The following is a 72,089-nucleotide window of genomic DNA, read 5'->3' as shown; positions in this document are numbered from 1 at the left end:
TCGGAGTTTGTTGGTAACTGCTTACAGTTCGCATTCCTATTGTTGATTCAAGTTGCTGCAAACCAAGCATCTACACATGTTTATTACAGAAATTCAAGTTCTGTTGTCAGGTTTCAGCCATGTTGGTAAATACTAACAGTCGGTGCATATCATGGTCTATGCAGTTTTTTTAGAATTACTACCCTGATTTTACGAGCAATTTAGATCTATTCTTCACTTAGAAGCATTTGCCTAATTTGTTGCGCGTTCACTTATAGTGACGCTCTCCGATTGCAAGATGATTTGTCTTATTTTCTTTCATAGATGCCAAACTAACTACTGACTAAATTTGCCAAGAGCAAAAGTTTGGGTCACTATCATGTAATGAATTGTCCATTTTTATTTACCTTATCATACAATTCATTTTTTGCTGACACATATTACTAAACAAATAATCTTACGCCTCCTTCTTTCTTATGGTGCTTTCAGATTCACCATCCATTTGGCGTATTTTTTTTAACAAACCTACAACCTGAAAGATCATGCTGGCGATGAGCATTCGAGTTCAAGACTGATAAGAAGCAACCGATCTGAGGGGCTTCACATATGTCATGCTAGCCCCAGCAAGATGCATTCGAGTTCGAGATTGATGAGAAGCAACTGATCCGAGCGGCTTCACATATGTCATGCTAGCCCCAACAAGGTGCCGATGAGGTGACCTTCAGCACCGTGTTGCCTAGTAGGATGGAAATGAGTAATCAAAACCCCAGTGGTATTATTATACCAAAAAATATTTACGGCGAGTCATGTACTTCACTAAATGTTTGATGAATAATTCCTTCATTTTATTTACAGTCTTGTTAGGCCTTGCTCACATTTATTCTATGGGAACATGAGGCTATGCCAGTCTCCCTCAAAAAACATGAGGCTATGCCAGTCAATCTTACGTCGTGTAGTCAGGCAATGTGATAATCATGCAAAGTCTTATGCTGTGTAATCAGCAGATTTTTTAATCAAGAATATTCTTGCGTATGTGTGGTAAAGTAGGTATCATCAGCGAAAATAGCTAATGGAACCCGTCTACGCGCGAGGATGAAACTGCACCCAATCAGAGAGCAGCACATGTCTGACAACTTGCGTATTTCCATCAGGTATATTGTGTGTATTTCCGTTAATTTAGACTTGAAGCATTAACTTCCTTGTCTGCCCATGCTCCGAAGTACAGACTCCGACTGACAACATCTTTAACCCCTGCCGCATTAACTCTATCCCCCGGTAGGGCCGCACCACGCTCAACCGCACTGAGCGGACGAGCCAGACGGCCACCGTCGCCGCCATCGAGGTCTGGCGCTGCCGCCCCGGCATCCGCACGCCGGCAACCCGACCTCCGCCCCCGAACCGAGTTGGACGGGCACCAGCCCGACAGCAAGCTCGGCGACAATTCAAGCAGCTGGAGATGGAGCAGGAGTACGCGGGCACAAGGTTGCGCGCGTCAGCGGCTGGGCATCGTGCTCAAACACACTTAGCGCAGCTCCTCCACCTGTCCACCACCACCCGCAACCGCCGTGCTCCTCAGCGCAAGCTCCATGACGTTTGGCCCGCCGAGTGTTGTGGCTTGGTGTACGCATGCCGGCGCTCAGTTGGAACTGACGCAGCTCGTCGGCAGCGTTTGGCCCTCCTACGAGGACGAGCTCCTCGAGCGAGTAGTTCGTGATGTTCATGGACTTGCTCTGGTAATTCGCTGCCTTATATGTGAAGTGGACGCAGGCAGTATAGGAATTTCTTTTTTGCATGTAGATTCGGGTCGCTACATCATTTTGTGTGTAAGACCTGGATCGATTCTCTTGACACGAGTTGACATTTTGATTTTCTCTCAGTCATCTCGTGTGTTGTATTTGTACAGATTTTCCATTCTCATTCTCATGAATTTATCAAGAACTCGATGACTAATTGGTGAATTAAATATATTCATCGTATGGAAAAAATCGTAAACAGGATTACTCAATATGCATGAAATCGATTTATTAACTTATTAATAGGTTTCTATTTATGATTTAGTTAACTGTCATAGTTGCATCGTATGTCCACCATTTGTTAACTGTCATAGTTGCAACTTCCATTTTCTGCATACTATAAAATCCATTTTCTTTTGGACTCTTTTCTTCAGTTGTTACCATTTTGATAATTTAGATTCCCAAATAGTTTAGTAGGCATTTTCTTTACTTTTGTTGAATGGTTCAATCTAAAATGATGTTAGTTAAGATAATTCTTTGCAATGTACATGTGCAACTGTGTTTGCTAATTATATGTTTGTTTAGAAATAACCGGTATTAATGAAGGAGGGGGGAAAGCTGGCCAGCATGCATGCATGCTCATTAAAATTACTGGCCGGCATACATGCATGCGGAGAGTACGGATCTTCCTGGCATTTAATCGCATGCCACTTGCGTACGACGCTGCGGCGTATAAACACGCGTATCTGCTAATCAAAACGACAAAAAAGATTTGTATTCAATAATGGCTATATTACGTCCTAATCTCGCGGCAGCATTCAACGCGTGAGATGTCGACCTCGCCCGTTGCCAGGTTCCAAACGTGCGCGTCGGTATCATCAGTTCGTAATGAAATTATTACATAGATAGTGTGCAAAAGTGTTTGGCGGTACTGAGAAGAGAAGCTAGCAGTGCATAATACTTATAGCGGTGTCCGAGGAAAAAATACCAACAGTCCTTTTACGTTAGCTAGCAGGTTCTTACGTCAGCCATTTACGTGGCTGTTGTTTTCTCCCGACGCGGGGGACAAGAAGCCTGCGCGCTGGGTGGTTGAGCCGGGTGAGCCAGACGAGGATGGATGCAGCGGCTCACACTAGATCGGCCCTTCTGCTCCCTGGGTGTCAAATAGCGCGTCTCTCTCTATATATATATATGATAAATACTTCCTACCCCTGGGTGTAGTTCTCCCATATCTATATACTTCCGTACGGAAGTATATACGATACTTTATCAGTTTGAGTATGTTCGTATACTATATCTAAGATACTCCAAACCAAATTTGGTGAAAAAAATGCAAGTGAACCCATAGTTTGCACTATATATCCGAAATACATGCATATGTATACGTAAAAAATGAGTCTACGTAAAAAAATGTACATACTACCTACAAAGTAGTATATATACTTCCAAAATAGTTTTATATACTTCATACTACATGTACATACTATTCGGTATGATAGATACTCTCTAGATTATAAGAAACACGCGTGGGTGTAACTACACCTAGGTGTAGTATGAATATGTCATATATATATATATATATATATATATAGGACAAGCATTTGGTATGCACTAGTACCCGGGTGACCGCATCTATAACCACACAAACACATCAAGATCAGTACTTTTTTTTTTTTTTTGTGGGTAAAAGAAAATGCATTAATTCGGAAACATTACAGAAAGGTCCCCAACGAAAACAAAATTACAGCAAAGCCCTTCTGCAAGTTGACCACGTCGTCGACCCGTTTTACAAAACATTTGCATGGCCTGCCATTTGTCAGCCCATGGCACAAGTGGAAAATGTTCAGACTGTACACGGCTTTTATCTGGTTGTAGTCAGATTCAAACTCAGTTTGCAGTACACGTTTCAGAAAACAAATTTGCATAAAGGCAGAGAAAACAACAAAGCTGCAGACTGCGTCCGTCCTGGGCCTTCTGCTCGTCACTGTCGTCGCAGCACATGGGCCTGCAGACACCGATTCAAAATTTGAATCAATTAGGTACCCACCCGGGTCATTGGGCTAGGCAGTAGTGGCGAGGTACTTAACAGCCCATCACCTGGACGGGCTTTTTTTGCACAAAAATAACCCAAAACTAAAAGAAAAGCACAGACCGACCCTCCGGCGAAACTATTTCACCAATCTAACCCTTTTGTGTGGCGGCCCTCACACCGGCGCCACACATGCAATCGTGGCGCCCCTGTCGCTGGCGCCACAGACCCGTCCGACGTGGCCCGTCGACGCTGAGCTGGTGATCCCGATCCGACGTGGCAGCATGTGTGGCGCCGCTCCCGCCGGCGCCACACGTTGAAAGTGTGGCGCCCCTGGCAAGGGCGCCACTGGCAAGGGCGCCACACATCCACTTAAGTTTGGCCTCGCGCGCCCAGCCCAGCCCGACCAGTTCGTCCTTTCTCTTCTTCGCTCGGTCAAGAACAGGAGGCGGCCGACTCTCTCTCTCCCTCCCTCTCCCCCCCACCAAATCTACCACCAAATCGTCAGATCTGTCCGTGGAGATCGTTCCCAAGTCGTTGCTTGAGGTAATCTCCTCCGTTCCCCCTCTTTTCATCCATTGATTTTGTGTATTTGCTCCAATCTATATGTGAAACCCTAGATGTGGATTTGGTTGATTTGAGGGTGAAGATGGATTTGGTTGGATGTTAGGGTTGTTGAAGTAGGAGAAATGGTAGTGTGCTAGTTTGTATGGGTAGATTATGTTGATTATGGTAACTAATGAACACATGTGTGTATGTGTTGTTCCCATTATGCTAGGGGGATGGAAAGAATTGTTCATGTTCATCATGTGGATAAGGATGCTTTCTTGAAGGGAAACATAGAGCCGGACCCGGAAGAGGTTGACTTGGTGTTTGACCTTAGCCCTAGCTTTGCGGAGGTGGTAGCACAAGTTAGGGTTGAGTTGAATTGAAATGAATTGAAATGAGCCAAATGATGGTGTTGAGCTAGAGGGAAGGCATAATGTGGGGTTTGGAATGCACACCCGTTGGAAGACAATGCGTATCAACTCCGAGCAACGTTGGTCCGTTTACAAGGAGACGGTGGCCGGGTCACAAGATAAGGCTTTGGAGTTGTTTGCAACCAAGACGGTTGATGCTCGTATCGAGCTTGACCTTAACCGGCCCTCCTCCCCCGTTCGAGAGAGAAGTCCACCACCCATGAGCCAAGAAGAAGCCACCCAATCTCCCATTGTCCATCTCCCATTGCCCAACAACCTCCGTTGGATAATGAGTATGACGAGCATGACGATGGTGAAGGCCGAACGGGACCGCGAGGCACGGGCAAAATTCCTAAGGAGCTGCCAACTTGAGCAAATAGCTAGGGAGAGGGCCAATAGGATGCACCTAGAAGAGGTGGCTAGGGAGGCTGCACGCATCAAGGAGGAAAGAGCTCAAACGGAAGATGCAAAGACGGAGGAGCGCCACCACTTCTTCGATTCGGTCGTTCAGTTGGCTCGTGACTTAAGGGAGAAGGAAGAATTGGCTGAAGAATCTAAGAAGAAGAAGGCAAGGGGGAGGGAGCCTTTGCCACGCAGTGATGTCCCTTTGGCTATGTTCTTGTTGTCGAACCTTTATGTTGTGTGAACCTTGATCTTCTCGAACCTTCGTATTTGTGAACCTTATTGTAATTGAAACCTTGATGTCGTCGAACCTTATTTGTCATTTGAACCATTATGCTGTGTCAATGTGTGGTACATATTCAGTGCAATGCTCTTGTTGTCAAAACTGTTGGAATATGGTAGGATTTTTCATGGTTTTAACACAAGTCAATGTGTGGCGCCCCTCCCACTGGCGCCACACATGCTAGTGTGGCGCCCGTGGCATCGACGCCATACATGCCAACTTATATGAACTATTGGGTCCAAAACATCCAGGGGCTCCGGACGATAAGTCCTTAGCCGTTTTGGCCACCCACTTTGTGTGGCGCCCGTGGCAGCGGCGCCACACATGCTAGTGTCGCGCCCGTGGCATCGGCGCCACACAAAGAGCCTCGCCAAAACGGCTAAGTCCCAGACGATTTGTCTTACAGTATGTTTTGGGCAATTAGACATGGATGTGTGGCGCCCTTGCCAGGGGCGCCACACTTTCAATGTGTGGCGCCGGCGGGAGCGGCGCCACACATGCTGCCACGTCGGATCGGGATCACCAGCTCAGCGTCGACGGGCCACGTCGGACGGGTCTGTGGCGCCAGCGACAGGGGCGCCACGATTGCATGTGTGGCGCCGGTGTGAGGGGCGCCACACAAAAGGGTTAGATTGGTGAAATAGTTTCGCCGGAGGGTCAGTCTGTGCTTTTCTTTCAGTTTTGGGTTATTTTTGTGCAAATCGCCCAAATTTTCATTCGGTACCAACACAAACGTGTTAGTGTTTCGGCCGGCCCATTTTATTAGATAAAAGATTCCGAACCTAGTAGTCAGGCATTAAGTACCAAGAACCTGACGAATGGAGAATGCCATAATATGACCCACAATATGTCACCTGCAAAAAAATGTGATCTCTTAGTGGTTTCCAATGATCTATGCTAGTATATATATATATAATGATAGCTTGGTGACAGCACTATACGTAAAGGAAAGGAATGAGTATGGAAACATTAACACAATTTCAACGCAGATCAATCAACGACATGTGTTAGTGAAATATCCGTAGAGGTGTAGCACCAGCATTCAGCACCATATGATTCAGCACCTCATAGCAAATGGTTAAGCAGGCCAGACCATTTTTTTTAATTAAGCACCCATATAAACAGAAGCAACAGTTTATCACCACTAACCACTTGATGATTGTTTCATTTCACTGGAAGATTTTGTTTCATGCTCTACATACTTCCACCAAAGGATTGAATGCTAAAATGAAAAGATATGCATTTTTAGGATCAAGAGAAACATGTGCAGTTGCAGGTTGCCCACAAAAACCGTCCATGAATACAGAGGTACATGATTATCTCGAGCTAGGTACTGAATAAGAACCAGCCTCGCGAAATTGTGTAATATAATCATTAAGTGTCTCTTAGAATTGACATCAATAAAACAAATTCAGCACCCCATCTCCATTCAAATATCCTCACACCACAGTTAACAAAGCAGGCGAGAACCATATCATACGTGATTCGTGAGCTTACCAAACAGGAGGTGTAGTCGTGGTGTAGGCGTAGCAGCAGGGTGGCCACCCCATTAAGGTGCAGGAGGCCACGGCCAACCCATGTCAGAGCAACTTGTTAAGCACCCATGTACATCTAATTAACTGATGCACTGCAGATAAACTTCAGAGAAACTTGTCAAAATTAAACACCTACTGTACATGCCAATTTATGGTACCGAACTAGCTTCGGTGAAACTTGTAAATGGTGCCACTAGCACACCCGGCAAGTATCTTGCAAATTAAACACCTACATGCTAATTTACCAGTGCATCAGAAGAAGAAATCAGTATTGACCTGCACAGATACTATCACAAGCTGGCGGAGGAGCAAAAATTCCCAAAACTACTATGACAAGCTGTCACAGGTCATAGGGCACATAACCCTGCCATAGCTCTTCAGTTTGTTAGATTCAGCACCTGAGCGCAACCTATTAAGCACCTGCACGATTCAGCACTTCAGAGCAACATATTAAGCACCCACATAATAAGCACCTCAGAGCAACTTGCTAATTAAGCAACTTGTTAATTAAGCACCTACATGAATACAAACTCTTGATTGTGTGTGTTTTTAGTTCACAATAGGCATGATTCAACGCCTCATATGAACTTGTTAAGCACCCACATGAATCAACAACTCAAAGCAACTTGTTAAGAAACCCATGTGATTCAGCACCTCAAAGGAATTTATTTAGAACAATGAAATCCACATGTTAGTATTTGAATCAGTAATATGCCAAAATCTGGTGACGGTCCGTCTGGTGCTTCCGCATTAAGGTGTTTTCATGTAAAAATCGCAGAGAACAACTTGCAAAATGCAAACATTTGCATTGAAGACATACACAACGCATGGTGCGTGACCAAACCAAAGATAAACAGTTTGCCAGATCCACCTTGTTGGTCTTCACTGCCACGATGTCGTCCATACCTTGTTGGTCTTTACTGTCACGACATCATCCACGGTTTTTCCACCGCTTGAGCTGAGCAGTTTCATCAAGTACCTTGCAAAGATACTATCAGCACTTGGTTAAAATCACACTTGCAACCATAAAGTATCTTGGAACCATAGTGGTTTAATATTGCTTTAGATCATATAAAACTGCAACTGATTCAGCACCTCATAGGTTTTTGTAGAGCACCCGTATGATTCAGCACCTTAGATTAATCAGTTAAGCATATCAAGAGTACTAATTAGAACAAGCACTGCTTGTGAGACCTGAGATCTTCCTGCGAAGAACATCTGAGGATTGTGATTCAGCACCTCAGAGCAACTTGTTAAGCACCTATATGATTCAGCACCTCAGAGCAACTTGTTAAGCACCCATATGATTCAGCACCTCAGAGCAACTTGTTAAGCACCCATATGATTTGGCACGTCAAAGCAACTTGTTAAGCACCCACCAGCAGTGAGCAACATGCTTGAGTACTAATTAAAAAAAAATGATTGGCCGTACTGGGGAAGAAACCCAGCAGCGCTGGTTATTGATAGCGGTAATTGTGTGCACAACACCGAGAATGCGAGTAGGGACACTCGAACTCGGGCGGGCTAAGAGCTATCAGCAGCTCACTGCCACCAGGCTATGCCTTGGTTCACAGTACTAATTAAAACAACCTATGTTGGCTGCATATCTCTTTATTTCAGTATATACAGTTAGTCTTCAAGCAACATTTAAGGGAGTGGCAGTTAGCTAAACATATTAAAATCTTAACACAGGTTGCCCAATAAATGTGGTACATATCAAGTTTTTTGGGACCAACAATCATAATGGAATTTCAGCCCTTTGTGTTTTTTTGGAAGCAAATGTTGCCCAATATGATGTCTGATGATTCAAAATATCAAAGTACACCATATAGTAAATTATCCAGGTTGAATGAGAATATCAAAGAATGGGAATACACTCTGGTTGATAAAACGGCACGCTAATGCATCTGGCACTCAATATTAAGCACCCAAAAGGAAATATACATGCATCTCAAGCATAAGTGTCAAATCTAGGGTGCATGGGATAGACAAAATGTCAATTCAGCACCGCACCATACCTCATTAAGTACTCATGATAATTGGCATCTCAAAGCAACTTGTTAATCATCTCAAAGCAACTAGTTAAGCACCCATATGTTCAACACAAAGAAACAGAACAATAGAAAAAAAGGTTTCTAGGAATTAAGACACACTATTCAGTACCCTGCATTCAGTCATCAAGCACCTACTATTCAGTACCTAAGGATGCACCAAGAAACTGCTCAGGAGCAGGCTTAGACATCAAATTGTTGCTTACAAATAAATATTCGAAATGCTCATGATTCAACTACCACTGGTAGAAAAAGGGCTTTAGTCCCGGTTCGCAACTGCCATTAGTCGCGGTTGCGCAACCAGGACTAATTAAGCGCGACTAAAGGCCCCCCCTTTAGTCGCGGTTGCGAACCGCGACTAAAGGTCCGTCTACGTGGGCGGCTAGCATGCGCCTGGGCGAAGGACCTTTAGTCCCGGTTTGTGTCCCCAACCGGGACTAAAGGCTATTTCGTTAAAAAAAATTTAATTCATTTGGGTTTCTAATTTTTTTCACTCCGTTTTTTTTTCTATTTTTTTTCAGAATTTCTATTATTTTAGTTATTTGCATAGCTTAGTCTCTATCTCTAACTACACTTATCTCTAGTCAAATTACTTACTCGTGGTCAAACTTCCCGCTCGGTCACTCATCCTCCCACTACTCCACCTCTAGCACGCTTAGAGCATCTCCAGTCGCGTCCCCCAAACCGTCCCCCAAAGGGATTTGGGGCGCGCCGGACCAAAAATGCGTTCCAGCCGCGTCCCCCAAAGCCCTTTTTTGTCCGGCGCGCCCCTATACGGTGTCCGGCGCCCCGAGCCCGTCCCCGTCCCACATGGGACGCACCGGGGACGCCGGACACAACGAAAAGCGAGGCGGGGAGTGGCGGGGCCGACCCGTCAGCGGCACAATTAATTTAAACCTAACCGTCGCCTACCTCGCGACGGAAGTTATTGGCGCGCAGCGACGGTGCAGTTCCCGCAGAGGGCGCAGCGACGCGTCCCGTTGCGCCTAGCTCTGCGTGCCGGCGTTAATGAGCGCCACCGCTCCTCCGCCTCCCTCCGGCCTATAAAAAGGGGCGCCTCTCATCGTCCCTCTCACACACAAACCCTAGCGCCTCTCTCCCAAACCCTAGCCGCCACCATCTCTCAACAAGACTCGGCGCTATGTCTGGTAGAGGCGGAGGCCGACCTCGCGCCCGCGGCCGTGGTCGTGGTCGTGGTCGTGGCCGCGGCATAGCTGAACGCTCGCCGTCGCCTCCCACGCCGTCGTCTTCATCGTCGGAGATGGACGTGGAGCCGGACGTCCTGTTCGAGTTCGTCCACGTCCTCAAGGGCGACCCGCGCGGAATCCAGAGGCTGCCGTACTCCTTCGCCGAGTACGTCGGCGGCGTACGCCCGCGCAAGATGCATCTGCGGGAGCATTCGTGCGGCTACTGCCGGTGGATCGTCGACGCGATCTACGACGCGCGCGGCAAGATGTACCTCAACATCGGCTGGGAGAAGTTCGCGCGCCACCACAGCCTCGAAGTCGGCTTCATCCTCGTGTTCTCCTACTTCGGCAACAGGGACATGAGCGTCAAGGTCTTCGACGAGAGGCGCTGCCTCCGGGACTACCACGGCGACAGGGACTCCCACGACGACAGCACCGACGAGGAGGACGACTGAGTGTTGTTTCTTCGCAGCGAATACGTGCACGGAGGTTTCTGCCTGTTCGCCTCATCGGTAGAACCAACAAGGGCACCATCCTTCCGCTGGATTTTCCAGTTTAGGTGACTGGGTGTGCCCTCGAGTGTTCTTTCTTAGCAGCGAACACAGGAAACCTTCAATGCGTGGCCTAGTTAGGTTTAGTTTTTTTGCAATATTTTATATTTGTGTCCACCATGGTTCAAACTATGTATTAGTTTGTGGAAAACCATGTTCCAAACTATGTCTTCGTGTAAACCACGTTCCCAATTATGTATTAGTTTGTGGAAATTGAAATAAAAATACCAAGAAAAAATATTTTAAATGTTTGGGGGCGGCGTTTGGGGGACGCGGCTGGGGAGCGACGTTCCCCAAACGCGGCACGAACAAAACACGTCCCCCAAACGCTCAATCCGGCGCGGTTTGGGGGACGCTTTGGGGGACGCGACTGGAGATGCTCTTAACTTCCGAGTTCCATTCCGTCCCGCATCCAAGTGCTACGCGCACATGTATGTGATACTAGTATCATATCAATCTCTACTATTAAGAGCAAACTGGTGAATGCCTGGTGTCACATTTTCAGGATGGACAATAATACCCCCATGCACTACAACAGGACCCTACATACATCCACGTATATTTTGCAACGGAATGTACATGCGAGATTGTAGGGTCTGTTCTTTCGCAACGGAAAAGACGAGACGTACGGCTTGCTCTCGTTTAAGCCCAATACCCCCCGCACGTTTAAAGTAACTGCATCGTTATCTTGACCACGTCTCCACGCCTTTATCATCTTCCACTTCCTAACAAATTCCCATTCTTACGCATAGGGTTAGCTATTGCGGTTCTTAGTGATTTCCCAACTCATTCTTTCCCATCCCCGATCCACCGCGCACCATGTTGTGCAGCCATGGCGTCAATCTCGCCTAAACCGGGGGTGCGCGGCTGCAGTTGTCGGCATCATCGTCTACGTTGACGACGGTAGGGGGAGGGCGATGGCGAGCGGTGAGTTCGCCGAACGGCGGCGGCTGTTCCCTGACCACTTGTGGCTACCTGCTAGCCGCCGCGTCAGACGGCGATATCCAGAGGCGCTTCCGGTCGCTCCCTATGTTGCTGCTCATCTCGGGCGTCTCCGCGGGTGGCCTGCGCGCCACCGCGCCGGGGTACGATTCGTCAGCAAGTGGCCTGCATATTCATGGATGGAAGACGCGCACGGAGAGGTTCTGGTGCCGAACCATCGGAACGTCAGTTCTGAAGCAGCCAGATGTTAATTACTGCACGGGTGGCATCTCTTTCTCGCGAGAACTGGAGCAACACAATATTTTCTTGATATATGGCGGCGCTGCCACTGCACTCGGGATGGTGAGCCACAATGCTTTCTGTCTGATTAGATAAAATTTCAATGAATTATCTTTGGGTTACCTCATTCCGATCGATCTAATATTCAGCGATGTGTTATCGATTCATCTCTCTCCTAGATTCTTTAATCATACTCCTCGGCAACTGTAATTCAATTTCCTATTCTCCAGGACTACCGTTGTACTGCAATGACTTTGTCAGGTGTTTGGTCCGAGGCTTCCTATATACGAAAGCATCAAACCTCTGTCGTTCTATGCTTTGAGCTGTCTATGCATTCTGAGGTTTCTTAACAATGTACGTTGGTTATGAAAAGTCCACGGTTTTCTATAATATTTAACCAATCTGAAGTAGTATTATCTTTTCCGCTCAGTTATCTCTTTCTTAATATTGGGTAATGGAAGGCTTGAAGAAAGCAACAAGGAACTTGGATACATTAGGGATGTACGTATCTGAAGTAATTGTGTACACATTATAATATTCATATCTACTACTTATGTTGATTATCCTTTATATGTTTCAGGGTTTTCATATTTGAAGTAAACAGAATTGTTTGTTTGCCTTCAGAATACATCCAAAGGCAAGAGGTATGAAGAAGACTCTGTTTTTATATTTCACGCATCACAAAATGATTTTTCTTGTGCGGGGCTAGGTTAATAGACTTTAATTGGTTCAGCTGATACGCTCTATATCTAGCGGTCCCTAGATAGTTCCAACTCCAATCCCTTGAATCCCCAGATAGCTCTGCAATTAAATCTCACTAATTTCCAGTCATAAACAGGTTTGTGCATGCAGATCTTAGTAAATTATTGTTCAATGCAATGATGAATATGTGAGGAGCACAGAACATGAGAAAACTATGCATTTATAAAGGGGCCAAATTACGTCATTTCGACCTTTAGATGAAGTGATGATGATGCTTGAACATAACCAGGATGACGCAAGTGCAATGCCCGAGGTAATTGCTAATATTGATGTGTTCATTGCTTGTTTCTAGATCATGATCAGGTGAAAATAGGGGAACAACCAAGTGTGGGCGGACAAAGGTAAATCATAGATTATATTATATGCTAATGTTAGTACCATGTAGAGGCAAGTTCTTGGATCTCGAGAAATATTTATTGGTCTAGCTCCAATCAGCCCATGGGAGGGAGAGAGGAGAGTAGGGGCGGCGCTACGGGTGGGCCATACTGGGCCGTGGCCCACCCTTTTCTGCCAGCTTTCCCTTTGTTTTGTCATAAATTTGGCCCACTAACAGTGAATAGCACACAAAATGGCCCAATCTATACTGACCGGCCCACCCTTCATTTCTGTCATGCTCCGCCACTGGAGGAGAGGGTGAGTGGACAGACTGGACGAGTTATAAGGAAAGCTCATGTCATTTGATGCAAGCAAAGCATATAGATAGGCTGGAAGACACTAAATTTTGAGAGCTGAGAGTATATTTCCACAAGTAACAAAGAAGTAATTGCTCATTTGCTTTCTATGCATATGAGTACACGACATTCCGGGGCGATGTGACGTCCAGGTGCTGACTCAATTGGACGTCATGCATCCACTTCAAGGTCTGGTTTGGGCGGGTGCCATCTCATCTTCTCCCTCCCGGTGACATAGGCATACCCAATGGGCCTGCCAAAGAGGGTACCCGGGGTTTACTGAAGGCCCACGACTCGAAGAATAAGAAGATTCGGGAGCCCAAGATACTGTTAAGGAAAGCTAGAGTTGTAATAGGAGTCATCGTTTGTAATCTTGCGGGATGAGTTAGAAACCCTCCCGGACTCTGTAAACTTGTGTATCACGAATCCCTCGGCTCCGCCTCCTATATAAGGGGGAGTCGAGGGACAAAGAAAGGGATCGAATCATTGTTTCTCAAACCCTAGTTTTTACATTGTCGAGCACTTTTTCGGCTGAAACCTTCGAGATCTACTTGCCCTCTACATCCAACGAAACCCTAGTCTACAATCCGTAGGCATTGACAAGTTAATTCCTTGTCAATTGGCGCCGTCTGTGGGATCTAGAGGTTGCAAGGAGCTGATCTCGATGGCACATCCAGAATCATCGACTTCGTCGGTAGCAAGCAATGCGATGGATCGAGGTAAACGGGAAAAAACTGATCTAGTCAATTTTATTCCTCACCCGCCCTCCCGTTTGGATGCATGTGCATATCTGGAGGAGCCCATCGTCATGACGTTCGGAGAATTCCGATTTAGCGTCAACAAGGAAGGATCTTATCGTCTTGAAGTTCCGATCTCGTCGGAATTTTCAGCGATCGATTCTGACTTTTCGTCAAGCAAGGAAGAGTTTTCGTCGCCACGTTTCATCAACACCAAGGCAGGCAGAAAGCTCGCCAAGATCTTCAGCGACACATCCTTCGGGTCGTCTGCGGACTCCTTTATAAGCAGCGACTCCGACAGCGTCGACAGCTTCAGCTTCATCAACAAATCTGCTGCCATTGGAAAGGTCTTCACCAATCTTAACGATGGTGTCACCAATCCTGATAAAAACCAACACCCAAAATATCATCAAGTCTATGCAATCGAGGAGGCAAGTCGAGCAGAACCAGAGACGTCAGAAGCTTTCGACGACTTGGGAAACCCATACGTTGATCCCGCTGATCTCACAAGAGGACTAGGCACTAAATACGTCGGGTCTCCACCTCGTGAAAGAGTTCAACTCCCGCAAGCAGCGTGGGACAGAGCCGCAAGAGCCATGAACGGTACAGAACCAATGACTACAACCGCTACTGTCGAAGAGTTACAGGCCTATCAATATAGACTTGCTCGGGTGAGTAGGGAGTTGGAAAAACAAACAGCTTCCCTGAACAGAAGAAAGGAGGCAGCTTCTGCGTCAAGTAGGCGAAGAGCAGAACTAAGCCGACAATCAGGAGCGACGGGAGACAGTCATAGAGAGGCTCGAAGGAGAGCAAGATCTCGACTGCAAAATATACCCGAAGCAGAGAGGGCGCATCTGGTCCAAAATCTCGACATGTCTTTCATGACGATCGACACCAGGGGAAATATTATCCCTAAAACACCAGAAGCTGGATACATGGCCACGCAAGCTTATATCCTCGCGTCCAGACCACCCCCTGGTGATCCGAGAGAAGCGCTATTCAACATGGCAATGGCAGGAGTTGGAGTTATGGGAACAGCATTCACAGCTACACCTCCCGAAGGAACTGCAAGGCAAAATAGTCCACGACCTACCGCAGCAGTGCAAGATCCACCAAGAACAAGTGGGGCAAGAGATACGGCGGCTCAAGCAAGGGGAGACAGAGTGCGACAAGAAAGAAGAGAACATCGGCATTCACCAGAAGTTGCCGATGAAGATCTGTGCGGGCTCCCGTGCTTTACGAGACGAGTCCGAAAAACTCGAGTACCGTCAGGATTCAAGCTACCCGAGAACTTCAAAAAATTCGACGGTCTCAAGATCCTGAAGATTGGCTCGTTGACTACCTCGAGATGGTGAAGTTGATAGGAGGAACCAGGGCAACAGCCATGCAGAGCATCCAGGTACATCTAAGTGGAGCCGCACGCTCTTGGATAAAGAAACTTCCCCCAGGTTCCATCGACAACTGGGATAGTTTCGAGGACGTCTTCGTGAGAAATTTTCGATCCACTTGCAAGAAACCAGCATCATTGGAAGAATTGAGGGCGTGTAGACAGAAACACGACGAACCCATGAGAAAATATATACAGAGGTGGAACATCATCAAAAACTCGGCAGAAGATATATCTGACGAGAGGGCAATAGATGCGTTCGTAGCAGGAATTCGACGAGCAGATTTTGTCGAAGACCTAGGAAGAACCAACCCAAAAACAATATCAGCATTAATGGAAATAGCAAACAAGTGGGCAGATGGAGAAGATGCTATACATAACAAGCGACACAGGTCGCCAGAGGAGGACCGTAGTCGAAATTTTCAAAATAGAAGGCGATTTTCTCGCCAGTTTTACAACAATGATGCTCCTGGCCACATATCGGCTGGGTTCCAAGGAAACTCTGGAGGAAGCAATCAAGATAATTACCAGAGAAGTAACGAGCAACAAGGCGACAACAGAAGCGACTACCGCGGTAATAGGCAAAATAGTGGACCAAGGTTTCAGAGACCATTTGTATCTCCCAAGGAAATGATGAATGGACCATGTCAGATGCATTTCTACCTTGATAATAATGGGAAGAGGCAGTCAGGACATCTGCAGAAAGATTGTCGAAATTTTCAAGCAATGCTGCGAGCCGCAGGAATGGCCAACGCTCAAGCGATGAATAGAAACCCCCAGGGGCCAAGGAGCGAGATACATCTCCCACCTCCTCCCGCAATTACGGACGAGAATCGGCACCAGCTCAGAATAGCGGCAGCACCACAACCACCTCCATATGTCGACCCTAATTCTAATGGTGCAGTCTTGATGATTCAGAAAGCTAAGCCATCTAACAGGGCGCAGAAAGTAATTTCACGGCAAGTATTCATGGCAGAAAAGATGCCTCCACCAACAGTCGAGTACCTAAATTGGTCGGGACAGGATATTGGCTTCACAATTACGGATCACCCGCAGCAGGTTCCTCGATCAGGGCAATCCGCACTTATCTTACCCACAGTAATTGCTGGGTTCGACGTGTCGAGAGTCTTCATAGATGGCGACAACAGCTTAAACCTTATGTACGCAGATACATTAAGGAAGATGAACATATCCCTGGCAAATTTAGCGCCAACTGATACACGCTTTCACGGGATCACGCCAGAGAAACCAAGTTATCTGTTAGGCAAGATTAATCTCGACGTTCAGTTTGGGACCCGAGAAAATTACAGGATAGAGAAATTGGAGTTTGAAGTCGTGGATTTCCCGTCGCAATATCATGCTTTGTTGGGACGACCAGCGTATGCCAGGTTTATGGCGGTACCTCATTACACGTACTTACTGTGGAGGTTGCCTGGACCCAGAGGACCAATCACAGTCAAAGGGAGCTTTGCGTTAGCTGACAAATGCGACAGAGATTTTCATCAACTGTCAGAAACCTTCGGGATGCAAGCAGAATATATGGCGCCAAGGCTCATTGATTACGATGTTTTGCCAGACACAGGGAGGCCACTCAGGGAACCAACCTTTAACACGGCGAAGGACTCAAAAGAGGTGCAGATCCACCCGACGGACCCGAAGAAAACAACGTCCATTGCAACAAATATGGACCTTGCATAGGAAAGCGCGCTCGTCGAGTTCCTCCGTGAGCACTGGAAAATCTTCGCATGGTGTCCAGCTGACATGCCAGGAGTACCCAGGGAACTTGCCGAGCACCACCTAAATTTGGATCCTATTGCGAGACCAATCAAACAACCTTTGCGGCGTTTTTCGGAACCAAACTGCAAAGCTATGCTGTCAGAAATCGATCGACTCAAAGATGCTGGTTTTATTAAAGAAATATCTACAGAAGCCACGTGGGTAGCTAACCCGTGATGGTGCCGAAGAAAAACACGAAAGTCCTTCGCATGTGTGTCGACTTTACGTGCCTCAATAAACATTGTCCAAAGGATCACTTTCCCCTACCAAGGATCGATCAAATTATCGACTCCACGGCAGGATGCGAACGTCTTTCCTTCTTGGACGCATATTCTGGCTATAATCAGATCCGGTTAAAGGAAGACGATGAAGCCAAAACAGCGTTCATCACACCATATGGCGTGTTCTGTTACAAAACAATGCCTTTTGGTTTGAAAAACGCGGGAGCAACATATCAGCGTATGATGCAGAAATTCCTAGCAACACAGATTGGAAAAAACGTACAAGTCTACATCGATGATGTCGTTATAACTTCAAAAAAGGGGGAAACATTGATCGAGGATCTGAAAGAAACTTTTGCCAACCTCGACAAGTTTTGTCTCAAGCTTAATCCGACGAAATGTTCCTTCGGCGTTCCGGCGGGAGAACTCCTCGGGTTCCTAGTCTCAGCAAGAGGGATTGAAGTGAACCCCGAAAAAATCCACGCTATCGTAACAATGAGGAAGCCAACAAAGTTGAAGGAAATACAGCAATTAACTGGGCGAGTCGCAGCTTTAAGCAGATTCGTCGCCAGGCTGGGAGAAAAGGCGCTACCGTTCTACGCCCTAATCAAGCAAGGCGAAAAGTTCCAATGGAACGAAGAGGCAGACAGGGCTTTCGAGGATCTTAAAAGAACAATTTCGACACCACCAATCTTGGTGGCGCCAAAAGAGAAGGAACCTCTCCTGATGTACATTGCGGCTACACCCCAAGTGGTTAGCACAGCGCTAGTTGTCGAAAGAGAGGAAGAAGGAAAACTCCATGGAGTGCAGAGGCCAGTATATTTCATCAGTGAAGTACTATCACCCTCAAAACAACGGTACCCGCAATACCAGAAGTTGGCATATGGAGTTTTCACAACAGCAAGAAAACTACGACACTATTTTTCGGCACACCCGATAATAGTAGTTAATGAAGCTCCTCTATCAAATATACTAAACAACCCAGAAGCTACGGGTCGTGTCTCCCTTTGGGGAATAGAGCTTTCCCCTCGGGACATCACGTATGAGAAAAGAAAGGCCATAAAGTCGCAAATTTTACCAGACTTCATCGCAGAGTGGATGGAGTTACAAAATACAGGACCTCCAGACTTGTTGAGAACCTGGACTATGAACTTTGATGGGTCCAAAAGGTTAGAAGGCGCTGGAGCAGGCGTAATTCTGGTATCACCTGAAGGCGACAAATTAAAGTATGTCTTATGGATGACGTTCCCAAACGCATCCAACAACGAAGCAGAGTACGAAGCTCTTATACATGGGATGAAGATGGCGAAAGCTTGCGGTGCAACCCGACTGAAAATCTTTGGCGACTCACAATTGGTGGCACAGCAGGTCATGAATCAATGTGACGCAGTCAACGAAAGTATGATAGCATACAAGGAGATGTATAATGAGCTAGAAAAGCTGTTTGATGGATGTGAGGTAAATCATATCAGCAGATTGAGCAATGATGAAGCCGACACCCTTGCAAATATCGGGTCGCAATGTTTGGCGATTCCTCCAGGTGTGTTTTGGGAAGAAATAAGCGAGAGATCCACCAAGCCGTTAAAATCAAAAAAGAAGGAGAAAGATGCAAAACCCTCGGGTGCTGCAAAAGAATCACGGGACGAAGAAGAAGAGGAACAAGAGCTAGTCATGATGGTGCAAATTCCATGGATGCAAGCGTACATATCATATATCCTAAGGAAAACAATACCCGACGACCCAGTTGAAGCAAGGCGGATAATTAGACGTTCTAAAGCTTTTACTGTGGTCAAAGGAGAGTTGTACAAGCGAAGTATCTCGGGTGTGCTACAGAGATGTGTGACACCCGAAGAAGGAAGAGTAATTCTGAAGGAAGTACACGAAGGAGTATGCGGCCATCACGCAAGTAGTCGAGCTATTGCGGCTAAGGTTTTTCGAGCTGGATTCTACTGGCTAACAGCAATTGAGGACGCGAAGGAAATAGTGCGAACTTGCGACGCGTGCCAGAGATTCGCCGCCAAACCCCACTCTCCGGCAGCAGAATTGATGCCAATCCCATTGTCTTGGCCCTTTGCTCAATGGGGTCTCGATATGGTGGGAAAACTACACAAAGCTTCGCCAGGAGGATATGAGTATATGCTTGTTGCTGTCGATAAATTCACCAAGTGGATAGAAGCAAAGCCGATAAATTCACCGGACGGCGCGTCGGCAATCAAGTTTGTGAAAAGCATTGTTTTTCGATTTGGGGTCCCTCATAGCATCGTCACAGACAATGGCAGCAATTTCACATCCAAGGAGTTCAAAGCATACTGCACCGAAGTGGGCATCAAACTAAGCTTTGCATCTGTCGCACATCCGCAGACTAATGGTCAAGTCGAAAAAGCCAATGGTATCATATGCAATGGTATCAAGAAGCGCTTGCTGGGTCCACTGGAAAAAGCTCGGCATACCTGGCCAGAAGAGTTGCCAAGCGTGTTGTGGAGCATCCGAACAACACCAAATACAGCAACACAGGAGACGCCGTTCTTTCTGATCCATGGAGCTGAAGCAGTACTACCGATAGAAATAGAACATGACTCTCCAAGAGTAACAGAATATGATGAAAAAACTTCGAGACGAGATCTAGAGGACGATGTCGACGCACTCGATGAGGCTCGAGACGAAGTGCTGTCACGAGTCGCCAAATACCAACAGGACCTGAAAAACTACCACAGTCGACGATTGCGACCAAGATCCTTTCAAGTTGGGGACTTGGTTTTACGACTCAATCAAAAAAGCCATGAAAAACTTGAGTCGCCATGGCTTGGACCTTACATCGTCACAGAAGTAATCGAAGGAGGAGCATATAGAATCAAGGACAAGAAGACGGGGATCGCTGAGCCAAATCCTTGGAACGTAGCGCAGCTCAGGCGTTTCTACGCTTAGATGCCAAAATATAGTCTCCTCTGTAAATATACAATGTACTGAAACGCCCGCGAGTTTTCAGACGCACTCTTTTCCTTTTTCGGGGCACCGAGTGGGGCCGGGAAAGGTTTTTAATGAGGCGGGCTCGCGGTGCTGCAATATAATAAAGATAGTGGAATTATATATCTTTTCGACAGGCTCGGGGGCTTTTACCCAGAAGATACAATATCTATATCTCGCTTTGGTATAAAGTACCTCGCCAAATAAAAATATGTCGCAAAATAGCGATCAACAGAAAGCTCAGGGTTCGCACCTGCAAAAATAGTGCACAAATACAATTTATCTTGCCTTGGGACAACCTCGCATCATAAAAAAAAAAACATCGCCATCAAAACGCCCGGGGGCTTGGCACTGAAAAACAGAAATATAGTGACTTTACAACATAGATTATGTCTACTACACACAAGATACAATCCTTGGAGCAACAAAACTTCAAGGGTTACCCAGTATATTATCTATCGTTAGCCGTTCATTATTTATCGCGCGAGTGCTATGTTCCGCAAAACTGCCTTTCACGAAGAATTCGGCGTCCAGTCGAAGAAGTTCATCCATCATATCGTCAGCAACAGGGGTGACAATGTCGTCATATTTGCCGAAGTTCCTCTTTCTCTTCACCATCTTCGCTAGGCACTTCGGAACAATTTGACTCATGTCTAATTTCGGGTAGCAGATTTTTATCATGATCATGGCAAACCTAGCGCCAGCAGCTAATTGGGCTCGCACAAATCCATGGATTCGAGGGGCATCGTGAAATTGTTCCATCAGAGTGGGAAGGGTCTCTGGCATCTTATTACGCGGAAACATGATCCCGTAAACTAAAGACAATGTCCTCGTGCAGAAGTCGAGAAAATCGCGGACCTGAAGCGCACGATCTTGAAACCTGACGATTTGGCGAGTCCGTTCAGGTGTGCCCCAAAAATTTGAACCATGATCACGTGCAAGCCTCAGAAGAGCGTTGGAACGAGCTTCAACACGTTCATCTTCAGTAGCAGCATTTAAGAAGGCACCTATTTTGACAGAATCAGCGGGCAGCAAGAAGACAAGGAAAAAAGAAAGATAAAGCATAACAAAGATACTGATGCACACCTGCCATATCCAAGCTAGCATCTGTCAGCAGTTGAAGCATAAAATTCTCTCGAGACGTAGCTGCAGCAGCATCCGCAACAGCGGAGTCCCTTTCGGCTATGGCATCTTGAGCCTGTTGGAGTGCAACCTTTCTCTCCTCGGAGGATTTCCGAGATTGTTCCATGAGCATAAGCGACTGTTTCTTTATAAATTGGAGTTGCTGCCGAAGCTCTTCCAAATCTTGCGCTGAATCTTTGCTCGACGAATCCCCACCAAATTCGACAGCAACAGGTTTTTTCTTCGAAAGGGACGAAGGAAAAACCCCGGAAGGACCAGGTGTTGCAGTATAGTTGTCAAAAATCAACTGAAAACAAAATTTTCAACATCAATCATTAAGAAAAGACAGATTTCCATTCATTCGGAAAGTATGTACATGTCTATTACAAAAGAAGGACCTATGGACAACTACTGAAGCAGCCACCACCAAAGAACACTATGGCGACAGTGCCAAAAGGGGAGAGGAATTACAGAGAAAAAAGCAAAAGTGGTCTATTTGACCTCCGGCTTTGAAGAACTTGGAGCAGGCGTGGGCTTATATCCAAGAGTGGCGAGGATCTTCTTCGAACTGGGCTTCGCCGCTTTAATCAGCGACTGCCACTTCTTCGTCTCGATCTCCCCCGTGTTGCCAACTTTCGACCAGTCGACTTGTTGTTGGCTCTCCGCAATTAAGGCCATCGTACCCTCGACACCAACTTTTAGTCCCTCTTGACGAAGTTGGAGTCCAAGGTCTTCCGGGGAAGTGAAGCACTTGGCGAGAGCAACAAAAGTTGCAGGTTCCTCTGTTTTCTTGAAAAAATATGGGAAAAGACGCGACAAGCCAATCTTAGCTTCAGAAAGGCCATCGCGAGCCTCATCGCCATGAATTTCAAGAAGCGAAAGAGCGTCAAGGAGTTGATCACCCTCAGGGCTCGCCAGCTCATACTCTTGGTTTGTTCTCCCTAAGTAAAATAAAAGATAGTTGGTCAAGCAAGAAGAAGGAACAAAGACGATGCAAGAAAGCATCAAGGATGTGGACACTTACTAACAAAACGTCGATTCTGTGATTCTAGTCGACGAAGGATTTCTTCCTCGCGAGCAGCGTGCTGGGCTACATTTTCTTTTAGAGCCTTTTTTGCGTCGTCAAGTTTCTTTTGAAGATCCTCAACGGTAGCAGCATCAGCTTCGGCTTTCATGCGTGCCGATTCACTTTGCTCCAATTTAGCAGCAAGAGCGTCAGCACGTTTGCTGGTTTCCGCAAATTTCTCTGCCAATGTAAAACAGGCGAGTAAAAAAACTGCAGCAAAAATAGTGACAGAATATATTTGACAAGGAAAAAGAAGGCACCTTCGAGCTGGGCAGCATAATCGCGGTACCCGATAAATTGGGTACCGAAGCGGATGAGCTCTTTCATAAAAGGCTGAAGAAATCATCATGTCGACAGATCAATATAAGAAGAAGAAAAACTCGACATCCAGAAGCGAAAAGGGAGGGAAGTTCAAAGTAGTAAAATCAATACAGAACAAAAGGAAATAGCTTACCTCTTCCATCAAAGGAGTCGAGGAACAACGAGATAGCATGGTTGGTTCTTTGGTTGATTCCAACCTGGCTTTCTTCGGAGAAGGGGCCCGGGGGCTCACAGCTGGAGTTGGATGTTCCAGGTCTTGTTGGGGAGGTGAAGTTTCACCACCATCAGGATGAGCTTCCGAGACAACCAAAGTATGGGACGTGCTCATTCGAGCAGTCGCATCAATGGGCACATCTTCCTCTTCATCGCTAATATAATAAATTCAGCGACAAGATGAGAAAACAGTTCGGAAAAATATCGACAAGGGACAAATGCAGTGCATAAAAAAAAAGAGAAGTAGGGAAAAAACTTACGAGCTAATGAGAGCAGCGTCATAAAGACCCAAAGCCTTCTCCCCGGCATCGGGCACAATCTTTTCGGCACGGGAAGTATTGGCTTTGGAGGCACCAGAGTCAATAGTTTCATCTCTTTTCCTCTTGCCTTTCGGAGAAGCACCAGGAATAGACGACCGTGTCGATGAAGTAACCTCCGTTTCATTCTCTTTTTCAAGAGAAGCCGCAGATTTTTGGGAACCCCCGACTCCACTTTCAGGGCGAGAAGGACCCTGGTTGTCATCGGTGACAACAGCCATTTCTTCGACTTCCCCGCCTTCGGGAAGGGGAGGAAGAGAAGTTAAAGTGAGGTGACCCTGTGGAATATAAAGAATATCGACAAGACAGTTATATTTCGCTACCAATAAAGTGCTCAATAGATGTAATTCGGGAAGATGGCACGATAGCGGAGAAGAACAATTACCTCGGGAAGAGGATTGGCACCACAAAATGGCTTAACTTTGCAACAAGATGGAATGGTGTCCTTCTTGTTAAGCTTGGAAATTCTTCGAATTAGCTTCTCCAAGTCTTTTGCAGGAAGATCTGCGGAAAGCCTCTCGACGTCTTCATCACCAGCATACATCCAAAGGAGATTTTTTCGAGCTTGCAGAGGCTGCATTCTAATCCTAAGGAAATAGGCTGTGATTTGGATACCCGACAGTTCTTTGCCACGGGTACTTTGCAGCTCACGGATGCGAGTCATCAGCGCCTCTGTCGCCAATTTCTCTTCTTCGGTAGCTTCAGCATCCCAGGAGCGGCGTCGAAGAATTTTGGTTTTTCCGTCAAAGGGGGCGATGTTGTACTCTACTAAATCAGAGCTTTCTTCATGCACATACAGCCACTTCTTTCGCCACCCTTGGACGGAATCAGGGAATTTGACGTCGAAGTAATCGACGTCAGAGCGAACACAGATAACGACGCCACCAATATTATAGGCGACGCCGTGGGAGCCATTGCGGCGGAGGCAGAAGATGCGTTTCCACAAAGCCCAATTAGGTTGGACTCCAAGGAAGCATTCGCACAATGTGATAAAAATCGACACGTGCAAGATAGAATTGGGCGTCAGCTGGTGAAGCTGAAGCCCATAAACAAAAAGAAGACCGCGAAGAAACTCATGGATAGGAGGGGAAAGACCGCGGATGAGATGATCGACGAAACTAACCCGGTACTCCATTGGAGGAGATGGGTAGCTCTCCTCGTGGGGGAAGCGTAGCGCGTCCTTCTTCTTGGCGAACCCCAGCTTCTTCAGCAGGTTCATATCTTGGCTGGAGATCTTGGATCTCTCCCACTCCAAATCTTCGGTGGCCATTGGGGATTTTTGGAGTGCTGTGATGGGTGCGTCGCGAGGGTGATGATTTATACTAGAATGGAGCAGAACAGAACGGGCTCGGAGGAGCACACAAATCGATGAGAGCACTGGAGGATTTTTTGAGGAACAGAAGTGCGGCGCGAGTGGAAGTATTGATTGAGGAAGACGATGACCTTATATGCAGGTGCGGTGAAACGACGCACCGTTGTATGAAGAAATTGTGGACCAGATGCTGTACACGTAGTCAAGGGGTAAAAGGTAATTTCATTATGACGAGAAATTACAGGACCTGCAGTACATGTGTCAGTAAAAGCGGGAGACGTGTGTCCCCCACTTGCACGATGTGTCCATCGGAGAGGGGATTTGGACCGACGAGGCAGTGAAAGGAGCGGTTTTCGTATGTTTCCAATACAATAAATCGTGGCTATCATCAGCAGTGACGTCATTAAGGCAAAAGAAAAACTCGACTAAGGAGCCTGGTGAAAATATCGACAACACAAGATTATTTCGAGAGCTTTTGATCAAATACACGTTTTTGCCCAAATGCTCGGGGGCTACTTTGGAAAAAGGGAAAATTTCGGGTATGACAAAATAGAAATGGCGAGAGCCTATGACCAAATGCAAGCATTTGTTCATAGCCTCGGGGGCTACTCCCATCGGGAGCGCTGTTCGCGCACCCGAGAGATTTGAAGATTTCGGGAGAGGAAAAATATAGCGGCATAAAATGTGGAGCCTACACCCAAGCACAAGTCCTTGGTTGTAGCCTCGGGGGCTACTCCCATCGGGAACGCTGGTCGCGTGCCCGATGAAATTATAAAAAAGAAAGATATAAGTACAAAAGAGTATATTTCGAGTTAAAATAACTCTACATATACTCCCATCGGGAGAGCAATATAAGTCATCCGTTGACTCAATAAAATGTGCTATTCCAACAGCCGAATAAGCACTCGACAATATATCCTCAGAGAGCCGAAGTTGCGAATAAATCTCTGAATGCCGCAAAATTTGCGAAGGTAAGACCCCAGATCCGTTCTGTGCGGCGTGGCGCCGTCTCTGACGTCGGTTTGCTACTTTTTTCCGTATCAACAGATACGAAGAAAAATCCTAACGGACGTGTTAGGTACCCGATAAATATGACTGGGACTCGACAGAATGGTAAGATCTTAAGCGGCACCTGTCGAAGTTTAAACCAGTATCCCGAAATCATGTCCAGGGACGTGATTTTGAAGTAGGTTTTTGTGGATTGCCACTAGAGCAGTTAACTAGTACCTGATCCGTCAGATGAACTAGCCCCAACTACCATTATCCCTGTACAATATAGAAATTTATGAGCAAAGATATGTGCGAAAATTTAGAGTTGTTGAATAAATATAAAGGTGGAGATTTTCCCTGACTCTGCGATTCAAGTAAAATCTCGGGGGCTACTGACATAGGCATACCCAATGGGCCTGCCAAAGAGGGTACTCGGGGTTTACTGAAGGCCCACGACTCGAAGAATAAGAAGATTCGGGAGCCCAAGATACTGTTAAGGAAAGCTAGAGTTGTAATAGGAGTCATCGTTTGTAATCTTGCGGGATGAGTTAGAAACCCTCCCGGACTCTGTAAACTTGTGTATCACGAATCCCTCGGCTCCGCCTCCTATATAAGGGGGAGTCGAGGGACAAAGAAAGGATCGAATCATTGTTTCTCAAACCCTAGTTTTTACATTGTCGAGCACTTTTTCGGCTGAAACCTTCGAGATCTACTTGCCCTCTACATCCAACGAAACCCTAGTCTACAATCCGTAGGCATTGACAAGTTAATCCCTTGTCACCCGGCCAGCGGGCGAAAATGGAGGGTCTTCTACATCCTTGCCATGGCGATCATTGAGCTCGTATAAATCAACGGTAGAGAAGGACTCGATGGAATTCAACACTTGTTATGCAGGGTATTATGTAAAAGTATGGGATTGTGTTGTAATTTCTCTTATTGGGTGTTGGTGTGTGTGGGGGAGGGGGGGTTCTGTATTATTTTTGGGATTTTAGCAAGCATAATTAAACAAAAGTGGGATCTTAAGTTTTTCATTATTGTAGAACTATATTTAGATACACATTAATTTTGAAATTCGCATGTGCAATCAGGATTAAAATTAGAGGAGCCGTTGCGATCTTAAGTTTGTAGCGTGAGTACTCTATATTCACAATCTTATATTTTTTTGTGGGAAGAAAACTTCATGTTAACATGATATACCAATTGTGCAGGATGGTTACGAGCTAAGGAAAAAGTTTTTGATACACATACTCAAGTATCTGGCTAATGAAGTTGAAGACAACATTCCTGAGATCATGCGAGAATACCTTAGACGCGTCAACGGACCATGGCTTTAATAAATAGTGTGTTCAGTCATTTCTCTTCTACAAAATGAATTGTGGGAAGTGGATCTTTAAATATTTTAAGTATTATATATTTATTTTATATACTTTAATATTTGTATGTATTATTTACACGTTTATGCATTTGACACTACGTTAAAGGGCCGTGGCGAAGCACGGGCATTCTACTAGTCCTATTAACATGTTGGTCGATGTCACATTTTTTTATTGTTTGAATTTCAAATAATTTTTTTTCATAAACAAAAATAATGATGTAATAATAATTGTGAATAAATAAATAAACAATAACTTTTTAATTTTTTGAAATTTTTATTTTTTAAATATTTTTTTTGCCAAACCTAAAACCTAAAAATTTGAAAATCTTAAAATTGGGTAAAAGTAATAGTAATCTTTATGTTAGATGCAATTATTAATTTTATTTTTTTTAAAAAAAATAAAAATATAAAATCCATAATTTATAGCAAAAACTAAAATCTTCCTGCTTTCATATTTTCATTTGGAATTTTGAGAATCTAAAAATTGGCTAACCGGGTAAACCCGGGTGAATTCGGATGTAACTTTTTCCCAGGATTTTTTGATATATTATACGTTTTTTTCCGACGTCGTATGCAAAAGTTATTGCGATTTTACCATTTTTAAACATTTTTTGCAAAAAAGTGAAAATTCGAATTTCTTAATTTCTCCGAATAGTAGGTTGCATAACATACAAGAATATGAATTTTTTTTGAATTTTCTATCATTTTCTTTTGTATTTTACAAAACAAAAAAGGCGATCCACTGGGGGGGGGGGGGTTGCAGGGTGCGTGGGAGTAAAAAAACTCGGAAAAACCTTTAGTCCCGGTTGGGGACACCAACCACACCAACCGCGACTACCCTTTAGTCGCGGTTGGTGTGGTTGGTGTCCCCAACCGGGACTAAAGGTTTTTCCGCCGGCCGCATCCCTCCATAGCCCTTTAGTCCCGGTTGGTGTTACCAACCGCGACTAAAGGGGTTCCCTTTCGTGTCGGATGGAGCATTAGTCGCGGGTCGCCTCCCGAACCGCGACTAAAGCCCCTTTAGTCGTGGTTCGAATATTTCCGGGACTAATAGGGGTGGACGGAAGCCTCTTTTTCTACTAGTGTACATAGAGAATCTATAGTCCGGGTACTCAACCTGGTTAGTGGAACAAGCAGATTCAGCACCACAGAGTAACGTGTTAAGTACTCACATGGTTCAGCACCTCAGAGAAATTTGTTAAGCACCCACAATTCAACACCACAGAGCAACTTGGTAATTAAGCACCCAGCCCTGGTTGAAATTGATAAGCATCCAGTTCTATATCCTTGGACAAACATTATCTAGAATTGAGAAAATCTCTGGCTCAAAAATCTTGTAGTGATCCCTGTTCATTTTGCCGATAATAAAGTTGTTCAGGCTGGCATAAGCCAGCCGTAGCCAGGGTCCAAAAAAAAATGGAACAAAGTAGTTGGTTAAGATTCATCCTATGTATTCATTTAGTACCAGCAGCCAGCTGTTACTAACTTCACTACAAGGACAAACCATATGCATTAGGAATAAACACGAGTGTGAGACTTCATTCAGCAACTCGTATCATCCATCTTGAAACATGAATTCGACACCAAGTGTTCTCCTTGAAAAGATGCTACAGATTAGAATTATTTAGCATCAACTATAAGGATCTCATGACAAGAATTTAAGTACCCTAAGGAGAGAACCACAGAGCATACATGGATTGAAAATGTTACCAAGAACTTGGAGCAGACTTCCACATGATCTAAATTTGATGGACAACACAATCACCTTCCAAACAAACTTATCTAGTTTCCTCTAAAGTATACTCACATAAACTTAAATCTTCAGCAACGAACATAACTCGACATGGAAATCATTACCTAGGTTGAAGCAATGTCACATTTTACGCTAAGGGCATCTCCAGCGGCGCGACGCAAATGGTCGTTTTCGTCCGCCGTGACCGGAAATGCGTCTGGCACCCTCTTCAGCGGGGCGACGCAAAGTGACCGGGCCGTCCGCGGAGACGCAAACCTGGCCCAAATATGCGCCTCGGATGCGTCTCCGCGGACACTGCGCGGACGCCGAAAGTGTCCGCTCGTATCCGGCGGACGTTTCGTCGGGCCCGCCTGGCAGCGACCCTGCGTCGATGCGTCTTCTCAAACGCGGCTGCGACTGGCGCCGCTGCGTCGCTTCGGCAGTCTGCGCCACGTTAATGGCAATGCCTCGGCTGCCGAGCGGCCGCAGCCCACCTCCGCCAACCACGTTAATGGCGTCGCCACGTGTCCCGCTCGGCCACCGCATGCCTCCGGCCTATATAAAGGGGCCGCGCCTTCTTCTACCTCATCCACTCCTCCATAGAAACCCTAGCCGCCACAAAGCTCCAACGTTCCGCCGCCTAGGTGTTCCTGCGACGCAGCCAGCCCCGCGAGGAAGACCATGGCGGGTCCTGGTGGCCGGCGAGGCGGTCGAGGCCGCGGCCCTGGACGGCCCCGGGGACGGGGCAGGGGCCGCCGTGGTGGAGCAGCTACCGCCCCACGCTCGTCGTCGCCTGCGCCCTCTTCGTCTTCCTCCGACGTGGAGGGACGCTGCTTCGAGTTCCTCCTCCGCATCGACGACGACCCGCTCGACATCAAGCGTCTCCCGGACAAGTTCGCCGAGTTCATCGACGGCGTCGAGCCGACGCATTTGCAGCTACGGGAGGCCAGCTGCAACTTCTGCCGCTGGGCCGTGGAGGTCCTGTTCGACGGGCAGGGCAAGATGTACTTGCACACCGGGTGGGGCAAGTTCGCCCGTGACCTGGCGCTCGAGCCCGGCTGCTAGCTCACCTTCCTCTACGAGGGAGACGGTGAGATGGTCGTCAAGGTCTTCGACGACACGGCCTGCCGCAGGCACTACCACACCGGCGAATCCGAGTCGGACTCCGATAGTTAGAACGTAGAGTGTTCTTTCTTTGCAGCGAATCTGGCTACGGGCCAGACGAAGCCAGTAGTGGAAGGTTTCTGTCTGTTCGCCATCGGTAGAACCAACAAGGGCACCGTCAATCCTCCCGCTGGATTTTCCAGTTTGGGTGACTGGGTGTGCCCTCGAATGTTCTTTCTTGGCAGCGAACATACGGAAATCAACACAACTGGTTTCTATTTTTAAAATATTTATATTTGTGTCCACCATGGTGCAAACTATGTATTAGTTTGTGTAAACCATGTTCCAAACTATGTATTAGTTTGTGTAAAATAATCTTCTAATTTGTAATATTTGGAAGTATGTTGAAATGAAAAAGAGAAAAAAAAATGCGTCGGGCCGCTGGAGCCAACCCCAGACGCAAACGGACACGCGGACGAAAACGGTCATTGCAGCGTCCGCTGCGCGACGCAAACGGACGCGCGCGGACACTAAAATGCGTCGCGCCGCTGGAGATGCGCTAAAGGAAAGGTCAGAGAAACCAAGGCAGAGCTCGATTCAGCACCCATTATAAGGCAGGTTCAGCACCCCGATTCAAATTATTAAGTGCTCTGTTCAAATGAAGCGCCGTATTTACACCATATTACTTTCTATTTTAACTTCTAACTTTCTTTCCAGGTGTAAGAAGATGAGAGAATACCAAGTACTACCTAATTCTCACTGCCAAGCAAAGAAAACTAAAGAGGGCACTTGAAAGCCACAATAACCTTCTTGGGGCATTAACATAGACACATCTTGGACAACAAAATGAAAACATTTCATAAGCAAATATGGACATAAGCAAATTGTAGAGAATCCACCATATTGACAAAGAAAAAATCAATTAAGAAGGCTTGTGTTGCTAAAAGTATATCGACCATAAAATTCTCTTGTCTCTTCTTAAGAACTAGATAAAGAGAAAACAAGCCTAGCGGATTTATTATTACTAGTAGTCACATGTGCTTACGTAGCAAGATATCATTTATTAACATGAATTGCATGACAAAGAAATCAACCGAAATGTTTGTTGACATCCACCAAAATACTTACTCCACACAAATCTGGGAACATTTAGGAAGATTAAGGCAATGAGCATCACTCTTCAAAGCAATGTAACACACTACATCTTGCCGTTCTTCAAATGAAAAGATCAGAAATGTAGAAGCTAGGCTAAGTTATAAATCTATCACACTTTAGCAACAGCTTATCTAATTTGCTCCGAATCACAATCTGGGAACAAAAGAACCAACGGATCTAGAAAATGTTGTCCAAAAGAACTGCATAAGAAAAGAAGAGAGGTAGAGGGGGAGGGCGAGAGGGCCGTGCCGTGCCTCCCACCAGAGCGCAGCAGTCGAAACTGGAGGCCGGACGCCGATGGAGACAAGGAAATCTAGCCCCTCCCCCTAAACCACCATGTGCAGGTCATGGCACAAGTTCCGGCCACCGGCAGACTGCATCTAGGCGCCCGCTCTGGTGCGGCCAACGGCTGCACGAGTCACATGCCCACTGCCTCGCCGCCCGTTCATCCCCCGCGCAGCCCCCATGCTCCCCACCGATGGCAGTAACCATGCTCGCGCCCCCATGCTCCAGCTTGTTGCCGGACGGTGGGCGAAGATGCCGCGGGTGGTCTGCCGGTCGGATCTGGGCCGCACGGTGGGCGCCATCAGGAGGGTGGGTGGGGGGTGCGGTGGTCGCCGAAGACCACCTGGAGGTGGCGGAGGCCAGCGCAGGAGCCGATGGCGCCACGCAGGTTGTGGGGAAGGGCGTCGATGTGGCCACCGGCTCCGCGCAGCGTCGTCGAGGATGTCGGCGTGGTGGCCGCCGGCTCCACGCAGGGTCGTTGGGGAAGTCAACGCCAAGGGTCGAAGGAAAACCCCCTTAATCCTGCCCGTGGGTGGCTCGACGAGGAGGAAGCAGTGGGTGTGGCTTCCGGCGAGGAGGATGCGGTGTGCCGGACGACCAGGGCGGGGGCGTGGATAGCATTAAGACGAAATATCCAGTCTATTAATATCGTATGCATGTTTTCCATATATAGTCATACGTGCTCGCAATGAGAAACTTGCGTAATATCTTTTGTCCTACCAGCCCGTTTGCAGCGGGCCTTAAGGGAAACTACTGGTAATTAAGATACTCCTTTTAATAGAGCACCAGAGCAAAGCATTAACACTTGGTGAAAGCATGTGATCCTCATATCAAAGCCATCCCCTTCGGTTATCCCAATTCGAGGTCACTTCGGGGCCTCGGGTTCCGGACAAAGACATGTGCATACAATTTGTAGATACAATCTAAGCAACTGTTATAGAGACTAGATCTAAGATCATGCCACTCGTGCACTAGTGACAAGCATTAGACATAACAATATTGCAGCAACAAATACTTCACAAACTTATAAGATATACTGAACATAATGATCAATCCATCGGAAACCAACAAACACAACACTGATTACATCATATGGATCTCAATCATGTAAGGCAGCTCATGAGATCATTGTATTGAAGCACATGGGAGAGAGTACCATCTACCTACAGCCAAGAACCCATAGTCCCTGCGGGAACTACTCACAGACCATCATGGAGTCGAAGTGGAGGCGGTGGAGTCGATGGCGATGGCTCCGGGGCACTTCCCCGTCCCGGCAGGGTGCCGGAACAGAGACTTCTGTCCCCCAAAACTTGGTTTCAGCGATGACGGCGGCTACGGAACTTTTCGTGGACGGAGGGTCTGGTTCTTGGGGTTTTTCCGATACGAGGAATAAATAGGCGGAAGGGCGGAGCAAACGAGGCGACGAGGCGCCAGTACATGGGCCAGGCACGACCAAGGGTGGGGCTGCGCCTGCCCTATGTACTGCCACGTGGCAGCTCTCCTGCGCGTGTCCTTTTGGCTCCGTCTTCATCCCGAAAAAATAAGACTCTGGGATTTTGTTTCGTCCAATTCCGAGAAACTTTCATGTACAACTTTTCTGAAACACAAAACAAGAGAAAATAGGAACTAGCACTGCGACACTGCGTTAATAGGTTAGTCCCAGAAAATGCTAAAAAATGTGAAAAAGTACACATAAAACATATAAGAATTGTAACAAAACAAGCATGGAGCATCAAAAATTATAGATACGTTTGGGACGTATCAGACGCACACGGCATGCCAGTCACGGGATGACCGAATGGAGCCACCAGATCTTGCCGCTGACAAGGCACCACATGGAGCCCCGTAGCAACTCGCGACGGAGCAGCGCATCTGGGACGCGGCCACACGTAGCCAGATCCGGCCCGAGCGGGCCCGCATGGCCGTCGCCGGAACTGGTGCCGCCGATGCACCCGTCATGCTGCCGGTCTACCCGCCGTCCCTACCGCTTCGCCACCAGCCCCTCTGCCACCGAGGGGACCATCCCCGCACCGCATCGCCGCCCGGCCATCCACATGGCCCGAGCGCCGCCGCATCTACCGAGTCGCCGCTGCGGCCCGCCTCCCCATCAGATCCGGGCGCACAAGCCCCCGATCCGCCACCCGACGGTCCCGGAGCCGCCGCTCCGGTGTCCTTGCGCCCGCGAACCGCCGCCGTCGCCCTAGCCAAGCTCGGCGCCCGCGCACGCTACCCCGAGACGGGCCCCGACACCATTTGGCAGCGGGGGGCCACCGCCACCGCGGCGCGAAGGCCGACGACAACGGCAGCGAGGTGGGCCTGTAGGGAGGAGGTCGAGGGCGGCGCTAGGTTTCGCCCCCGGTGCCGCTTGGGGTGCGACACAGGGGGAAGTGCGCTGCTATTAGTAGATACAGTTAGGGGTGGGCATTCGGTCATGACCGAAAATTCGGTTTTTGTATTTCGGTCTATTTCAAATCCGGTCAGAAAAAATGATAACCGAAATATACTTGTTAATTTTACCACCCGACAAATTCGGGTACCCAATAATTCGGATTCGGGTTCGGTCATGACCGAACAGTGTGGCCGACGTTATCAACGCAAAACTTAGACATTATTTAGTAAAAGGTTGGCAATATTTTAGATGTTTTTTGGATGTTTTTTTCATTGCATATATTATTATCAATTGGCACGAATAATTGTTGAACAATCGAAACAAAAATGTAACAACGCTAGAGAAATTTATGAACATTCAACAATATCACATCTCACGCATATCACAAAATCTAAAGATTGGGACGGTCTTACGTAAAATTCGGTCAATTCGGTCTATTCGGTTACTCAGAACAACATGACCGAATTGACCAAACTTAATTCGATCTATAAAACTTTCTACCTATTTAATCGGTCATTTTGGTCTCTGTCTTTTCGGGTTCGATCTCGGTCTTTCTGGTTTCGGTCTTGGTCATCGGTTTTTTTTGCCCACGGTGAGATACAGTAGGTAACAACAAATTTGCATTTTGCATTTTATAAGGGGTTCCCAGTCCGCTCCTGGCCTGTAGGAATTTGGCCCAGCTAAACAATGGAACCCCAGAAAGGTCCACCACAGAATAGAGCTATATATACCACTCACCATCAGAAATGGCACCACTCAGAAACCCCAACCAACCAAACCCTCGCCGCCGTCGGCCATGGACGACCAGACCTTTCTCGCCGCCTCCGACGGCGTCGACCGCATGAGCTCTCTCCCCCACGAGATCCGTTGCCGAATCGTCTCCTGCCTCCCCATGAGGGAAGCCGCGCGCACCGCCGCCCTCTCCTCACGCTGGCGAAATATCTGGCGGCTCCTACTGATCAACAAACTCTCGCCGCCGTCGGCCATGGATGGGCGGAGACAGTTCACCAACATGGAGCCCTCGGCCCAGGCCGACTTGCGGCGCAAGAGCTGCGACCCGCCCGCCCTCGCCGCCTCCGACGATGTCCTGGTCGCCAAAATCTCGCCTTTCACCAACATGGAGCCCGCGGCGGAGGCGGACCTGCGGCGCAAGAGCCGCGAGCCGCCCGTCCTCGCCGCCTCCGACGACGTCCTGGTCGCCAAACTCTCGCCGTTCACCAACATGGAGCCCGCGGCGGAGGCGGACCTGCGGCGCAAGAGCTGCGAGCCGCCTGTCCTCGCCGCCTCCGACGACGTCCTGGTCGCCAAACTATCGCCGTTCACCAACTTGGACCCCGCGGCGGAGGCGGACCTGCGGCGCAAGGGCTCTGACCCGCCCGTCCTCGCCCCCTCCGACGACGACCTGGTCACGAAATTATCGCCGTTCACCAACTTGGACCCCGAGTCGGCGGCCCACCTGCGGCGCAAGGGCTGCGACCCGCACAAGGTGGACCAAGCCACGGAGTACACGCTACGGAACATCTACTCCAACCTCCCCAAGTTTCCTGTTGACGACGCCCGGCGGCTTCCGCCCGTCCTCGCCTCCACCGACGGCGTCGACCACATGAGCCGTCTCTCTTGCCAGCTCCGGCGCGAAATTGTCTCCCGCCTCCCCATCAAGGACGCCGCGCGCACCGCTGTCCTCTCCACACTCTGGCGAGCGATCTGGCTCAGCACACCGCTCATCCTGATGGACGCCCACCTCCTGCCCGAAAGGCAAGGCATCTGCCCCACCCCAGCCGCCATCATCGCCGCCGTCTCCAGCATCCTCGAAGCTCACCCGGGGCCCTTCAGATGCGTCCACCTCATCTGCTGCAATATGAATTCGTGCCTTCCCCAGCTCGCGCGCTGGCTACAGCTCCTCGCCGCCAAGGGCGTCCAAGAGCTCGTCCTGGTCAACCACAAGTGGCTGCACCAGGTGCCCCTCCCCGCCACTTTCTTCAGCATCACCACCCTTACCCGCCTCTACCTTGGCCAATGGAAGTTGCCTCATATTTCCGCCCTGCGTGGTGTCCTCTTTCCCGAACTCCGCGAACTCGGCATCTGCTGCGTCCGCATGGACCACCATCGTGAAGCTGACTACCTCATCGCCAGGTGCATCAAACTGGAAATCCTCAACATCCTGGGAGTCGTGGAAGGGTTGCGTCTCCACCTAGTCAGCCCGACCCTCCGGTGCGTGCAAATTTGCTTTTCGATGATGGATGACTTTGCAGTGGTGAAGGCTCCACGCCTCGAGCGGCTCGTCCTGTATCGATGCAGAGCACCACGAGGTTTCTGCACCCGAGTTAGGATTGGCGATGCTCCCAGGCTGAACTCATTTGGATTCTTGGAGCCAGGTCAGCTCCTACAAATCCAAAACACCGTCATTGTGGTACATCTCCTGTCCCCAGTTTTTCTATTTGTTCCATTAGCAATTATGTCCAGAATGTAGGTCCATAACACAATTGTGTGGTCTTCTGTCTTGAATTGGGCGAATTCCAGCCTGGGATGAAGGTGAGCACAAGAAGCATTGTCTCAAGCGTGAAGGTTCTGAGTCTGACTGTGCGTTTTGGAGTTCACAATAGCGTCAAGATGGTGCCTGCCTTCCTCAAATGCTTTCCCAATGTAGAGAGACTGCATATCATGGTATTTTTTTCCCACCGTTCCATGTTCTGATTACATTTCTATGAACTCCTTGCATGTTATTGGTTAAGTGTACATAGTGTTTCTGATTGATGGATACAACATTTATTGGCTTATTGCGATAGCTCTATATGTGGTCTTTTGGTTTTGCCCACTGTAATGTGAAAGAATGGTGATGCAAGCTAGTTTAAGTAACATTTTCATACCGTAAGTTCTACATACATAGACTAGAATGCGCAATTAGAATTATGAAGGGTTTAATGCTCATCTGTCTAAGCTTATGACATTTGGTAAGACTTTCTTGTTGCACAATGATAATCGTCCCAGTATATTTTATTTAATGATTCGCTTCTTTAAGCATGTCCAGAATGTCTTGTTCAAGTGTTCCTCACACTAGTATGAAGTTCAATACCCCCTCCGTCCCATGAAACATGTCTTGGATTTCTCTAAATTTGAATGTATCTAGACATCTTTCATGGGACGGAGGGAGTAGTAAACTACTAAACTGGCACATTCATGTTGATGGTTCTTGAGGCAGTTTTGGTATGGAATACCATAATGCTGTATTGATGGATGCTAGAATGCTACAGTAGTTTCATCATATCAGCAATGTATCTGCGACTAATTCCTCGTAGCTCATGTCTGGAGATTCATATTGAAGAACATGTCTGGCAGCCTTTACTCGTAATTTGTGATGCATGAATTATAATCATGAGATCTTGTTAGCGCATACAGAATTCTTCTTTTTTGCTCTGCGTGAACAGATGAATGTGCTATTTGGTAATTAGTATGTTCTGCTACTTTCATCTATGGGAGTGTAGACTTATCCCTTCTGCAAATCAGATCCAGCATATATGTTGTTGACCATTTTTATAACTAAGAGGCCAAGGATTGGCATGTATTCTCAGCCATCAGGTGGTCTCTACACACAAACTAGAGTACACAATTTAGAATTATCGACATGCAAGTTCATCTGTTTACGTAAGGACATATGTTCTGGTAATTTTGTTGTGCCACCACATTTGGAAATTTAGTTCGAAGATTATTTTTGGCAAACTGTTTAGGTGTTTAAGACCTCCACGGTAGGCTGTACTCTTGCCTAGCCATCTACTTTTGTTATACACCAACAACGTTTTGTTTCCTGTTCTAGTAGGCTACTGGATGCTTTGTTCTAGTTTGATCAATGTAATGAAAGTCTTGATCTGTATTTTCTCCCAACATATGTGATATATAGCAGATCTGGCATTTAGGTATGCATGGGTATAATTAATGTATAGTATTTGTTCCATGTGACATAAATTTGAGGCTTCCTTTATTCACCATGTCATTGCACCTTCCTCGTATGCTTTCCCAGAAGATGTTGACTGATTTAGTCAATTTTGCAGAGTGAAAAGTGTGATAAACCCAGTCGTTACCTCAACCGCAAGTTCTGGGAGATGTCTGGCCCCATTGAAAATGTTGCCTCATGCATCAAGGTGATGAGCCTCCGTGAGTTCAGGGGGGAGCCAAGCGGGGTTGGCTTCCTCGAGTTCTTCTTTCAGAGGGCTCGTGTGCTGGAGGTTGCAACAATTGTGCTGGCCAATTCAAAGCTCACACCGTTTCCCAAAGATGAGGTGGTTTCAAAGGTGAGGGAGATTTTAAAGAAAAGGGTGAGTAAAGTCTCCTCTGAAGTTGACGTCCTTGAGAGTAATGGTCCTGAAGGTGGTAAACCTTGGAACTTCCAGAAAGGCGCAGATCTGTCTTGCCATGACCCATTTTCGGTGGCATAGGTTGGTTATGTGAGTGTAGTTTCTGTGGAGAAAGGGGAACGATTTCCGAACTATGAAGCATGGTCTCTCAGATTTGTGTTAACATTAAGCAACGTATCGGCTTCTGTAAGGCATGGTTAACTGATACTACTTGTTTGCCTTTTGAGACATTTCATTGCTGCAACTTGTTTCATTCCTTGCAGTCGTTGGTTGCGTGTCCTGTTTTCTGTCGCTCAGCTGTTTGCTTCTGCTGCTGCTGATAAGCCTGATACACTTGGCCAGCCGCCAGCCCTCTCTGGTTCGCTCTGTCTTTTGTTACTCCAACATGCTGCCAGTACGCTCGCGGTGGGAGGCATTCTTGGTCGTCTTGAGCACTGAAAGCACCCAAACTACAAAAGTAGCCGCTCTAGCAGACTCGTAAGTGTATTTGATAATTTCGTGCACAATCGCTGGTCCGTAAGCTTCGGGAGAAGGCTGTCGACTTCGCGTTGCAGTCGGCGGAGGCCAACTGGACGTCCTTGGCTTCCCTTTCCTGCTGCGGAGGATCACAAAGGCTGAAGGGGTGTGCTGCTGGCGAAGGCGATTGCCGGTAAGGCCGGAAGGCGATTGCCGGTAAGGCCGGCGTGCCATTCTTCTGGCTATCAGGGTTGGAGTTCATCAAGATGTTCGGCCATTCTTCTGGCTGTCAAGGTTGGAGTTCATCAAGATGTAGGTCAGATCTGTTCAGCAATGCGAAGCAGAACGCATCGTGCGTGGGCACTGGAAGTCTGGAAGCGCCGCACGGGCATCGGCGGGGGTACAGCTCACCTTTCCTTTTTGGAGGAGAGGCTAGTGCGGGTAGCCCTGTTGGAAACTAGGAAGAAGAGGCTATGATTCACCTGCCTGGCGGTGGGTGGGTTCAGCTCGATCAACTAGGATATGAGTTTTTTCTCTGTGTTGCTCCATGGTGTTCATTGTTCAAGCAGTGCAGAGAGGGAGCAGATGCTGCACCAGCTTCTCACCGAGATGGACGGGTTCAGCGGCGTCATCATGATCGCTGCCACGAACCGGCCGGAGATCCTCCGCTCCGCGCTGCTCCGCCCGGGCCGCTTCGACCGTCAGGTTGCCGTCGGGCACCGTCGGGCTGCCCGACGTGAACAACCGCGAGGAGATCCACAGGGTGCACACCACAAACAAGAAGCTCGACCGCGACGGCCCCTGCGCGTGTCGTGGTCGCCATGCGCACGCCCGGGTTCAGCAGGGCCGACCTTACCAACCTCATGAACGAGGCTGCTATCCTCGCCGGCCGCCGCGGCAAGGAGCTCCTCGCCGGCAACGCAAGGGAGACGGTAGAGCACTTTGCGCTGTTTTGTGATCACACAACCCAAATCCTAGCTCTCCCAGGGATTGACCTGGCCGGTATTACCGAGCTATCGGATATTTTTGACATTGCCAGGGATAGATGTGTGGCTCAGAAAAAGAAAGCTTGGGACTTGGTGATTACTGCATCTTTGTGGAGCATCTGGCTTTCAAGAAATAGGAAGGTTTTTGATGATCTCGATGCTCCAATTCAAGTTACAGCCCAGCAATGCTTGGAGACTTGTAAACTCTGGTCTCATAGAGCTAGGAAAGATGAGAAAACTGCACTTTCTTTCTGGTTTTTAGATTGGGCAGCTTGATGCTTAGTTGCTATGCGTCTGGTCTGGTTTTGTAACTCCTTGAGCTGCCTTAGTTCCTTTTTAATAAAATGTAGGTAGGGGTTTTTCCCCTCCCGATCCCCTCAAAAAAAAAAAAAAAAAGATCGACGACTCCATCAACCGCATCGTTGACGGCCTCGAGAGGGCACCACACCAGCACGAGATTGGCCACGCCGTCTGCGCGAAGCCTACACAGGCACGTTCTCCTCTTTCACGGCGAGTTCTTCTCGTTTGTGTTGAAGCATATCTCTGTAGTGTAACTGTACCTAACTGAAACCATGTATGTAACGTTGCCTTGAACTACCTGAGCTAGCCTATAGGAAGAGTAGACTTAAGTCTAACGTGATCCGATGTGGATGCGCACGGCACGATCACATGCTTCCGTCGTAATCTGATGTACTTATACCTGACGGTTCAGTAATGCAAATTTGGTGAATTCTGAACTTCAGTTTGCTATCAGAGCCAATTCCCCTCTCCTCCTCCGATGATGAACACCCCAGCTCTGTTCCGCTTGCCGGCCACCTTGACAACACCTCAATCCAGCTGGTGCCCTCCCCTCCCACCACCAATGGCATGGACATCACGCGGTACATCAAGAGAGCTCGAAGCATTTCTTGATTAGTTACCTGCATCTGATAAGCTAGCCCTGAAACTCTGATTAAGGGCAAGCAGCCAGTAGTGGAGTCAGGACCCTGCCTGTTCCCCGTCAAGAAAAACAAGGCGTTGTTATACCTTGGGATAAACCTCTAGCTGCATGGGTTAAACTGAAGATTGATGGCTCTTTTCGAGTGGCTGATCATTCGGCTAGCACTGGAATGGCCCTCCGTGATGAGGCTGGGCGACCGATCTTCACTGTCTGCCGATACCTAGTCGATTGTGAATCGTCCCTTGAAGCTGAACTAGGTGCATGCATAGAAAGGACATGAGTTGGCTCTTCAATTCAGTCAGCTGTCGACTATTATCGAACCTGATTGCACGAAGCTCATTGAAGCCGCTAGCTCTCCAACACGCCACAGATCTACATATATACACTTGTTTCAGAGATTAAGAATTTATCTTGTCGTGATAGAGTTTATGTTTTATTTTTAAAGTGGAACGATCCTAGGTTAGGGTTAGCCACTGCTTTGCAAACTTGGCACGAGCAGAACATTGCACATATATGTGGTTAGATTTTGGGCCTTATGCTATTCTTCAGGCCATGGATCATGATCGTTTTGTAACTCTTGCTAGTTAACAAAGTTCCTATGTTACTCGCAAAAAAAAAGGTTCAAACTCGACATGGCCAAAGGCAATTACAACAAATGGCGGAACTTCCTCTTCGTCATCACCAAGTACAATGCCTGGGATCATGCCGAGGAGGAAACCGGTCCTCACCTTGCCGACGTGGAGTGGCGCTCCGCCGAAGTCGACATCATCCTATGGATCTACGGTCCATCTCGGACGAGCTGCAGGACGTCATTCTTCAGGCGGACATTGGTTCCTACATCGCCTAGAAGGATTGAAGGCCCTGGCACACTTCTTCACCGCCAACGCCGAGGGGTGTGAGAATCCTCCTCTCAAAGCAATTTCAGAACACCGTCCAGGGCGACATGAGCGTTGTGGCCTACTGCTGGAAACTCAAGGGAATTGTCGATCAGCTAGCTGATGTCGATGCTCCGATCACCGAGAAGAAGCTCACGATGCACCTCACCAATGACCTTGACGATCAATTGAAGATCCAACAGGAGTTCCTGGAGCTCGTGAAGCCCTTCCCCTGCTTCATGGAAGCCCAATCTAGGTTGCAGCTCGCCGAGGAGAAAATCAAGGCCAAGGCCGAGGCAAGCCCGCAGATCCTCCACACCACCAGCAACGGCGCCTCCGGCTCTTGCAACTGCTACACCTGCGGAGCCCCTGGCCATCTTGCCCGGGACTGCCCTCGCGGCGGCGACCACGGGTACAATAACTACTGCCAGCAACAAGGTCGTGCTGGCGGCCAGCAACATGGCTACGGGAACAACACCTACATGCATCAGGGCTTCCACCGTGGCGGCTACAACGGAGGTGGCGCTCGCGGCCATGGGCGTGACGACTATGGCGGGCGAGGCGGCTACAACTCAGGCTACGACAAGCAAGGGGACGGGCTCCATCAGGGATGAAGTTTGCATTTATTTCTGGATGTCATTACTAGTTTGAAGATGTTATGGATGGACGGTGCAAGTACAACAGGGGTGTCACATCGTCCACAACCAGTGGCGGACCCAGATCAAAATTGAGAGGGGGCAAAAATATGCTTATAGGTGTAAATTTTCTTTTTAAGTGGGGGCAAATCACTCTTTAGAAGTACTATTACAAGGAGAATTACCAATTGGGGGGGGGGGGCAGCTGCCCCCCTTGCCAACAAGCTGGATCCGCCCATGTCCACAACCACTCCCTGTGAGCCAAGCAAGTTGGTGTGGCCATGGACCCAATCCATGGTTAGGCTAGGGACAGATGTCCGCTTCCTTGGGCCATTTTGTGGTTTCCCCTCCGTCAAGTTTTCTTGGAGAGGAGGGCCAAGGCCGCTATAAAGGGAGGGGCAGTTGGTCAATGGTGGATGCCGATCGGATCCCCAGTAGCCCTTAGATGCTCTTTAGATGTCATCGTCTTCTACCTAAAGCAGATCTCATCTAGATCTGGGGAAGAGAAGCACTACCTTGTACACCATACTGATCTTGGAGCAAGGTCAATACCACTCCAAGGCAGGACTTAGGGTTTTACCTCACCACGAGGGCCCTAAATCTGGGTAAAACATCGTCTTTCTCTCTGTCATGTCATTCTTGCGACTCTTCCGCTCCGCCATGTCGATATTGAGCTTGGAAAGTTGCTTCTAGTCCCATGTGGTCTGATAACCTCAAGGGTCTCGACGAGGTACCCGTGTCCTCTCGGATACGGAAACCCTCGATAGCTGGCACGCCAGGTAGGGGGCTAAAGAACATTTCGATTACTTCATCGGCATGTCAAACGCTCAAGGTCAACACGCGCAGAGGCGAACCGTCGTGAGAGGGCAACCGTCTCTCGCGGGCGGACCTCCACCACCCTTCAGTAGCACCGTCGTGTCGTCCTACCGACTGTAACGCGACCCCGAGGAGTCGCACTCCTACACCGCCATGGCCACCTCGCGTGCACGCTCTGTTGTGGGTATACTTCATAGGTGTACCATCGATAGTGCCTAAATCCGGCAAGCCCGGCTGGCCCACAGATGGTGGTGGTGGCATACGGCCCACTGGGCGGCCGAGTTGCTGTTGATTGAAGATGAAAGATGTCCAGCCCAGGAACAAGGAGCCGGATCCAGCCCGACCTGCGCCAGGAGTCAGATCCGGAAAAGCCCATGAAGGAAGCCGGATCCAGTACGACATATTAGGCATAGGCGGATCCTTGACGTGCACGACAATGTATTATTCCGTAGTTAGGCAAGTTGTATTCCGGGTAGGACTCTCAGTAGAAACCCTAGATCCGTGCGCCTATATAAGTCGGATCCTGGGTGTCGTTGCCTATTCGACGGCACCCCGGAGGAGGGATCCTCACGAGGGGGAGAAGAAGTAGGGGCCATAGGGCGGAGTGCACACGGGACGGTGGTACACGAGTTACCCAGCTTCGGAACACCTGCACGATGACAGGGCCTACTGCTGCTTGTCTGGAATTATCTGGGCGCTTTCGCGTTGTTACAATGAGTTGTGGTTGTGCCTCTAGGGCTCCCAGGATCCGGCTTATAAAGGCGCACAGATCTAGGGTTTACATGGAGAGTCCTAGCCGGAATACAAGTTACCTAACTACGGTACAATATCTTGCCGTGTACGTCAAGGATCCGCCTTCCTTCTAGGTCGTGCTGGATCCGGATACTTTATGGGCCTCCACGGATCCGGCCTCCTTTGTAGGTCGGTTGAGATCCGGCTCCTCGTTCCTGGGCTGGACTTCATCCTTCATGATCTACAGCAACTGGGCCGCCCGATGGGCCACATGCCTCACCACCAACTATGGGCCACCCGGGCTTGCCGGATCTAGGCCATGCCGTTGATATACCCATAAAGTATACCCACAACAGTAGCCCCCGAAGTTCTCCGAGATTCATCATTCCTCCGACTTCATTCAGCTCGGATCCGAAGAGAATCTTGAAGAGCTTCAAAACTTTTACTTGATTCCGGGTTCATTCACTCGGAAATCCTTCGTCTTCAGATAAGGTATCGCAACGGAGATTCCGCTTTCCCCGCGCACACCTTCCTTTTTTCCCGCGCTAAATTTCCGCAGATGCAAATCTTTAGCCGGAAATCTCGGGAGTGCATGGTTAAGTTACCTCCACGTCGTTTTACCGCACTTGACCTAAGACACGTGTCATCCATCCAACGGTGCGACCGTTCCGTTTCCACCGTTGAATCCGAATCCCGAATCTCCGCGCGTGGCCTATAAATACCCCACGGCTCGGTAATTCTTCATTCTTTCACCGCTCCTCACCACTTCATCTTCCTCCTCGCGCCGCGCCGCCCGACGGATCTCAACTCCGGCGAACTTTGCCACAGTGAGCTCCGCGCGCCGCCATCCCAAACCTCTCCTCGAACCAAGATTGCCACGGTTGATCAGGAAATCAACTCCGCCGCCGATTCGTGGTCATCGGAGGCTCGAAACCGCTAGCTCGTCGACCTCTACTTCACCGGAGCTTCGCCGGACCGTCGCGCCATTGCCGGTACGTGCATCGGTCTTGTAGAAGAAGAAGTAGTTGTAGTGTAGATTTTCCGGTTACTCAACTTAGCTCGCATGGGTGCAGCCGGAAGCATGTCTCACGGTTCTCCTCACTGCACTGGTAGTTCTCCGAGTAGTCCGGATCCCAGTGCCGTGGAACCGATTTGCCCGGATCCCATCGCGTATCTACCACCATATGTTTCCGACGTTAGGCTTGCTCAACCGTTCTCCGCCTCTTCCAGTACTTTACTAGGCCGGATCCCAACAGCCCAAGAGCTCGAAGAGGAGCTACAAGGCCAAGCTAGAATGGCAGCCAAGGTACAAGAGGTGGAGAACAAGAAAGCTTCCAAGGCCCGGAGCCGTGAAGGGGTGCGGGGTCAATGGTGGCCCTGCGAGACAACTGACGCGGAGCTCCGGGAGCTTCAAAACGAAGGCATGATTTCCGAGCATTGGAGTTTCACGCGCGACTCCGACGTCCCCAAACCCGACGCGGATGAACGCGTTATGACAAAGGCATGGGTCGAGCGCGGATTATCACTCCCTTGCTCAGAGTTCTTCCTCTCCGTCCTCGACACGTACGGGCTCCAGCCCCACAACATCTGCCCCAACTCCTACCTCCTGCTCTCGAACTTCGCAACTCTTTGCGAGGGGCATCTCGGAATCCGACCCGACATCAGACTATGGCAATTCTTTTTCCGAGTGAAGAAAGAGACGAAGGACAAGGCCATGCTAAACTGCGGAAGTATGACGTTCATGCTCCGCTCTGGTCGGATGTATCCTCCTCATGACTCCCACGAATCCGTCCGGTACTGGAACGCCGGATGGTTTTATGTGAAGAACGAGTCAGTTCCGAACGTCCACGATGGACTCCCGCCCTTCAGCAACACGCCTCCGGAAGAATTGGCGAGCTGGAGCTTCATCCCCACGCTTGCCCAAACACCCATACTGGAGAAGGCCGCGCGGAGGATTTCTTGGCTAGTTCATGATGGACTAACCGGATCCCAGCTCACCCTCGGCTGGTTTACCCGGAGGATCCAGCCTCTGCGCTACAACGTACGCCTGATGTGCGCTTACACTGGGCGGACGATCTCCTCCGAGCCACTCGCCACGATCTTCCGTCCGACTCCCTCAAGAGAAGGTTCAAGACGTTGGTGAAAATTCCTAGGGGCCAACAGGTCCCGGAACTGATCAAGGATATCTGCACAAACGACCAGTGTCCTCCAGTAAGCTCTGTTCTTTTTGTCGCTTCAAACTTCACAAGTTTTTGGATGTTAACTTTGACTTTTTATTCATATTCCTCCCAGCTCAACACTTTGGCGGAGGAAAACTTCCGCACCATTCTTCGTGTCCCTGTCAGCGGCGACGCGGCGGAGGAGGTTCTGGAAGACAAAGAGGAGGAAGAGGAACAGGCACCCCGCAAGGCGGCCCCTCGACCTTCGAAGCGTCCCCGCGCCAAAGCTTCCGGCTCAGAAGCCGGAGCTAGCGGCGAGGCCTCCGCCAAGAAGCCCAAGACCGTAAGGCCACCTCCGCTAGACTCGAGGAAAGCGGAACGTGAACGCCTGAAGATGCTTTCAACAGCTGGCAAACGCTCGCGCCCCATCATCCCCGGCGGCCGGCGCCCCGTAAGTTTCCGAATATGGTGCACCTCTATTTTGGCGAAATTATTTCTTATTCGATCCCTTTCACTTGTTTGCAGGAATCCGAATACCACCGCCACGCGGACCATCAGCCAAGAGCCTATTACTAAATACATGAAAAAGTCTCCGGCAGTTGGTCCTACTACTCCAGCTCCGCCAAGTACTTCCCACCCTACTCCTCAGCCGTCTCCCCCTCAGGCTAATCAATCTCCCCCTCCTGCTGCAAACACTCCACCGGAAATAATTCCGATTAGCAGCGAGAAAGTGGGCGGAGAAGATCCTAAGGCCAAAGGCCCTGCCCAAGAAGACGCAGAAGAACAAGGCCAAGGAGAGGCTGAAGTCACTTCTTCTGAGAAGGCCGGAACCGGCGCTGGCGACATCGTCGTTTTTCCGAAAAACTTTGGAGATCCGGCTGACATCACTTCCACCCCCAAGGCATATGCTACCAAGTTTTTCAACAAGTTAACCGAGGCGGAGAAATGGGAGCTTGAACAAGACTTGCTCAACGCCATGCTGAACAACGCCTGGGGGAAGCCTGACGCCGCGACATCGGAAATCCAGGACTTTAAGAAGGATGTCGGCCAGTTCTTCGACAAACTCATCTGCAAGCAAAAGGTACTCCCCAGTAGCCCCCAAGCATGTAGGCGGAAACTCAAATAATAGTTAGCGCTTAGATGCTTAGAGAAAGATTACTTCCGGGAAAGTTTTTAAATTGGATCAGTAGCCCCCAAGCATTATGGCGGAAAGGTTCCGACAATAATGCTTTGAAGGAAACCACTGTTACAGAACGAACTTTTACTCCTGCCATGTCTATGTTTTACAGGAACAGCAGGCGCTGCATTACGAGCTGCACAAGAACATTGCCCTTCAGCGCCGCGTTACTCTGAGTCAGGCGGAAAATATCCGGACTCTGAAAGATGCGAATGCGGAACTGAACAAACAACTGGCGGACGCCCAAGGTTGGTTTCCGTCTTTTTTGTCTAGTTCACATTCTGACTTTGAACTTGTTTTTGACTTATGTTATTATAGGCGCATCCTCTTCCCTTGCTACAGCCTCGTCGGAACTTGAGAACCTGCGCTCCTCGTACCAAGAATTGGAAACGAAACTAAAGGAGGCGAAACTAAAGAGGGAGCAAGCCGAGAAACAGCTGGCGGAGAAAAACTCCGAGCACGTCAGGGAAAAGGGCGAATTTATATTGAAAAGAAATGCTGACAGCGAGACCATCAAGAGGCAGCAGAAAGAGCTCAATGGGTTCCAGAAATATATGGAGACCGCGGAACATCACTGGGACTTGCTCAACGAGAACATCTTGGGTACTATGCTGAAACCTTGTCTAGATGTTTGCTCCGACCTTTTTTCTTGTGCTCAAATTGCATGCTTATATCCTGATTATCTTATGCAGAGCCGCTTGGGTATCCGGAAAAGCGTCGGAATTTGTTCCCACGAGACGACCTTCTTCAACTTGCAGGCGATGATTGCAAAGATCTCATCTCCGCCTCCCGCAAGATATGCCACAACTTATCCATCAAGAGGAGTCGCACTTGCAACGTTCGCAAACTTGTTAGAAAAATGGACGTTCTTCCGGAGCTGGTGACGGATCTACAAGCATCATCAGCCCGAGGCGCAGCTGCAATGACCTTAACTATGTGCTTAGCACATAACCCGGAGCTTGATCTTGAGCAGGTAACCACGGGCGTTCCTCCGGATGCGGATGTTAATGCGCTCCTGGATGCCGTGAGCGGCTACGACACCCGCATCGCGCGCAGGATCCGGCATGATGAATTCTACGACAAGGTCGTTCTTCCTGCGGACGAGCCCTTGGAAGCCGAACTTCAAAAGGAGCGTGACGCGGAGGCACGACCTGCGGAATCCGGAACCCAATTTACCTGGACCAGCTCCAAGGACGCTCCCCAAGAGGAACCCAAGGCCAGCGCTGCAGCTTCTGAAGAAGAGGAAGAGAGTGATGAAGACGTGTCATCTCCGGCCGAAAACGCCAAGGGAAAAGATCCAGAGGGCAAGACTTCTCCGGCTAAGGGGGAGTGAAAACTTTTATTCCTGCGGGAGAAACAATGCATCATTTTGGCCCCAGCGAGGGTTTGTAATATAACTTAAATTCTTAAGTATCTAGGGACGAAACAAATATGCATGGGCGGAAAACTTATCCTGCTATCCGTTAGAATTATTTGCATGTTTCGTTTGTTAAAAGCAAATGCTGGTTTGTTAATTTTCCGGCTTACTCGTTTGACCTTCCACGAGCCGGAAAACCTTTGGCCGGAAACGCACGCCTACGGTGACGAAACCTAATGGCTTCCGTCCATAACCGCGGAAACAAGCCCCCAGCCTAGGTGCCGGAAGTCGCTACCAGGAATCCACGAGTTCGCAACGAAAAAAAAAATTTCCACCAGAAAACTTAAGCTTACGTCCTAAAGGACGATTTTGAAAAATCACAACTTTCATACACGCCTAGGCGGAAACATCCAGCTCTGCGGTTTTAGTCGGAAAAACATACACGATCTAAAATGAACAAGTAAAGGAGGTAAAAGACTCAAAGAGTGAACCATAAGCTTTATTTCATTGATCATGTATAACTATTACAGAGTTTGTAACTCGGAAAAAATACGCTAAGTGTAGAAAGGACGTAGCTGTGCAATGTTCCAGGGGCGATCTGTCTCGTCGTAGATGTCATCCGGATCCTCACGCTTGCGTTTCCGGTGCCAATTAGCAGGTCTGTCCTTCAGCTCTCGGAAATCAACAAGGTAGTACGATCCGTTATGAAGCACTTTGCTAACGACGAAGGGTCCTTCCCATGGAGATTGCAGCTTATGGTCTTTCACCTGTCGAAGGCGGAGGACCAGGTCTCCTGCCATGAAGGAGCGATTCCGAACTCGACGACTGTGATAGCGTCGGAGCTTCTGCTGGTAGATGGTGGAGCGCTGGTCAGCTAAGTTCCGAGCTTCCTCGATCAGGTCCACAGATAGCTGTCTGGCCTCGTCAGCTGTTTCTTCATTGTAGGCGGAAACTCGTGGTGAATCGTGGATGATGTCGGAGGGAAGCACGGCTTCGGATCCGTATACCAGGAAAAATGGGGTAAACCCTGTTGATCTGTTAGGAGTAGTTCGCAAACTCCACAAAACAGCTTCCAACTCGTCAGCCCAAGCTCCAGCTGCCCGTCGCAGCGGTTCTTCAAGGCGTGGCTTAATTCCTGATAATATTAGGCCGTTAGCCCTTTCAACTTGACCGTTGGATTGTGGGTGAGCCACAGATGCAAGGTCCAGCCTAATCCCTACTGTCTCACAATAATCCTTCAATTCTCCTTGTGCGAAGTTTGTGCCATTATCTGTGATTATGCTGTGTGGGATGCCGAATCTCATCACGAGGCTGCAGACGAATTTTAGTGCCGTAGCACCGTCGGCTTTTCTCACTGGCTTAGCCTCGATCCATTTGCTGAACTTGTCAACAGCGACCAAAAGGTATTCAAAACCGCCAGGAGATGATCTTTTTAACTTTCCAACCATATCGAGCCCCCAGACCGCAAACGGCCAGGTGATAGGTATGGTCTTCAGCTCTTGGGCTGGAGCATTTGGTTGAGTAGCATAGTACTGGCAACCTCGGTAGGTTTTTACCAACTTGTCAGCATCTTCTTTAGCTGTGAGCCAGTAAAATCCTAGCCGGAAAGCTTTGGCAACGAGGGACCTGGGAGCGGCGTGATGCCCGCAATCCCCTGCGTGGATCTCTCTGAGTATTTCAATGCCATCTTGGCTGGAGACGCATCGGAGGAAAACTCCCGTTGCACTTTGTTTGTAGAGCTGTCCATCAACGATTGTGTAGGATCTTGCTCGTCTGATGATCTGTCGCGCAAGGACCTCGTTCTCCGGCAACTTCTGATCGATGAGGTAGTCCAGGAAAGGCTGGGTCCAAGCCGGAATGATAACCATCACTTCCTTTGCCGGAGATACTGCCACCTCTGGGTTTTCCGGGTTAGCGCCCTTAACTGAGGGTATCCGTAGGTGCTCCAGGAAAATGCAAGGCGGAATTTGCTTCCTGCCTGATCCGAGCTTGGATAGCATGTCTGCCGCTGTGTTATCGTCTCTCCTGACGTACTTGACTTCGTATCCGAGGAAGCACTTGGCGATCTCGTCAACTTCGTCTCTGTAGGCCGCCATGACGGAGTTTCTGGCGTTCCAGGTTCCGGCTACTTGTTGTGCCACCAGGTCGGAATCTCCACAGCATATAATGTGCTTGATCCCGATTTCCTTAGCGATGCACAGACCGTGAAGTAGAGCCTCATATTCCGCCATATTGTTTGTAGCTTCGAAGTGGATCTGCAGAACATACTGCAGTTCTTCTCCGGTAGGGGACTTCAGGGTGACTCCGGCTCCTGAGCCTTGATGCTGCTTGGATCCATCGAAGTGCATGACCCATGTTTCTGGTTCTGGCTCCAGACTTGCATCCGGAGCTTCTGTCCAATCTGCGACGAAATCTGCCAAGACTTGGGATTTAACCGCAGTCCTAGGCTTGTAAGCGATGTCGAAGGCGGATGATTCGATGCCCCATTTAGCCGTTCGCCCTGTTGCGTCAGCGTTGTTGAGAATTGTTGACAGCGGGGCCTTGCTCACAACTGTTACTGGGTGCTCTTGGAAGTAATGTCTCAGCTTCCGGCTGCCTAGGAACACTCCATAAGCTAGCTTCTGAAAGTGAGGGTATCTTTGCTTTGACTCCGTCAGTACCTCGCTAATGTAATAGACAGGTCTTTGGACGTCATATTCATGACCTTCTTCCTTTCGCTCCACCATGATGACAAGGCTGATGACTTTGTTGGTAGCTGCCAGATAAAGGAGCATTGGCTCTGACTCTGCTGGGGCTGCCAAGATAGGTGGGGAGGTGAGTATTTCCTTCAATCCCCGAAGAGCTGCGTCAGCTGCGTCGTCCCAGACGAATTTGTCTGTTTTCTTCAGCAGCTTGTACAGAGGTAGCGCCTTCTCGCCAAGACGACTAACAAACCTACTGATTGCTGCGACGCAACCAGTTAGTCGTTGCACATCTTTAAGACAAGTTGGCCGTTTGATACACAGGATTGCCTTGATTTTTTCCGGGTTAACCTCAATGCCTCTGTGAGAGACTATGAAGCCAAGGAGTTTTCCGGCTGGCACGCCAAAGACGCACTTCAGCGGATTCAACATCATCTTGTACCTGCGGAGATTGTCGAAGGTTTCTGTGAGGTCGCTGATCAAGTCGGATCCTTTCCGGGTCATGACCGCGATGTCGTCGACGTAAGCGTGCACGTTCCGACCGATTTGGTCCTTCAGGCACCGCTGCATCGTACGTTGATAGGTGGCACCTGCATTTTTCAAACCAAAGGGCATGGTGACATAGCAGTAAGTGCCGAAGGGGGTGATGAACGAAGTCGCCTTTTGGTCAGACTCCTTCATCCGGATCTGATGATACCCGGAATACGCATCAAGAAAACACAGAAATTCCGCCCCCGCCGTCGAATCAATGACTTGGTCAATGCGCGGCAAGGGGAACGGATCCTTCGGGCAATGCTTGTTCAAGCCAGAGTAATCGATGCACATTCTTAGTATTTCAGTGTTCTTTTTGGGTACAAGGACGGGATTTGCGACCCAATCAGTGTGGATAACTTCTATTACAAAACCTGCCTCTAGTAACTTAGCTAGTTCCATTCCTATGGCGCGGCGCTTCTTATCTCCAAAGCGTCGCATAGCTTGCTTCACCGGTTTAGCCCCCGGATTTATGTTGAGGTAGTGCTCGGCGAGTTCCCTAGGTACTCCGGACATGTCAGAAGGTTGCCATGCGAAGATATCCATGTTAGCGCGGAGGAACTCGACGAGCGCGTCTTCCTATTTGGGGTCCATGTTGGCTCCGACTGAAACCTGCTTGGAAGGGTCGCCTTTGATGAGGTCGTGCTTCTTGGTTTCTATCGCGGCCTTGAAGGAGGTTTTCTGTTCGGAGATTTTCTTCTTGGTGGTCTGCATCTCAGTCGGATCCACCGCGGCTCTGTAGCCTTGCAGCTCCTCTCCAGATATCACAGACTCTGCGAAGGCGGCTTCGCCTAACTCGCACTCATGAGCCTTTTTGTAGTATCCGGATACGGTAATCATACCCTTGGGACCCGGAATCTTGAGCTTGTTGTAGATGTAGCACGCTCTCGCGTGGAACTTGTGGTAGGTGGGCCTGTCGAAGATGACGTGGTAGGAGCTTTTGAAGGGCACAACTTCAAACGTGATCTTTTCTTCGCGGAAATTATGAACATCGCCAAAAGCCACGGGAAGTGTGATGCTGCCGAGGGAATTCGCCTTCTTACCCAGAACTGTGCCATGAAATTCAGTGTTGTTGTGTTTGAGCTGTTCCTTGGTGAGGTTCATCCGCTCTAGAGTCTCCAGGTACATGATGTTCAGGCTGGCTCCACCATCCATGAGGCACTTGGAGAAGTCATACCCGTCTATGCGGGGACTTACAACCAAGGCGTAGCATTCTCGTGGCACAATAGCAGGGTGATCCTCCCTATCAAATGTGCACGGGATTTCCGACCACCTGACATACTGCGGCACAGCCGGAACTGTGGCGTTCAGGATCCGGGTAGCTGACTTGGTAGCGCGGACTGTTGGGGTTCTGAGGAAAGTGTGGTAAGCCCCCACGCTCTTTTTCTCGAATGGGTTGGATTTACCTGTGGATCCTGCCTTGGGATCCGGCGAGTTATCATCCTCATCCATCGCCTCAGAACTATCTTCCTCTTTGTCCTTGTTCTTGCCCTTGCCTCCCTTGCCGCGTGGGCGGTGCTTCCGGGCTCGCTTGTATCCTGCCTCCGGGTCGTTCTTTAGATCATTGACCCACTTGCAGTTGCGGTTGGTGTGAGTTGACTTCCCTGTAACCGGATCCAGGTGGGCCAGGCAGGGCATGTCTCTGTACTCCTCGTAGGTTTGCGGGGCGCGGGATCCGCCAGCTGTGACCTCAGTGGCATGCTGCTGACCCCTGCCGGCTCCGCCTCCACGGCCGCGTCCTCTTCCGCCTCCTGAACCTCCGCGTTGAAACGCCATGGCGACCATCTCGGATCCGCCACTCTTCTGGTCATCAGGGTTCTTGCGCTTATGGCCGCTGGTGTTACCGTTGTCACGGTTCTTCTTTTGCTGGTGCAGGGGAATTGCCGTCGCTGCTAGATCTCCGCCTGCGTCATCATCGGCGGCAGTGTGATCGCTGGCGATGGTGATCATGTCATCCAACGTCAGTTTGTTTGCATTGACCAAGCAAGTTAGCTTGTGTCGCAGCAATCCTCCTCGCTGCAAGCCCCCAATGAAGGCGTGCATTGCTGTGCGGTTGTCGACGTTCTCGCACTCGTTTCTGCATGCCAACCATCGGGTGAGGAAATTCCTCGATGTTTCACCCTTCTTCTGGATACATGCCTGCAGGTCGCTTGTTGTGGCAGGTCTCTTGTAGGTGCCCCTGAAGTGTTTCTCGAAAGCGTTCTTCAGGTCAAACCAGCAAAAGATGGAATTCTTCTCGAGGTCGCTGAGCCAGATCCGGGCTGGACCTACAAGGTACAACTGAAGCATGCGGCAGACGATGTTAGGGGTTCCTCCGGCGAAGGTTACAACATTATAGTAAGCCTCAATCCAGGTATCCGGCCTTTCCGTGCCATCATAATTCTTCAGATTTCCGGGTAGCTTGAGATTCATCCTTGGCTTTGGTTCCTCTCGAATCATCCTGCCAAAGCATTTTGGGCCAATGTAGCCAGATCTGTACTCATTGAGGCGTTCTCGGGCGTCGCGTGGGCCGCCGCCTGGGGTTTTTGAGCGGGAGCGGGATCTTCGGCCACCGCCTCCGCCCCCGCCTCCGCCGCTGGGTGGCGGTGAAGGGGACCTGCGAGGGGGCCTGTAAGATTTTTTGCTTCCGCCTTCGGAATCCCGGCGGTCTTCACGAGGCTCGCTCCGGCTTCGATGGCTACCTTCACCTTGGTGATAGTCTCCTCCGTCGTTCCGGCTCCTGCGAGGCTCTGGCTCGCGTTCCGCGTTCCGGCTCCTCCTGGGCTCCAGCTCGCGATCATTGTTCCGGCTCCTTCTGGGTTCGGGCTCATGATCGTTGTTCTGGTTCCGACGTGGTTCCGGCGTGCGCGCCCTAGTCCTTGGCGGCGGCATGTTGTCGCGGATGTTAATTCCACCAGCCCCATGGGGCCTGGTGTTTCCGGCTGGACTGCGGCGGCGAGGTGGCGGGGGACGCGGGTACCCGTTAGGTGGAGGTGACGGATCCCGGTACTTGTTCCTACCAGTGTACATTGCATCCTTTCCCTTCTTTGCGTCTGACGGAGGCGTCTTCGACGGCACGGGGATTGGATTCGGGTGCTCCCTTGCTTTTCTTCTGCGCTCCGTGGATCCGGTGAGCGATTCATCATCAGGGTGGCGATTGATACGGGCGTCCTTCTGCGCGGTGGATACACAGTGATCCGGATTGGATTCCAACCTGCGCGAAGTATCGGCCTTACTCTGCTGCTGCATTGCAGAAGCAACGAGCTTGCGGACGTAATCAATATCAATTTCCTCGTCCTTTTTGTTCAGGATTTCCGCCGCTTTCTGCATGTTATCCTTTGGAGTTGCGAGCGGCTGCTATTCGACAGGGGTTGCGAAGTTGATCCTGCGGGGAGGGATTGCTTCTCTGACGATCCTATCAGCCTCCGCCTGTGCGTAGGTCATTTTCACCTCCCACTCTTTTCTCATACTCTTGACTTGCTCGAGTGTTGCGGTGATTTCGCGATCCTGTCTTTCGAAGCGATTCATCATATGCGCAGCTTCTTCCCTCTCATCCAATATAGCAGCTGCGGTATTGGCAAACTTCTTGGCTGTAGCCAGCATTTCCTTTCTGGTGGCCTCTAAAGCCTCCGGATCTGCGGCGTCGCCAGGGGTTATTGGCTTGTTGAGGACGTCCGAATTTGCGACCAAATCCATGCGTGCTTGTGCAACTATTTCCTCCGGAGACAGGACATCCTCCAACGGACGTTCCCGATCTAACGGAGATCCGGCATTAGATGGTCCTGGGTCGGAGGTGGTGTTTTCATCTTCGCGTTCCTGCTGTTCCAGCCGTGCTACGGTTGCGAGAACCTGCATAGGCTGGGCGGAATCGACCTCAGGTTGCTCACCGCCTCCGAGCTCTTCTATCTTGCGATTGAACTCTTCCGTGTCCATAGAGGAGGAATCATCGGAAGTTGGGCTCAGGTTGCCCAGAATCGATTCTTCACCCGGGGTGTCGCTTTCTCCGACAGCCTCTTGCTGATCCGGAGCGCCGTCGTTCTCCGGTACCTCAACCTGCACGGGACCAGCTCCGACTTCTTGAGGGGCGGCTCCTGCGGTATGGGCTATGAAGTGTACGAAGTGACACCTTTGCTTCTCTAACACCTGGGAGACCCAGGCGGATCTGCATTGGTCTTCCACCATTATTTCCTGCTCAGGGGCGGATTGGGTGGGTTTTGATTTTTTCAGATCTAAGGCGGAATCCTTCTTAGGAAGTTCCTGCGACTCAGATCGGATCTTCGCGACTGCGTCTAGCTCAGCGGCGGTCGCGTCAGCGTTACTTACCAGTGGGTTTCCATCGGAATCGACGGTTTCCCCGATGAAGATGTGTATGCCGCCAACTGGGACGATGGAGAGCTTGACGGGGTCGGTTTTATCCGGAATCCAGCACTCATCCGAAGGGACGATCGGCAGATTTCCGGCGTAAAGGACCCGCCCCACAGCGATGGTGTCGTCGAAGCTTCCCATGGTGGAACCCTCCCGGTTCCGGCCTCCAGACGCCGCAGGCCCCACGGTGGGCGCCAACTGTCGTTGCCTATTCGACGGTACCCCGGAGGAGGGATCCTCACGAGGGGGAGAAGAAGTAGGGGACATAGGGCGGAGTGCACACGGGACGGTGGTACGCGAGTTACCCAGCTTCGGAACACCTGCACGATGACAGGGCCTACTGCTGCTTGTCTGGAATTATCTGGGCGCTTTCGCGTTGTTACAATGAGTTGTGGTTGTGCCTCTAGGGCTCCCAGGATCCGGCTTATAAAGGCGCACAGATCTAGGGTTTACATGGAGAGTCCTAGCCGGAATACAAGTTACCTAACTACGGTACAATATCTTGCCGTGTACGTCAAGGATCCGCCTTCCTTCTAGGTCGTGCTGGATCCGGATACTTTATGGGCCTCCACGGATCCGGCCTCCTTTGTAGGTCGGTTGAGATCCGGCTCCTCGTTCCTGGGCTGGACTTCATCCTTCATGATCTACAGCAACTGGGCCGCCCGATGGGCCACATGCCTCACCACCAACTATGGGCCACCCGGGCTTGCCGGATCTAGGCCATGCCGTTGATATACCCATAAAGTATACCCACAACACTGGGAGCCCTAGAGGCACGACCACAACTCACTGTAACAAGACGAAAGCGCCCATATAATTCCAGATAAGCAGCAACAAGCCCTATCTCCATGCAGGGTGTTCCGAAGTCGGGTAAATCGCGTACTCCTGTCCTGATGGCTCTCCGCCCTTTGGCCCCATCTTCTTCCCACCTCCGTGAGGATGCCTTCTCCGGGGTATTGTCGAATAGACAACGCCAGTTGGCGCCCACCGTGGGACCAACGACGTCTGGAGGCCGCAACCGGGTGGGTTGCGCCTTTGGAGGCGTCGGTGACACAATCGCCGTGGGGCCCGTCTTGTACATCGGTAACTTTCCGATAGTCCCGCCGAACGAGTGTTGGATTCCGGCTAGGATAGACCCCGTCAAACTCTCCATCATCCTGGTCGGCGGGATACACATCTTCATCGGCGAGACCGTCGATTCTGACGCAAACGCATAGGTAAGTACTGCAGCTACGACCGTCGTCGAGCTAGACGCAGCTGCAAAGATCCGATCTGAGTCGCAAGAGTTTTCCACGGAAAATTCCGCCTTAGATCTGAAAATTTCGACGCCCACCCTATCAGCCCTTGAGTAGGAAATAGCGGTGGAAGACCAACGCAGATCCGCTTGGGTTTCCCAGGTTTTAGAGAAGCAGAGGTGTTACTTCGTGCACTTCCTCGCACATACACAAGGATCCGCCTCTCCTCTGGAGGGTGCTGGACACATGCAGCTAGAGGATGCCAGAGACAGCAATGGATCCGAGCACCCAGAAGGTACCGAAAACAATGATGACTCCTTGCTCGATAACCTCAGCCCGTTCTCAGGCGACCTCTCTACCATGGCTTCGGAAGAATACGAGATTTCAAGAAGGAGTTGGAGGACGTGGAGAAGGCTGATGGTGAATCATCTCCGCCAAAGCAGGTCTTTGCGACCTTGGCTGGCCTAGATGAGGACGATGAGGACGATTCAGAGAAGACTCCGCCTCAAGCTGCAATCCCGGAGGACATATCAGCTGAAGCGCTCATGGACATAGCAGACGAGGACGGAGAAAACGTCAAGCACAAGGAAATCCTAACTAATCCGATCACCCCAAAGGAGGTGGCGGATCCGGAAGCCTTAGAAGCAAGACGAAAAGGACTCTTGGCAGAATCTCAGCATTTGGTCAAACTCAATGCATCCATCCTCAAGGACAAAGTGGCTACGACCAAAGAGCTCAATGACCATTGGTAAATGTAGATCAACCGCACCTAAGAGGAAGAAAGGCAAAATATGACGGGGCGGAGAGATGCTACCAACATCAACTTCGACAGCGCAACTCGCCGAAAACCTCTAGCAACTCCAAAAGATAACATGGAAAAGGTGGCAGAGCTCCTGGCCAATGACAATGACAAGATCGATCTTGAATACCTCAGAATAGTCATTGGCACTACCATGAAGAAATAGAGCAAGGCGGATACTTCGCGCAGACTACTTCCAACCCGGAGGTATGTGTGTCCACTGCGTAGAATCAGCCTGCCGGAAAGCAAAAGGAGCACCACGAAGACCAATCACGCACCAGATCAACGGAGCGTCAGAGAAAGACCAAGGAACACCCAAATCCGATCCCCATATCTTCGGATACCCCGAAGGACAAAGCTAACGGAAAGGACCCAATGTTCACTAGCAAGGACAAGTATCGGAACGCTTCGCCGCATAAACATCGCTATGCACCACCGCGCCCTTGCCAGCGTAGTCCTACCGCAAACCCCGACCCCATGGACCGGGCGGAATTAATATCCGTGACAACGTTGAGCCTAGGATGAGCCGGAACAATGGCAGTGTAGCTGAGGGCAGGCAACCCCGGTGTGAAGGAGGCAGCCGCCAGGATGACGGAGGAACCAACGCAGCCAGAGCCAGTGCCGCGAGGAAGGATGCATAGAATTTGATGGCGGAAGCAAGAGGCACCATAGGCCCCCGCATGGTTCTCCGTCACCACCACCCAGCAAAGGAGGCGGAGGTAGAAGATCAAGATCTCGCTCGGGCTCCTAGGAGGGAAGACGGAGCGCACGAGACACCCGAGAACGGCTGAACGAGTACCAAGTTGGCTACATTGGCCCCAAGTTCTTTGGAAGGAGGATCCTCGAGGAAGAAACGCCAAAAGGCCTAAACCTCAAGCTACCCGGAAACTTGAAGCATTACGATGGCAAGGAGAGGCCCAACACTTGGATCGACGACTATTACAATGCCGTTGATTTTGCTGGTGGAAACCCAAATATCGGTTGCTGCATGCTCCAGTTGTACCTTGTTGGTTCGGCCCAGGTATGGCTCAACGACCTCCCGGAGAACTCCATATTTGTTGGTTCGACCTGAAGATAGCCTTCGAGCCACAATTTAAGGGCACCTACAAGAGAGCATCAACAACCAGGGACTTGCAGGCATGTATACAAAAGAAGTCGGAAACTTCCCGAGAGTATCTCTCTCGGTGTTTAGAGACTAGAAACGCCTGCGAGAAAGTCGATGACACAACAGCTATGTTGTCCTTCATAGGAGGAATACATAGGGGAGGTCTGCTCCGGCATAAGCTGACGTGCGAATACAACGACCAGAAGCTGAACCTTAATAAGATGATCTGCATCGCCAGCATCCACACAACTGCGGAGGATGATGTAGGCAGAGAATTACCAGACACAACTTTACCCCTGCACCAGCTGAAGAAAAATAATGGCAACAACGAGCGGAAGAATCCCCCTGATGAGCAGAAGATAGGTAGATCCGACATGGTCTCCATGAGATTCCAAAGAGTTAAAGGCAGAGGAAGAGGCCGCGGCCGTGGTGGCGGAGCTGGTAGGGGCCAGCAGCGCGCTAACAAGGTCATGTCTGCTGGAACCCGCGCCCCCAAACTTACGAAGAGTACAGGGACATGGCGTGCTTGACTCACATTGATCCGGCAACAGGCAAGTCCACACACACCAACCGCCAATGCAAATGGGTGAACGATCTCAAGAAGGATCCAAAGGCGGGATACAAGCATCTGCAGAAACATCGCCCACGTGGTAAAGGAGGCAAAGGCAAGTAGAAAACGAGGAAAAATCTGAAGCCATGGATGAGGATAGGCCTACTCCGAAACCTAAGGAGGCCAACACCTCCAATCCTTTCGGAAAGAAAAGTGTTGGAGCATGTCACACTTTCCTCGGGACTCCCACTGTGCGGGCTATGAAATCCGCCGTCCGAACTATGAATGCCACGGTTCTAGCAGCACCACAATACATCAAGTGATCGGAAAAACCATGCACGTTCGACAGAGCCATTCATTCGGTTGTAATCTCTAAAGAGTGCTACGCTTTGGTGGTTAGTCCCGCATTAACGGGTATGACTTCTCCAAGTGCCCCATGAATGGCGGTGCCAACTTGAACATCATGTATCTGGAAACTCTGGAGAAGATGAACCTTACCAAGGAATAACTTAAGCACAACACCACAAAATTCGATGGTGTGGTTCCGGGTAAAAAGGCAAACTCCTTGGGCAGCATCAAACTTCCTGCGGCCTTCAGTGATGTTAACAATTACCGTGAGGAGATGATCATATTTGAGGTTGTGCCCTTGAAAATTTCCTACCACGTGATCTTCAGCAGGCCAATATACCACAAGTTCCATGCAAGGTTGTGCTACATCTACAAGAAGCTCAAGATTTCGGGTACTAACGGTATGATCACCGTATCCAGAGACTTCAAGAAGGCTCAAGATTGCGAGGAGGGCGAAGCCGCCTTCGCCGAGTCTGTTATTTCCGGAGAGGAGATGCAGGGCTACAGAGCCGCGGTGGATCCGGCTGAAATGCACACCACCAAGGAGCAGATCTCGGACCAAAAAACCACATTCAAGGCCGCGATACACACCAATAAGGTTGACCTCAAGAAAGGTGATGCCTCCAAGCAGGTTTCTATCGTCACAGGCCTGGACCCCAAATAGGAAGATGCACTCGTTCCTGTGATCTAACTTGGATATCTTTGCATGGCAACCTTCTGGCATGTCTGGACTACCAAGGGAACTCGCCGGACAATACCTCAACATAAATCCAGGTGCAAAAACAGTGAAGAAAGCTATCCGATGCTTTGGAGATAAGAAGCGCCACGCCATAGGAATGGAATTATCAAAGTTAGTGGAGGCAGGTTTTGTAGTAGAAGTATCCACACAAACTGGGTCGCAAATCCCGTCCTTGTACCAAAAAATAATTCTGAAATACTAAGAAGGTGCATCGATTACTCCGGCTTGAATAAGCATTGTCCAAAGGATCCGTTTCCTCTGCCTCGCATTGACCAAGTGATTGACTCGGTGGCTTGGGCAGAAATTCTGTGTTTTCTTGACGCATATTCCGGGTATCATCAGATCCGGATGAAGGAGTCCGACCAAAAGGCGACTTCCTTTATCACCCCTTTTGGCACTTACTTCTCTGTCACCATGTATTTTGGTTTGAAAAACGCAGGTGCCACCTATCAGTGTACAATGCAGCAATGCCTGAAGGACCAGATTGACCGGAACATGCATGCTTACGTCGACGACATCGCGGTCATGACCCGGAAAGGATCCGACTTGATCAGTAATCTTCATGAGACCTTTGATAACCTTCGTGGGTACAAGATGATGTTAAATCCGCTAAAGTACGTCTTTGGCGTGCCAGCCGGAAAACTCCTTGGATTCATTGTCTCGCATAGAGGCATCGAGGTAAACCCGGAGAAAATGAAGGACATCCTCAACATCAAGCGGCCAAGTTTGTTAGTCGTTGTACTGTAGCAACAATCAGTCGATTTGTTAGTCGTCTTGGCAAGAAGGCATTACCTCTATACAAACTAGTGAAGAAAGCAGACAAATTTGTCGGAGACGATGCAGTAGATGCAATACTACATAGCCTGGTTACGAAGAACATGCATACTATTTTTTTACGACAAAGATCATCTTCTGTTGGGAAATTTCTTCTTCTAAATGGGATGTTGGTTCAACCCACAATTTTGCAATGATGTTACTAGCCTGGTAATGAAGAACTTGCATAATATTTTTTACGCAATGGATTTTTTTGGATGAGTTCATTATTATGCAAGTTCTTCATTACGATCTTAGAATGTTGAAGAGGGATGAAAACGGTGTAGAAGATGGATGAAGACAGTGGCATGTGCAATGTTGAAGAGGGATGAATACGGAACTTGCCGGCTGGAGTGGAATGCAAGGTTTGTTCTTGATAGGATAGTTGGCCGCTCTATCAAGACGGCTCTCGAATGCATCATTTGGTTGCATCGTTTGGAGAGAGTGAAAGTGCATGAAGCCCCCACGCATGGTTTTGGTAATTGATGAAAATCCCTATGGACTAATATTTGCATTGAGTTATATTTGTAAGAGTTGTCGATAGGCAATGCTTGAACCATAAGTTTGTTTCAAGGTTGCAATAAGAAAAGAAATTGATGAAGAATATCAAGTGTCAAAAATGTCTTGAAGATGAAGATGAAGTGAGCCCTCAAAGATTAACTTCAAGACATCAACGTGATGAAGAATGAAGAAATGAAGCACAAGTTCAAGATGAGCCAACTCGAAGAGATCATTTGCCTGAAGCTTGCCATCCATATGGTGTTCATGGATATGTGAAGTTGCGCTGAAGAAGAATCTCTCCCATGGTGTATTATGGGGGAGCAATCCACAACTGCGGTCAAGATCGTCATCATCGAGCTCAAGAGGAACGCGCAAGGTTAAGGTTTGCTCTTGATAGGTTTCTTTCTATCGGTCTCTTGAGTGTAGTTGGAAACCGGTTTATAGTTTAGTTGACGTACCATCAAGAGGGCTCTCGAGTGAGTAACTCGATCGTATCCTTCGGAGAGCTCAAACCTTTGCATCCTTGCATCATTTTTCTTGGTTGTTATTTGGATCTTATCCATGTGATGTTTTAGAGCTTGTGCTTATTCTATTTACAAGATCTAGTTCATCGAGAATGGTTTATTGCACGGGAAACTTGTTGCATTTTCGAGGTTGGAGGTTTTACCCGTATGTCTTTTTTAATAGGTCAAACCTTTCATAATTTATTTCTATCCTACCTTATTATACTATGATGGTTCCCTGCATGATCTTGTAGATCTTGTTACTAGCTTCAAAAGGAGCTCAAGATCATCAAAATCGGAATTCGGATGCTCAAGTTATGATCATTCTAGTTTTGTTGCTGCTGCTAGTTTTCCCAGGCCGGGAATTCCGGCCTAAGTGGGGGTCGGAATTTCTGGCCCTTCCGGCATCCGAAAAATGGCTAAGTACTTAAGGGTCCAGACCCCCTGGATCCCCCCCCCCCCGGAAATTTGGCCGGAAATTTCATTTTCCAGGCCGGAATTACCAGTGGGGGCGGAATTTCCGGCCCTCACTTTGGCCGGATATTCCGGCCTGGATAGTCCCAACGGACATTTTTAGTGGGGGGCTATAAATAGCCCCCTTCTTCCTCCTTGGGCATAAGCTTCTCCCACTCTCTCTCTCTCCTCCATTGTTGACCTTGAGAAGCTTGCTCTATTTCTCAATCCCTCCATGATTCTTGCCCCCATTTAAGGGAAAAGAGAGAGAGGAGATCTTGATCTACTTTTCTACCAATTAAATCCCTCTCTTTGTGAGTGGAATCCTCTAGAACTTGATATTGGAGTTCTTTGTGAATTTCCTTTGTTCTTCCTCTCTTTTTCCCCCACAAGCTTTTGTAGCTTTGGTGGAAGTTGGGAGTTAAGGATTTCCCATTGCATTTGGTGCATCGGTTTGAGTTCTCCACGGCGATTCTTGGAAGTGAAAGCAAGAAAGTTGTTACTCTTGGGTTCTTGGTACCCTGGACGGATTTGAAGCCTTTGTGGCGATTTCTTGGGAGCCTCCAATTAAGTTGTAGATGCGTGCCCCAAGCTTTGTGTAAGGCCCGATTTCCGTCTCGAATGAAATCCCTTAGTGGAACCGTGACGTAGGCCTTTGTGGAGAGGGTCACCGGAGAATAAGGTGTGTTTTGTGACTACCGTATCTTGGGGTGAGGCCTTTGTGCCGTTGGTGTGCATCGAGCATCCAGACCTCAAGGTGAGGTGTGTTTTGTGACTACCACATCTTGGGGTGAAGACCGCGCGGAGGCGAGTCGAGGTTTGTTTACCGCAGTTCCTTCCACAACAGGAAGTACGTCTGCGTTGAGGAGGTGCTAGTCTCACACAAGAGACTAGACGGCCACACCACGAAGGAAGGCCTCACCTTCTTCCTCGAGAGAGCTCCACGGAGGTGCTCTCCCTCTTCCACTAAGGCACCGGTCGAGGCGGTGATTCCTTCACAAGGTTGGGGCGAGCTCCACACACACAAGGATGCTCCCAACACCCTATGAAGCTAGCACATCACCAAGCTAGCTTCCATAGCTGCACATCTCCAATATCCCACAATAGGAACTCATCCAATGCTCCACCAAAGGAACGCTACCAATGCCCCACGAAGGAACCCATCCAATGCCCCACCAAGGAACCCTTCCAAAGCCCCACAAGAGGAACTCTTCCAATGCTCCACTAAAGGAACCCACCAAGATCCACTAAGGAAGACACACACACCCTACGAGATCGAAACCCCGGAGAGAGCACAACCCATGCACCTTATGCAATGGCTAAGAACACCACTAGGATGTCCAAGTTCTTCTCTCCCAAATTCCAACAAAGCTAGAAGAAGCAATTGGGGGAATAAGGGAGGAAGAACAAAGGAGGAGAAACACCAAGAAACTCCAAGATCTAGATCTAGCAAGATCCTCTCCCTTAGAGGAGGATTCAATTGGTGAAGATCTAGATCTAGATCTCCTCTCTCCTTTCCCCAAAAAATATGCAACAAATAGTGGGGGGATCAAGAGGAGGAAGAAAGAACCCAAGGTCAACAATGGAGAAGAGAGAGTGGAGGTGCAGCGTTAGTTTGGGCGGAGGTGGAAGAGAGGTATAAATAGGGGCTGCAAAATATAGCTGTTGGGGCTGAGAAAACGGTCAGATTCGTGCCCAAAGCGGTACTACCGCTTGTCGAAGCGGTACTACCGCTTGCGCACGAACTGCGCGAAAAACAGATCTGGATCGGGCCAAAACCGGTAGTACCGCTCCGCGGAGCGGTACTACCGCTTGTGCTCAAAATACTGCAAACCAAATCTGGGAATGTGTGTGAGAGAGAGAGAGAGGAAATAGCAGGGCAGTGCATCGCTGCGCGGCAGAGCAGGGCAGCAGTGTGCATGCAATCAGCGGCAGCATGCAGCAGCAGGGCCAGGGAGAGCAGCGCACGGCGCGGCAGCGTGGAGCGAGCAGATGGCGTGGGCGAGCAGCAGGCGCGAGGCGTGGGCGGGAAACGCGCGCGGCGCCCGATGCTGTCGGCGAGCGAGGCGGTCTGGCGCGCGGTCGAGAGCCTCGCTCTCCCGCGGGTCAACACCCCTGGCTCCGATCGAGCACGGGCGAGTGAGTGCGTGCGGGCGGCACGGCTTGGCCGCTGGGCCAAGCAGTGAGCGGCGGCCCAAGGCAGGAGGGAAGAGGTGTGGGCTGGAAAAAAGAAAAAGAAGAATAAAAGAAACAGGCCGGTAGTACCGGGCCTGGTACCGGTCCTGGTACCGTAAAAAGATTACGGTAGTACCGGGCCGGTACCGGCCTGGTACCCCTTTCAATCCAGTAAGCAAAACCGCGCGAGCGGTATTTAGGCCGGTACCGCCCGCGGTACTACCGCCTGGCCCAAAACGACTTTTCTTTTTCTTTTTAAATATGCAGCAACCGTAAAATCCATAACTTGAGCTAGACAACTCCGAATGACATGAAACCAACTTTGTTGGAAAGAGGGCGACAAGAGCTACATCTTTACAAGGTGAAATCATGCAAATGAGTGAGTGATGATTTTCTCATGGTCATAGGGGTGTAACCTCTCAATACGGTATATCGGGAAAATCATCACTCTCGCCTATGCAATATGTGATGCAACCGAAATCTGTTTCATGCATAAGAACCAAGAAGAACCAAGAACGTGATGCAATGCATGCAAGGTTTGAGCTCTCTCCGATGATACGACCCACTATCCTATCGAGCACAAACCTAGTCCTTGCGCGTTCTTCTCGAGTTGCCAAGCTCCGTCTTCACCCTTGTCCATGACACCGTCTTCCTCCAACATACACGCCACCGTCTTCTTTCATCTTGTACGCACGCCACCGTCTTCATTCATCTTCAATGCCGTCTTCTCTCTTCATCTTCTACGCCGTCTTCTCTCTTCATCTTCAACACCGTCTTTGTCTCTCTTCGACGCAATCTTCATCATTGTACTCCGTCTTCTCCATCTTACAACCTTGAGTCCAACATGACTATGGACTTAACCTAAGATTGATTCTCAATGCAACCGTTAGTCCATAGGGATTGTCATCAATTACCAAAACCACACATGGGGTAAAGGACTTGTTCTTACAATCTCCCCCATTTTGGTAATTGATGACAATCTCTTTGAGAGGGTTTAGATATGGAATTTAGCGAACAACCCAAGTTGAATATTTAGAACAAACTCCCCCATAATATATGCATGTGTGAATGAACTTGATTTCATTGCATATACCGGAAATTAAAGCCTAGCGGAGTATCCTCTAAATATTCAACCATGCAAAGCAACACATGCAATGCATCGAAACCCTCCAAACTTCTCCCCCATTGGCATTAATTGCCAAAATGGACGAAAGGTTTGGAAGGCCAATATAGTGAACGTTCCTCCATAAGTTGTGCATTTCTCATAATTGTAAGTGAAATCAAATGGACATATTCAATGACGAATATTCGGAGGAAATCAAACTATATTGAGGATCAAAGATTGCAAGAGGATATGAAGTTGAGACTCTATGAAGCAAGCAATCAATGAACCAACACAATGCTCTAAGTAATTATATGAAAGCTCGCCAAAGTTTGTGCACAAGATAAACAATTTGCATTGAAAAATAAGGTGCACAAGCATGGCATCATTACTCCCACAAGACCACTCAAAGCATGTGCCAAAAACAACTATGAGTGCTTGAAGATGCAAATGATATAAAATGAGCACTCATAGCCAAGTTCTTTGTGAAGTCATTAAAAAGTGAAATAAGAATGAAGGAATAGACTCCAACAAAGAGGGATATCAAAAGATATGCACCATCTCTTATGTGTATAAGTTTCTCTAAGTGGACAACATCACGGAGACGTTTATTCACAAAGAAACATGCACACACAAGATAGGTACAAGAGAGATAGAGCAAGATATCCAAAACAAGTATGCTCAAGGACTTATCTCATGATAAGAATCTAAATCAAATATAAGAAATGAGATAACCCACTCCCAAAGAAAGCAAGGTTCGAATAAACCAAACCCTCAACACTTTTCATGATGGCACAAAAGTATCGAAAAGGAAAGGTTTGTCTTCCAAGGTTAAAATCTTGAAACAAGGAAGTGTTCTAGCAAACATAGGAGAGCTCCCCCAAAATTAGTGCACCATTTAGAATCTTGCATTTGAATACAAAATGCACAAATGTGGGATTTGCTCAATCATGTTTGTCAAAACACTAACAAGGTTCAAGTGAAATAAGGAGATCCAAAAGAAGCGAGGAAGACAAATGGGAGTCTAACCCACAAGGACAAATTCTTGGCAAGAAATGAAGCAATTGAGCACAAGAGCCAAGTGTGAGGATGATCCGGAACAATACTACACAATTTATTACCAATTGTCAAAGGACAAGAGGTGTATAGGAAATATTCATATGGTAGTTTGTGAGTATGTCCAAGATCATCTTTACAACTAAGAAAGCAAATGGCAAAGTGGGATTTGTTGGAGCACACATGTCACATAGGAACAAGATAATCTCTAATATCAACTCTATGTGACACAACCTCAAATGTTCACATTTTCTAGGCTTGTAAAATGCATGAGGCACAATACTCCCCCATAATGTGATAAAGACATTTTCCGTGCAAGAGGCAAATAAGAACCAAATGAGACGATTAATGGACATTATAGGATTTTAATTCATCATGTCGCACATTTTAGGATTGTGAAATGCACATAGCATATCACTCCCCCAAAATGGGATAGTCTATTAATTTCTCACATGAGCCATCAACTAAGATATGAATAAGATGCAATAGGCTCAACAAAGAACAATTGTACATGATGTGCCACCCAACATATAAGAAGCAAGGTAAGTAAGTAGGAAGCACAACATACACAATCACATGCAAGGCACAAAACCAACACATGTAAAAGGGGAGCGAGTAACTTTCAATGTAAAGGATTTGAGGACTCGTTACCGCAAGGAGGAGCATGGGTAAAGAATGAACGGAGTAGTACTTGACTTGAGGAAGTGAAAAAGATGAAGATCCCCTAAGTCTTCATGAGCTAGTCAAGCCTCCATGCCCTCCACTTGTACCTATTGATCAAGTTTTGGCTTGTTGGTCCCCAACTAAGTTGGGTCCTAAGAAGTTAGTCACAATAGGCTTGGCAACCCAAATGGTTCTTTGTGCGAAACCACTTTGAGTGCCAACATATTTGGCAAACACATCGCCAACCTTATCCTTATGTAGAGAGTAAGCAACATGGATCAAGATAGGGTTGGATGAGTTACCACTTGTACAAAAGGAGGAGATGTGGCCCTTCTCACGGCATATGTAACATCTTCTTCTCCTCCCCTTCTTCTCACTTGATTTCTCCGCAACGGGAGCCTTGGCTTGATCCTTCTAGGGTAGCGGCCCTTCTTCACGTTGAGGTAGACCTTGAGCTTGGCCTTGAGGTAGACCATGAACTCCATCTTGAGGCCGCTTCCCTTGTTTCTTCTCGCCAAGTGGCTTCTTCTTCAAGGGGCACAATCTCACATGATGCCCTTCAATCTTGCACTTGAAGCACACAATCTTGGCGGGGTCCTTCACATGCCCTTGGCCCTTCTTCCGCTTGTGCAAGGTGAACTTGTTCTTGTTGTTGGAGTTGAATCCAAGTCCACTCTTTTCATTGGGGAATTGCTTCCCCTCATGACCCTTTACCAAGTCCTTCTTAAAAGAAGTGACTTGGGCCTTGAGCTCTTCGATTTCCCCTACATGGTTAGTAACAACACAAGTACTAGAGGAAGTGGAAGCTTTATTGTTAGAGCAACAAGGCAAGGTATGTAATTCACCACAAGATATAGCAATAGCATGGGTGAGTGATTTACTAGTACTAGCACAAGGAATTGTAGAACAAGGCATAGAAGGTAGTTCACCACAAGATAAGTCAATAGCATGAGTGGGTGAACTAAAAGCACTAGCACATGGCAAAATAGCATTTTGAGAGGTAGTGCTAGTACTCACATGAGGCACACAAGATTTTACCTTTGTCATGATAGCCTCATGAGCTAACTTTAGCAAATCATGAGAGACTAGAAGATCATCATGGGAGCTAGAAAGCTTTCCATGTCTTTCTTCCAATTTCTCATAATTGCTTGTTAGCAAAGCAAGTTGAGCCCTTAGCTCAACATTCTCCTTCAAGATGGAAACTTCACAAGAGGTAGAGTTAGTAGCACAAGCGTTATCAATCATAGTACAAGGAGAAGGCAACTTAGCAAGCTCTATTAGGTTGAGAGCTTTAAATTTCTCAAGAGACTCGGTGAGTTTGATGAGCTCACTCTCAATAGCCCTAGAGCTACTTTTGAGAAGCTCAAAATCCTCAAGGAGTTTATCATTAGCACTAGGTAGCTTCTCAATTTTAATTTGAAAATCATGTGCCACCTCTAAAGCTCTATCATGAGATTCCCTTTCCATAAGTATCCTCATAGCAAAGTTATCTTCAAGAGTTTCTTTGGTGGCATCTTGTTCTTTAAGAGCTTTACCAAGTTTTATAATCTCGTGTGCATACTCGCGCTCATGCTCTTCCTTTTTCTCAATAAGTTTTGTGCTCTTAATGGCAAAATTGAAGATTTTCATGAAGTTAGAGCGAACAAGTTTCTTCTTAGGAAGAGCATGATAAACCGACTCTCTCAACTTGTTTAAGGAAGCAACATTAAGTCCTTCCATATCATCATCCTCATCATCACTAGATAGATAGGGTTCCAAGGAAGGAGATACCTTAGAAGCCTTAGCCATAAGGCAAGTGTAGGAACCGTGCGATGATGAAGAAGATGAACTCCTTGAAGCTCCATCCAAGTTCTTGTCTTGGCCCATAGTATCTTTGGTTTCCTCTACATTGTTAGTCACACAAATACTAGAGGAAAGCAAAGTATCTTCATTATGGCAACAAGACAAGAGAAGCATATCATCATGGGATGAAGATATGCAAGGACTATCAACACTAGCATGTAAATCATTTATAGTGCTACAAGTGTTAAAGTCCAAAGATGAGACATTCAATGGAATAGAGTTGAAGAATCATCAAGAGAGCGCTCACCATCAACAATGCAATGTTCATCACCACTCACCATACCATTACCTTGTGTCTTACCACACGTTGGTGAAGTGGAAGGAGCGTGATCATCCTCAATGGTCTTGGATCCGCCATATGTATCTCGAAGCTTTGTCCAAACCTCATGAGCACTCCGGAAAGGCGCAATGGAGGAAATCACTACATGACTCACAACACGGCAAAGGACTTTAGTAGCTTGAGCATCTAGATAAGAGTTTTTCTTCTCCTCAAAAGTTGGATTTTGTGGATCCTTGGGAGGAGAAAAACCCATATCAAGAATTCACTCCACATGTGGGTGCATGTCCCTAAAGTAGTCAAGCATGTAGAATTTCCAAGCATCATAATTAGTGCCATCAAATGTATAGGGATAAATGTGCACTAATCCTCTAGCCGACGTCATACTCTCTAGGCGGTGAAGCCCAACAAGATAAGAGAGCCCTAGCTCTGATACCAATTGAATGTTCGAGGACGTCGCCTAGAGGGGGGGGGTGAATAGGCGGTGTGGCAAGTTTTAGCCTTTTCCAATTTTAGTGCAACGGAAGGTAAATGTGATAGCTTTGGCAAAGGTGATGTTCCTACAATGATACTAGGACATGTGCAACAAGTAAAGGAATCAACAAGATAGTAAGAGTAAGGTGCGAGATAACCGAAGGACGCGGAGGCGAGTCGAGGTTTCTTTACCGCAGTTCCTTCAACAACAGGAAGTACGTCTGCGTTGAGGAGGTGCTAGTCTCACACAAGAGACTAGACGGCCACACCACAAAGGAAGGCCTCACCTTCTTCCTCGAGAGAGCTCCACGGAGGTGCTCTCCCTCTTCCACTAAGGCACCGGTCGAGGCGGTGATTCCTTCACAAGGTTGGGGCGAGCTCCACACACACAAGGATGCTCCCAACACCCTATGGAGCTAGCACATCACCAAGCTAGCTTCCATAGCTGCACATCTCCAATATCCCACAATAGGAACTCATCCAATGCTCCACCAAAGGAACCCTTCCAATGCTCCACCAAAGGAACGCTACCAATGCCCCACGAAGGAACCCATCCAATGCCCCACCAAGGAACCCTTCCAAAGCCCCACAAGAGGAACTCTTCCAATGCTCCACTAAAGGAACCCTATCACCAAGATCCACTAAGGAAGACACACACACCCTACGAGATCAAAACCCCAGAGAGAGCACAACCCATGCACCTTATGCAATGGCTAAGAACACCACTAGGATGTCCAAGTTCTTCTCTCCCAAATTCCAACAAAGCTAGAAGAAGCAATTGGGGGAATAAGGGAGGAAGAACAAAGGAGGAGAAACACCAAGAAACTCCAAGATCTAGATCTAGCAAGATCCTCTCCCTTAGAGGAGGATTCAATTGGTGAAGCTCTAGATCTAGATCTCCTCTCTCCTTTCCCCCAAAAATATGCAACAAATAGTGGGGGGATCAAGAGGAGGAAGAAAGAACCCAAGGTCAACAATGGAGAATAGAGAGTGGAGGTGCAGGGTTAGTTTGGGCGGAGGTGGAAGAGAGGTATAAATAGGGGCTGCAAAATATAGCTGTTGGGGCTGAGAAAACGGTCAGATTCGTGCCCAAAGCGGTACTACCGCTTGTCGAAGCGGTACTACCGCTTGCGCGCAAACTGCGCGAAAAACAGATCTAGATCAGGCCAAAACCGGTAGTACCGCTCCGCGGAGCGGTACTACCGCTTGTGCTCAAAATACTGCAAACCAAATCTGGGAATGTGTGTGTGAGAGAGAGGAAATAGCAGGGCAGTGCATCGCTGCGCGGCAGAGCAGGGCAGCAGTGTGCATGCAATCAGCGGCAGCATGCAGCAGCAGGGCCAGGGAGAGCAGCGCGCGGCGCGGCAGCGTGGAGCGAGCAGATGGCGTGGGCGAGCAGCAGGCGCGAGGCGTGGGCGGGAAATGCGCGCGGCGCCCGATGCTGTCGGCGAGCGAGGCGGTCTGGCGCGCGGTCGAGAGCCTCGCTCTCCCGCGGGTCAATGCCCCTGGCTCCGATCGAGCACGGGCGAGTGAGTGCGTGCGGGCGGCGCGGCTTGGCCGCTGGGCCAAGCAGTGAGCGGCGGCCCA

At 48.7% G+C, this 72,089-nt stretch overlaps 1 protein-coding gene, 1 long non-coding RNA gene and 1 pseudogene across 3 annotated transcripts in view; all 3 read left to right on the top strand.

Annotated features, from left to right (window-relative positions):
• Positions 1–1,855, top strand: part of LOC127302700 (uncharacterized) — a 5,783-nt gene extending 3,928 nt beyond the window's left edge. For both annotated transcript variants that reach the window (XR_007853080.2, XR_007853079.2), the window contains exons 4-5: positions 469–1,130; positions 1,259–1,855. This is a non-coding gene — a long non-coding RNA (uncharacterized lncRNA). The remainder of the gene's footprint in view (positions 1–468; positions 1,131–1,258) is intronic.
• Positions 1,856–34,568: 32,713 nt separating this feature from the next.
• On the top strand, positions 34,569–38,440 carry LOC127302698 (F-box/LRR-repeat protein 13). Its single transcript, XM_051333237.1, has 3 exons — positions 34,569–36,239; positions 36,350–36,493; positions 37,876–38,440. Exons 1-3 carry the CDS (start codon positions 34,626–34,628, stop codon positions 38,257–38,259), a joined length of 2,142 nt encoding a protein of 713 aa, XP_051189197.1. The 5' UTR covers positions 34,569–34,625; the 3' UTR covers positions 38,260–38,440.
• A 113-nt stretch (positions 38,441–38,553) lies between these two features.
• LOC127302699 (uncharacterized) lies at positions 38,554–39,992 on the top strand (annotated as a pseudogene).
• The last annotated feature ends 32,097 nt before the right edge of the window (positions 39,993–72,089 follow it).

This window comes from Lolium perenne, chromosome 5 (genome assembly GCF_019359855.2).
Source record: "Lolium perenne isolate Kyuss_39 chromosome 5, Kyuss_2.0, whole genome shotgun sequence".
Lineage (NCBI taxonomy): Eukaryota > Viridiplantae > Streptophyta > Magnoliopsida > Poales > Poaceae > Lolium > Lolium perenne.
This window is presented reverse-complemented; position numbering and strand designations above follow the sequence as displayed.

What these genes read in the sequence shown, in the direction of transcription:
- LOC127302698 (XM_051333237.1), top strand. Translation starts at nt 34,626, where the DNA reads ATGGACGACCAGACCTTTCTCGCCGCCTCCGACGGCGTCGACCGCATG. An exon ending in TCCAAAACACCGTCATTGTG is followed by an intron (nt 36,240 to 36,349) that starts GTACATCTCCTG and finishes GGCGAATTCCAG; the next exon opens with CCTGGGATGAAGGTGAGCAC. An exon ending in TAGAGAGACTGCATATCATG is followed by an intron (nt 36,494 to 37,875) that starts GTATTTTTTTCC and finishes TCAATTTTGCAG; the next exon opens with AGTGAAAAGTGTGATAAACC.